This window comes from Rhamphochromis longiceps, linkage group LG11 (assembly GCF_057381845.1).
Source record: "Rhamphochromis longiceps isolate RC_006_pf linkage group LG11, R_longiceps_female_GT1.1, whole genome shotgun sequence".
NCBI lineage: Eukaryota > Metazoa > Chordata > Actinopteri > Cichliformes > Cichlidae > Rhamphochromis > Rhamphochromis longiceps.
Window position 1 is genome coordinate 33,709,131 of NC_140567.1, and position 72,089 is coordinate 33,781,219.

A 72,089-nucleotide genomic window follows, 5' to 3' on the forward strand; every position below is an offset into this window, starting at 1 on the left:
CTGTTTTTCACTGTCGATGTAATAAAGAGTTGTTTTTCTGACTAACCTGACAAAATGTTCATATTTGCTCATATCTTCAAATTATATTTGTTTCTATCACTTTCAGGATAGCATATGTGCATGCACCTTTCACAGTACTCTGTGCAAGAATATATATATATATATATATATATATATATATATATATATATATATATATATATATATATATATACATATATTCAATGCACATGACATGTGCACATGTGGTGTATCAAATGCTTTGTAACTGAGAAAAACTCGAGTTTTATTCCTGGAAACTTATTTTGTCATTAAAAAGTTAAGCATATTTAGTGTATTTCATGACAGCCTGTTAGAGAGGCTAGTACTATCTCATTAGGGTATTGTGGTTTTAAGCCTCACAGAAAGACATCCCTCAAGACTTTTTTTTTCAGGTAGTATGCAAACATGTAAAATATCTGTGAGTTAGTTCTAAAAATATCAGCACTAGCAGCTTCCTCCAAAACCCTCGAATTGAGCCCTAACACCGTCTCTGCCTCTCTGGCCTGGCACGCCACCCGTCTCTTCACCTTCCACAATGTCGTTTGATCTCCGCGACGCTGTCAACGCCACAGATCAACCTCACGACAGACCTTGTAGCCACAGCCACCCAGCGAGGTGGCCAGCCATCTGTCACAGGGGCCTGGAGACCTTGGGCTGCAAAGGGTCCAACCCCCTCCCATGCACCCCACACCCCCTCCCAGGGCCCATTAGCTCTCCCTAATGCAGCCAGTGTAGGCCCTAACAGGCACAAAATGGACTGCTACTCATCCTCCTTAATTCCCAAATGAGTTCTCTTTAGCATATACATAATTCATTTCTTGAAGTCACTTACGGGCGTCTTTCACCCATTTAGCAAATACTCATGTCGGGTTTATCTTTTTTAGTTTAACAGTTTTCAGGTGCGTAAATCTGATCACAGCTGCTATAAAGAGAGATTAATCTTGGTGGGAAAAATAATCTGAGTGTGAAATACACAAGCAAAAGAGAGGTTGGATTTCAGAGTCATGCAATGAGATTTAAATAGCAAGCAAGGAGCCTGGAAAAGTATACTAATGTAGTCAGATGAAGATAGATAATACGGGGTAAATTTAGACCACCTCACATTCATAATACCTAATGCCCTTTAAATAGGCTTAAGAGGAGGACTAGAAATAGGCTGTGTTAATTAATTATTTTCACTAGATTCCTTCTTCTTCTTCTTGCTTTCCTTTCCACGGGCGTGTTAATTCTTTCTTGGCGAATATGTGGCAGCCATGTCAAATCTACTAAATAATGCACTTGTTACGATACACCTTAATTTCTTGGATAGAGAGGAATTCATGAGGTATTCGCCAGTTAAATTGAATACAGAGAGTAATATTTTTTCTTAATATTATTCTGGATTCCTGCTCAGGGTTAAGTGTGGAGACTAATGCGAGGAAAGCTGAGGAAAACTGTGTGCTTTGAGAAATGTTGGACAGTAAATAGCAAGTGCGGCAAAAAGGGAGGTTTGGGAGTAGATTTTGGGAGTCATCAAGCAGACAAGCAAAGGTGTTAAACATGATTATAAATACACTATGATAACTCTTTTTGCACTTGTCATTAAATATCAGATAAGACTAAAAAAGCACCACGGCCTTGGTGTTAAATGAAAACATAGTAAAATGTATTCCAAGTGAAAATAAGCGAACAATTATAAGCACACAGCAGACTCTAAAAATAACAGGAAAATAAACCCCGCTGTGGTTAACTCATATTTGAGGCTCAGTCTCAAAACACATGTCATAAATAGGAGTGACAAAGATATCTCTGGCTATCATAAAAACTGCAAAACACACATGGGACAAGCGCACCATTGTCCTCATAAGCCACATGAGAAACATAGGCATAGTGTGATAGTACAAATGGCACGCTTCCAGGATCCCCTCCGCAAGCCACACGATGAAGAGCAGAGTAAATACATTACACTCGAGGACCTGTAGGCACAGACACAAAGGCTGCAGGAGCAGGCCGAGGCAGCAAGCTGACCAAACCGCTCATGTGAAAAGAGATTCTGCTCTGGACCCCCGTTGTCCTGTTTTGGCAACAGAGGGCAGGGGAACCAAGTGCTGAGCCAGGACAATATGTTTTTTCAAATGCCCCTCAGCCAATATTTATTTAGCTACAAGCTGGCATGTCTGAGGAGCCCGTGGCAGCCAAGACGGGCGTGCAACCGTGATTTTCAAGATGTTACAAACATCAGGCTTCAGTATGATTCTGACCTTGCTAATGTCCAATAAATTACAAATGAGTCATGTGTGATAACTGCTGCAATGCCACATTTGGTGCTGAATTATGGGATGGCAGTGAAGGCAAAAAAAACAAATAGACAATTTTGTTATTTACCAGGAAAACAGATGGAATAAAATAGTTTTCTGACAGGCTACTCCTTCATTCAGAAACAATTTTAAAAAGCCAATAAAGGGCAGTCGAGATTCAGTCTAGTCGCAGCAGTAATTTTGGTAACTAGCTGTAGATTGCAAATGATGAACAGTGAGGTGCAGGATAATAACATAGCCCTGCATATTGTAGACTTGTGTTAGAAAGAGTAAATGGGGGAGAGAGGAGGAAAAGAGAGGGAGAGAGGGGGGACTTTATTTATTTCTTTCTGGCTTTTAAAACAGATGGTTCCTTATGTGCTGAGCGGAAGTGTCTGTTAACTCAGTTGGCTCACTATTGGTGGCTGCCGGCCAATGACAACAACGGGATCGGGGAGTGTGAGCAACAGTGCAGTTTGCTTTCTTCAGATGCTCTGCGAACAGAAGGATGGCAGCCTGCAGATACTGTTGCACGGCCACCCAAGCCTGGCAGTGCCAGCGGAGGCACCCATCACACCTCTATGCGGCACCCTCTCCATCTCACTGCTGCAAGTGTGGGTTACAGGACAAAACGAGGCCAAAAGCTCAGGGAAAGAGTTCAAGTTGTAAAGGAGGAGAGTTTGTTTGTATGGAATTCATTTAGTATTCGTTTCTGTCCAGCCCATCTCCACTTGTGTTTCAAATAACCCGCAATATTTGCATCTCAAGCAAATCATGTAGGGATCAGGACAATATAGGTGCATTAATAATTTCCTGTGTTGACTGTCAGCTCCAGACAATTCCTTTTTAGCATGTTTAGTGGTAGTGTTTTTTTAAACTGTTTTGCTATACAGGAATATTACGTTTCAATGTCATCAATAGCGTCATCTCAAATGTCTCTCAAAAAAGCTTTTACAGTGTCATGAGAGCATCGTACTACTTCTATCATTGCTTCTTGGAGAAAGAAGTAAGATCAAATCCCCAAAGTATTCACAGAAATTCAATGGTTACTGGATTAATCGACACCACTCTGTACAGTGCAAGAAATGGTGAGACTTATCAAGGAAGAAAGAAAGGGTGGTGGAGGTTGGGGTGGATGATGGGCATGCATTACATCACATTTGGTCCTTTTTATTAAACATAAGCATTTTCTTGATATTTCCCAAACTGTAGGATTAATGTTGCCATTTGACGTTGAAAAGTTGGATGTTTGACTTTCCCTGTCATGCGTATGATTTATACATGAAAAAGGTTTCTTTGTGCTCACCTTGGAAAATATTTGTAGAAAATACTGAAAATATACTCCTAGAATAAAAAGACTAAATGCAATATTAACCATTTTAACTTGCTAATTTAACTTTTGTCTTAACTTTAACTGTTAAAACAATTTAAAAGGTTAAAAACAACAACAGCTGTGCAGTGGCCTTTGGAATTTGCATATTACAGAAAATATCTTTTTAATGGCGGTGCTTTAGGTGAGGACTGAGCTGCAGGCACCAACATTTAAGTGCAGAAAAGTGCAATTCCTCCAATGTCCACTTGAGGCTTTCTTCACAACTGAGTCGATGCTCATAGACTTCCATGTTAAAATACCTGATTTTATGGCAGACATACAGACATTCACAGCCTAGCAATACAGACGGTTTTGGTTTCTTCAGCTCATTTACAGCTTTATGAAAACTGAATGGATATGTTTTTTAAAACTGTATTTTTTCTTTTTAGGAGTGTGGCTTATTTGAGTAATAACTTGGTAATTTTTCATGTTGACTGTTGTAATAAAAGACACTTGATGGAGTTAGTTAAGTTTCTTCACAGCCTGCTTTTAACTACTTAAAAGTTATTGCATTACTTAGTATTAGAGTGAATTACGAAAATGCCAGATGAAAGCTCCTCAGTTCTACCCTGTGATCCAAATGTGGTCATTCCAGATGAAAGTAAAAGGCTCAAAATCTGAATTCAAGGCTTCAAAAATATCTTATTCAGCCACAAACAACATGGCATTTGTATGCATGTTTTTCCAACTGACTTTCACTATTATGCGGGCATATAAGCACACTAACCTCAGAATATGTTGTAATGCTCCTCTGGTCTCTGCTACATGTTGCATTTATCCATTATCTCAAGAACTCTAAAATATTTTGTGTCAACAATACAAAAAACAAAAAACTTATGATGCATCATCTGAGAGTTACAATAATTAAATTACTCTATATGTCTTCACACTAAGAGGTCCAGGAGGTGTAATCAGTCTATAGGAAATGTGTCTAATTAACTAGTTGATTAATCAGTATGCTAATGAAACAATATTGATACAGTTCCATGTATCTGATTTGGGGCCTAGCATGGAATGAGATCAAATCAGAGCAGTGGGACAGTTGTTGTGCTGAAATGATGGCTCCAATATCTGACAATATGCTCCAGAGCAAAATACACACATGGAAACACTTGTGTGTCTACCCATATGGTTGCATTTGTAGTGCATCTGGCTCAGCATGCCATATACAGTTACCAACCTATACTTCCAGTTGTATTCGCACCTCACGATGCCACGCGCAAAGTGAAAATTAAAGGCAGAAGGCTTGTGTGATGGGATTAATTAGACGGAGGCCAAGTGAAGTCACACTCCTCGTGGCATACACGCTGCAACCCTCAATTACTCACAGTGAACAAAGCAATTAAAAGGTCTGTCCTATAGAGTTACCTAGGACTGGATTGTGAGCTGTCTATAGTGAAACCCCCAGGGGCCTAAGGAGCTCCACTAGCCAGGTCCACAGGTAGGTAATTACTATTGATCAACTGGCATTAGAGCATGAGAAACGACATTGTTATTTTTGCCAGTGCTCTATTTTAGGCGTCCTCTTGAACAGCAGGGTTGAGCTTATGTGCTGATACAAAGAAAGGGATTAAAAAAAAAGACAGGTAGGCAGATAGCAGAACTGCTCTGGAAGTGCATATATGCATGAGGTACAACGCATTTAATATACCTGACTGTGATGAAAAGAGGCCATCACCCTTTCTTGATGTGCAGTTTTCCATATTTTGGAATAATACCTGTTGTTAGAGTTATGATAAGTAAGTCAAAGCTAGAATAAGATTTAGTTTGAAATGAGAAAAAATAAACACAAAAATACAGGAAAAAAATAACCATGAGAATAATTACTTTAATAGGCAAATTACATAACAGTTTGGTGCTTTTTTGTAAATAAAGATGTATGAATAGAAGATTTTAACCAGTGAGCCAATTATCAATTTGTAAGTTTAATTAACATTTAGAGACACTTGACTTACCATCAACCTCCAGAGAAGTCACAGTGAGGCTTGATGAGATGCCTCCTTTAAAATACTTAAAACCAGGGTAGGCAACATGTATTTGTCATGGATGAATATTTTACAATAACCATTTGGTATATTGTAATTTCAGTAATCTGAGAGGGAGCCCTGCAGCTCTGCTGAGCTTTACTTCCAGGATTTATAAAATCTAGCCCATTTTAGGAGATTGGGATTAATCATATTGATTCCAGATCAGATCCTACGAGGACCATAAAGAATTATAAAATGGAAAAACCATCAGCTCAATACTGAAAACAGTTTATGTTTGTATTAGCACATTCCTTGACTTTATCTGTATTTGTACTCAGTGAACGACAGGATGCACAGTAAGCCTTTGACCCCATAATTCTGTTATGCTTAAAGAAAGAAATAATCCACATTGGTAGGTTGCAGGTGTGGTGGAAGCATAAACCATCTCCTAAAGGCATATGAGTTATAATTCCACAAAATTCTTTGTAAGGGTTATTAAGGGTTACTTTTAGAATAAAAATAAACAAAGATTTTACACGCCCTTCTTCAGAGCACACAACTTTATACTTGTTATGACAACTTTCTTCTATACTTGACAAATACCCAAATCACTACTGAATGAAAAGATCCTTAGCTGTCAGCTTGGCAGACAAAGCCATCTTATCTCCTCTCCAAGGCCACTGCAAGATTTGAGAAATAACAAAGTACAAATACTCACCGCTCCTTATTGTTCATGTGAAATAAGCTAAATATATAGTTTATTTATCATTAATAGTGCTATACTCAGTGGTTAGAGTGAGCTGAAATGATCTGGAAAAATGGGTTTTTTTTGGTGCAGGTGTCTAGAAGTTGTAGTCACGGTACTTCTGCACCTAGCCAGCATTACAGAAGAGTAGCGAGCATAAAGGAACTTATATTTGTAAATGGCAGGTAATTTCATATGCAGTGTGTCTAACAGCTCAACAAATATCAGCAAACATACAAACTGTTTCAGTTTGTCACCCAGTGTGTCTGTTAGCTAAAGGTACAGCTGACATATTTCCCAGGAAGAGAGAGGACTTAACAAAGATATGGAGAAAAAGGTAAGAGAGAGAGAAGATCAAGTAGCAAGAAATTTAAAGCTGACTGTGCTGACTGTAGTGAAGTTCACGGTGAAAAACTGATAGTGTCATGACAGCTGTTCATATTTTTATTTTAACTTCTGCAAAAGGAAATGTAAGAAAGGAAAAGAGGTAAACTAAACACTGATGTTGGACAACAACCGAGTTGTGCATCATGTAACTCTTACCAACATGGATGCACATAGAGTACACTACGTGGCATCTCCAACAATGAAGCAGTGAACTTAACATGTTGGCTTCCTTTACTCAGTTTCTTCCATCCAGACGCTCCTATTAACTGTATACAGACTGCAGTATCTCAATAGATTCATTGACTGTTTTATCCCCCTCCTACACGCACACACACCTACACACACACAATGATCTTTTATTAACTTTGCAGCATGCTATGCTTCAATTGACTTATTCACACACTTGCACGGGTAAATACAGTATATACATGTGTGACCAGAGCAGTGACCTCGGAGCAGGGTACTGCCATCACCACACTGATACCATCCAGCACTATTCACACACATACACGCACGCACACGCACGCATGCACTCTCTCACACACACACACACACACCACGCCCTTAGACTCTTGACTGATTTAGACTGATTGTCCCAGTGTCGTGTTTAGTCCTGAGCCAGTCCAAGTCACTGCCGGGTTACACTGATAATGTTTACATCGTTTGACTCCTTGACAGAGCCATTGTCTCATTCACACTCCCTCCTGGGTTATTTTTTTTCCCCCCACTGTCACCCACTTCCTTTTTTTCTTCCCCTTCATTTTCCCTCTCTTTCTCTCTACCTTTCGTGTTGCCTCACTTTCTCACTTTGCTGCTTTCCCCTCCTCTCCTGCAGCTATTCTTAGCTGGGAGCTGTATGCAGTGACTGTCTCCACCTCAAAAACAAAAAACCTTGAGGGAAGAGTGATTTGAATACAGGTTTGTACCTCAAAGCAGTGAATTTTATCCCTTTTTTTAGAGACTCTAGAAGTCCATCCAAAAAGTGCCTTCACTCCCGGTCCTTGGAGGCCTTTCAAAGTTTAATGTGCTGTAATTGAGATTCCAACAGAGGATCCAAAGAGTCTTCCAAGAAATGATCTTCAGCATCAAGCTTCCATCGTTTGAGTCTTCACTTAACAAGAGATTTTCTTCAGACACAGGATTTTTAATCAAAACATTTAACATATCGTTTTTGAACTCATCCCAAAAGTAAAACATGTTACTAGAAAAACAATATGTATATGAGAAGTTCTTAGAGTACACTTACTATGTTTTCTTTATTTTCTGTCATACGTTGTTTGTCATATATATATGGATATATGGATTCCCATATTAAACATGGCCAAAGTTTCAAATAATGAAGTCAACATATGTCGGAGTAATCCATGTGAGCCAAAATCTGAGATTTCAGACTGCTTTCAACACTGTTTTTCCCCTCTGTGCCCTTTATAATATCAGACACATAGCTCTGGTTGTGAGCACAGCAATCCCATCCACTTGCTCTTTAAACCTTCTGTTTGTGAGGTGCAACCAATCAGAAGGCTAAAAGGGACAGGGACCCAAAAGGACCAGCTTGTTGCTATCAGTAGATGAACTGAGGGTCTGCACCAAGGGCCTCATATAGGCATTATTATTATGAACTGTGAATCATGCAAAGCTACTCTACTATAGTAAAATAATTAAATTAGAACTGTAACTGTTCCCCTGAAAATCGGATATACACTACCACTCACTTTTTTTACTACTTTCTACATTGTAGATACAGAAGACATCAAATATAGGAAGGAAGATATATGGAATTATGTAGCAAAGAAAAAATGGGTACGTAAATCTCAATATGTTTTATATTTTAGATCCCTCAAAATAGCCGCCCTTGGCTTTGTGGACAGGGTTGCAAACCCCTGGCCTTCTCTCAGTGAGCTTCATGATGTAGTCACCTGAAATGTTTTCAGGTCACAGGTGTGCCTTTTCAGGGTTCATTTGTGGAATTTCTTGCCTTCTTAATGGGGTTAGGGGCAATTCGTTGTGTTGTGCAGAAGTCAGGTTGGTACACAGCTGACAGCCCTATTTGAGAACTATTAGAATCCATTTTACGGCAAGAACCAATCAGCTAAGTAAAGAGAAACAACAGTCTATCATTACTTTAAGAGCTGGAGGTCAGTTAGTCCGGAAAATTGCTAAAAATTTGAATTTGTCTGCAAGTGCAGTCACAAAAATCATCAAGCACTACGGCGAAACTGGTTCACGTGTGGACCACCCCAGGAAAGGAAGACGAAGACTCACCTCTGCTGCTGAGGATAAATTCATCCGAGTCACCAGCCTCAGAAATCGCAAGTTAACAGCACCTCAGCTTAGAGCCCATATAAATGCAAGACAGAGTTCCAGAACCAGACACATCTCTTCATCAACTGTTCAAAGGAGACTGAGTGAATCAGGCCTTTTTGGTCAAATAGCTGCTAAGAAACTGCTACTAAGGAAAAGCAACAAGGAGAAGAGATTTGTTTGGGCCAAGAAACCCATGTTATGGACATTAGACCAGTGAACTTGGTGCTTTGGTCTGACGAGTCCAAATTTGAGATCTTTGGTTCTACTCGCCTTGTCTTTGTGTGACGCAGAAAACTTGAACGGATGGTCTCTACATTCATGGTTCCCACCATGAAACTTGGACATGGTGATGTGATGGTGTGGGGGTGCTTTGCTGGTGACACTGGTGGGGATTTATTCAAAATTGAAGGCATACTGAACCAGCATGGGTACCACAGCATCCTGCAGCAATATGCCATCCCATCCAGTTTTCATTTACTTGGACCTTCATTTATTTTTCAACAGGGCAATGACCCCAAAAATCCCTGCAGGCCAACAAGTGCTCGTGATGTCTGGGAACTCCTTCAAGACTGTTGGAAAACTATTTCAAGTGACTGCCTCATGAGAATACCAAGAGTGCGCAAAGCAAAGTAATCAAAGCAAACAGTGGCTATCTTAAAGAATCCAAAATATAAACCCTCTGCATGTCCTCCTTCACTAAATCTATGAATCATCTATGTAGTTTTCCTCTTTTTGGCATTCCAGCACATTCAGTCAAATCCTAATAGACTAGATAAATACAAAATCTTATCATCAATATAATATTGTCAAAAAACTATTGATTGATTGATTTTTTTTTTGTGAAGGCAGCTGGTGCCCCAGTTCCCACCTACACACTCTAGACCAGTGATCCCCAACCCCCGGGTACTGGTCCATGAGTCGTTTGGTACCAGGGCCTCGGGTGTGAAATCGATGGTTTTCTGTGTTTTTATAGCTTTTTATCGTTATTTTTCCCTGGGTCTTTTCCTGTGTGTTATAAATAATCTTTTTTTGGTACTGGTATTAGTTTTTTTTTTAATTGTATTTATCTGTGACACCGTAAAGCCCGGTCCGTGAAAGTATTGTTCGACATAAACCGGTCAGTGGCGCAAAAAAGGTTGGGGACCGCTGCTCTAGACGTTCTTTGTTTTTTGCCTTCCAGAAGCTACCTACTTCTGCTGATGAAGTGCAACCATAGATGGTGTAACTTGGTGTTTGTTTTTTTAAAAATGGCAGGTAATTTCAAAGGCAGGTCAACAAATCATTTCCATGCAAGTTTTTTTTGCCAGCAAAGCAGTTGCTATATTTTAAGGCAAGGGCTGTCCAGCAAGTGACATTTGATAAAGAGAACATTTAAAAGTTACATTTAATAATAATTTGTGTTGTATTTTTTAAATCAGACAGTGGACCTGTACATGATGTGTTTCTGAGGTTATCCGTATATTTCATATAGAGAAACAACAAATTAAACTGAAAACTAATTTCATGTTATTCAAAGGTCATACTGACATTAATTGGAGACTAAGCTGAGTTAACATGATATAAGTATACAGTTATGTTACATTAGTGGTAGGGTAGACTGTAATATCCATGCTTACTGCTACTTTAGGTCCTGTCTAGCAGCAGAAGTATAATATGAGAGAAAAACGTGAGAGCAATGACAGCAGCACAGGAGTCATTTTTGCTTTTGTGTACATAGAAAAACTTTTATCCTATATATTGTCCTATCTACAATACCCTGTAGATGTGGCTTCAGAATAACAGTCCAAACAAGTGCCAGATGTGGTTTTAGAGTATCTTGACTTGCTTACAGGAGGACTTTGGAGTCATATATTTTAATGTATGTAAGACTTGCCAAGTTCCACCTTAAAAACTAGCTTTGTAGTGGTAGAAAATCAGCTATAACAACATGAATCTCAGATAATTCACTTGGCCAGGACCACGAAGAACAACAAATCATACAGTAGCAGCACAGGTCAGCTGATAATAGCCGGTTCCAAAGAAAGAAAACTGATTTGTGTAACTTATTTGTATGCAAGTGAAGCCTCCTCCTGTCAATTCCCAGATTAACCTCCAGTCGTTATATGATCAAAAGCAGCAGCTAAGTGTGCCTTTAGGTGAGTCAGATGCTGTTGTTGAGAATAAAAATTGCCTATGAAAAATATATGGAAATAATCTCATAATTTAACAAGAATATTTACTCCGAGGATGCCAATGCTAGAAAACATTCGCCCTGCTTCTTTCCTGTTAAGCATCAAGACATCAATCAGGGATTAGAAATTAATTTCTTGAATATCAGATTGGCTCAGACACAGCTCTGCATCTGTTCTACTGCTTCTGGTGTGTATGTGTGTGAGGACACAGCTAACACAATCAGGCCTTCTCAGGAAAGAAAAACAGGTTTAACTTCAGCAATCCTTGGCTTAATTCTCATTGAAGCCCCAAATTGACATGTCTCCCTTATGATCTTGACATATTATTAAGATTTAATGGTGGAATTATGATCATTAAAACAACATGACTGATACAGGGGGCAGATGATGAGCTATTAATTTAACCTACTCTTCCTGTAATAATATTGAAACAGACAGTCTGCCAGTTATTAGATCATAATTAGCTGGTGCAATCTGTACGGAATCCAAGGAAATGACGCCAAGTTAGCCGCACGGAGCGGCGCAACTCACTCGTCGATTAGCCTGAGAGACAATCAGACGTCGACAACCTCTTTTCAGTCAGTTTCACGAAACAAACAAATTGTACGGCGCAGGAGTCCGTGTTTGAATAAGGACTATATAATAGACCAGATGGTAGAAAAAGAAAATAAGTGGCACTGCTTTCATTGGTTTGCTGCCACCCAAACACCAGGCTTTGTTTGACTGACGTGTGTTTGTCTGCCGTTGTTGTTTTCTGCTCTACCATGAAACTAAAATGTTTTTTCCTCCTTTTCTCTCTTCCATTTGTCTTTTCTATCCCTGCATGCAGTAAACATGAATTTCTGTGCTTTTAATGCTTTGCCAACTACCACACCCTGGCTCTCTGATTTCCATACAGAGTGTGTGAGCCCACTTATGTTTATGTGTGTGTGTGTATGTGTGCACCTACATTAGCTGTGCCAGTTTAGCAATGAAAAATCTGCACCCTCAGCTGTTTTACCCTTAGCACAGAAGAGAGAGAAAGCACACCACACTGTAGGCGTCCCTCTCTCCTAACTCTCTCCTCCGGCATTTCTCCAGGTAGCGTTCGCCAAAGTCGTCCTATTAATAAGCAACATATTTGATTTTCAATGCGCAACGTATTATCTCAGGCCCCCAAAACACCACGAGATATGAGACGTATGGTCGGGGCAGAATTATTCAGAAGAGTTGAAGAGTGTGGGAGAGGTGTTACGCCGCCCTGGGGCGCCCAACATGCTTTGGGTGGGTGAGAACGTAGAGCTGAGAACATGGAGCTCAACAGCTCAGACGCCCCAGGTGAGCGGGGAGCTGAGAATGCCAAATCTTGCAATTAGATTTCATTTTCCTTGTCACAAAGAAAAGAATTGTTTACCACATGCAGCACACGGAAGCTCAAACTGTCCCGAAACAACTAATCGTGAGCATTGCGTCACAGATTTGGTAAAAATTAAATAATGTGGCAGAAACTAGGTGTCAACAGAAGATTAAAATAGACATCATGTGTCATAGCTAGTGTTCGAAAACACGTACCCGTAAAACGTACTGCCATGTAGATGTCTTGTAATGTGATAGTTTGGACTCAGTACAAACAATGTGATACAATGAGTTCTGAACTTGGAATGCACTTGATGTGCCAATTTTAACAAGTGCTCAAAATTATTAAATTGTGGTTTCTTCCCACTTTCGTAAATAAGCTTTTTTTTTTAAATAATTTATTTTTATTTAGTTTTAGGAACAGGACGTAAATAAGCATTTTAAGAGTTCCTGAAGCATGGAAATGCTTCCACTTCAAAGGGCCAAATCAGAAGAAATCTAGCAGAAATCTAGACACAGATGCTACAAGAAAGATCAACATTAAAATGTCAGACACTGGTTTTTGTTTTTGAAGCCTCAAAATTAACATTTTAATTGCTACTATGCTTTTTTGGAGCCAGAAATGACCAAATATAGACCTGAGGTTGGAGTGCTTGCTAAGTTCATCACTAATAATACAAAAGCTGTTTAGCCAGCTGCACCCATAAACTGTACAGAAACAACACCAGAAACAGCAGCACAGTAAGTAAAAGAGTAATACAAAAGGCATATACAAATAGAATATAACTCTTCTAGAGAGGAGACAAAGGAGACAACCAGTTTAGTTACATAAATTTTAACCATTAAGTTAAGTTTTTACCAAGATTTCATGACAAATCAAGTGAGCATTAGAGTTTATACTTTAATTCTATACTGTTGTAATTGTTTTTGCTATCAGAGGAGTCGCCCCCTGCTGCCCATGCAAAAAAAATACAGGTTCAAGACAAGTCTGTGTTTGCTTAATTTTCAAGCCCTCGTTTCCATCTTTTGTATACAGTCTGTGTGCATCACCCTGATTTGGTTTGTTTATCAAAGCTGCAGAAAAGATTGATACAAAAAGTATAAACATATATATATTTTTTTACCTTAAGATTAAAAGTATCCTTGTCTGTTTTGCATGTTTGTTGAAATTTTTTCGGCTTATCGGTGAAAAAAAAAAAACAGCCTCAAAAACATTAATGATGATACAGAGCCAGGGCCAGAATACATCATATAAAATAATAAATAATAATAAATAATAAACGATGATTCATTTTCAGAAACATCTGTTTGTGATGCCCCTTAACAGTGGAAGGTGGAGTTTTCCTCTAAGCTCTGTTCACTCTGGTACCTCCATTTGAATAAACTCCACTCAGGAGGTTCCTTTATAGATTTTACTAAACTAGTGGTTCAGTGTTTTTGTTGCAGGAGAAGAATTTACATTTAAAGAAAACAAAACCAAGAGCAAGAGACAAATTAAAGCTAACATTATAACAAGTGTGATTCACAATAGAACAAGCAGTCATTTGAACTTTTTCATTTATTATTATCTGTGACTGTATTTAAAGTGGCTGATTTTCACTTCACTTCTCCCATGCAGTGTTACTTTATTAGCTTAATTAGGATTAACCGTGACCTGCATCCACACCAGTTCCTTATTGCCCATTTTTACTTTAAAGCAATGTAAGTCTGTCATTTCTCCGTTTGGAACTCTGACCTACTCTCTGCACTTTTTTGTTCCCATACTTCTACGATTTTGTTTTCTTTGCTCTTCTTTTTGCATCATTCAAAAGCTTTAGTCTCACACCAACAATGCAGTTTTACACCCCCCACTCAGAAAAAAAAACAACAGCGTATAAGATGATATGGATATGCGGAGACTCTGACTAGATCATGTCTCAAAATCACAAAGTTCCGAGACTATTTGCAGACAAAACAATAACATGAGATGGGAGCCTGCTGCTTGGCCCATTGCTGCCCTTGGTTAGGGAGTGGTGAGCAGCGGTGACTGTGTCCTGTGCTGATTACAGTACTGATGGGCCTCCGTTTGTCACTGCTCTTGCGAGCTCCAGCACAGAGCAGCAGGGATCCCTGATTACTTAATTGCTTGTAAGAGCTCATTAAAGCTTCCTATCCATCATAAGTCATATGGCGAGTATCAATTTCAGAGTGAGAGATGGAGAGAGAAAGAGACAGAGAGATGCTTAGAACTCTGATGAGCAATTAGTGACGTGAAACGCCTTTGAATTGTTAAAGTCTCATTTCTTTGTGAAATATCTGGAATTTATCACATGGATGGATGCTGCTGCGTTACCATCCTCTCAAAGTTTTAGAGTGACGATACAACAAAGTGAGTTTCCTTTGGAGATAACAAAGGAAGAAGTTACACGGATCCAAGGAAAGAGAATAAATGTTCAGATAGTTTTTATTAAGAAGTTGGAAAGAGTGTTTCTTTTGCCCCTGTGTGGTATGTTTGTGCAGATTTATTTTTGTATTTATATCACATTGTTGAATCAGAGTAAAAGACCCCACACGTCATTGCATTTCTCACCCCTCAGCTAAATTCTCTTTTCATCATCTGAAGAACAACACCTTTCAAGCTAAACGGTCATTTTCATGGTTTCCACTGATGTTGGTCTCAATAGGTTATGGACTTTTGCCATCTTTTTTTCTTTTCCCCCTTCTGCAATCCCCGAAGGGAGGGGGGGAAAGCATCCAGTAATTTGGATCCATAGCTTAGAAGAGCTTTACAAGATACTCACAATCTTACCAGGTGCAAAATTAGAATTGGATGCTGTTCGTATTAATTGGTGATCATTTGCAAAGCGGGTGGAAAAAACGTCTTTTGCCAAGAGCAAGTCTTACAAGCCCCCAGCTGGGGTTGTCAGGGGCAGGCTTGTTGGCATTGTGGCAGCATATGTTTGGTGCCAAGAACACCATTGATTTGCATTTCTTTTATATGAATTTTACAAAGCAGAAATGCTCTTTTGTGTAGAAGTGATCCCAAAAGTGAGTGTTGCAATTAATCACAAGTGAAATTTATCGGCTGATGAAAAGCCATAATTCTACTTGCAATCTTTCTTTTTTTTTTTTTTTTTTTTTTTTTTAGGAAAAAGTGGCAGCATCTGCAGTGCACTCGCTTTTTGATGAATGTGCCTTTAAAGCTGTGCAGTTTGGCTCCATTTAAAACTGGCTTGAAGGAAGAAAAACAGCAGTGCGATCTTTGAGATACTGCAAATGCCATAAGTCATGAAAATAGTTCTTCTGTCTGGAAAACAAGCACTGCATAATGTCGCTCAGTGACGCAAACTTGAAAAAGTGCTTGCATGATTGAAACGAAACTGTGACATGAGCAAATGGATATTAAGTAAGATTTAAAACTTGTGTAGGATCATATGATCGAGATCCAAATAACTCTTAGCACATAACAACCTGGATACAAAAACCACTTCAATAATATTTAACTCACCTACCGCACATCAACCTATTGGGATACATAATTGATCCAATTAAGCAATTAATTCTTTGGTAGGATTAAAGACGATCCGCCTCGTATGTGTACAGACGAGACTGCCCCTGCCAAGAGATGGACAAGCTCCAGCTTTTTGCTTCATCTCCAAGGTGGCTCCAGATGGGTTGGGGGCTTGAGACTCATCTGTGGCCAACTGGTCTAAACCTCACACTGAGACTAGCCTACAGTATCATAAACCCAAAGTCCCTGAACAAGACTCAGAAACGTGTTCCTGCATCTTCTTGTCAATATTGGAAAAGCATTATTAAATGATGCATTTCCCTGCTAATCTCTCTCCTCTCTACGCTGTAAAGATACCCTTTGGAGCTTTCTTGTAAACAGCCTCACCTTTACTTCTTCTCACCAATGCATGTCTAGCAGACAAATCAGTTTCCAGCTCAAACAGCTTTAATCGTTATTTTTTATAATAAATATGTCAATGTGGCAATTTTAGAAATCTAAGGCTGTCTAACTTTTAAAAAAATCACCTAAGTCTGCCTCTGTTTTGGCTCACTCTCACCGCAGCTGTTTTTGTTTTGTTTTTTTTACAGAAAAACTTATATTTATAGTTAATTGATATTTAAAAAAGAAACAGAAAGATACACCAATTGCACTGTTTGCTAACATCTTAGGCTTAAAGGTCAACCTTAACGCTGTAAGACCCAACCCATCAAAAAATAGCCAGAAAATTCAGATTTTTGGGGGGGAACTGAGATGTTTATTAACCCTTATAACAAAAACCATTTTTTTCTTGCTTTATCATGTTGTGATGATATATTTTTATTATATATTTATTATATATTTTTTGTATCGCGTTTGATACATTGGCAACTTTGCTTCACAGCTTACTGTTGGCGACCAGTTTGGCCAAACAATACATGAGTTGTTGCAGATTTACAAATTAACCAGAAAATATGAAGACTTGAGATGCCAAAACTCTTAAAACATGAGTTTTATCAATGATGTTTTTAGTTTTCAATACTGCGCTCTTTTTACAGTGGTTATACTGTGTGGTTGTTGCTGATCAGTTTGTTCAGTGTCTCATTTTAAATTCCACTTTGATCATGTGTAATATTTCCATTTACATCTTTAGTGCAACATAGAGGCTTCCGCAATAAAATAAAATGCACAAGGATATAGTGAATTTTCCTTTAGTTTATATAATTTATTAAAAATCTATTAATTAAGTTAAAATAAAATTGAAAAAATAGATAAAACAAGGCATTCACTGAATAATAAAACCTCACTGCAATTAAAGTGACCTTACTGGACCTGAACATATGAACGTGATAAAAACAACAACAAAAAAAACTTTAAATAAACTGAAAAAACGTCAGACGGATGCTCAGTTTTCACTTGTGCAATGTAACATTTCATTTTCTAATTATTACTGGCAACTGATACGCTGATATGCTGAGCATGAAATACAAACAGAACTTCAATGTGCTTAAAAATGAAAAAACATCTCCACAGCAACACAAAAGAGCCCAAAGTGGCATGTTAGAATTTTGCACCAGTGTCTTGTAGCCTTCAGGTAAACCTTCAAGGCAATATTGTAGTTTAAACGTCTCATGTATCTCAGTGGTTTCACTAAACATAAATGTTAAAACAAACTATTTTCAACAGTGGATTAGGATCCAGATCCTGAGTGCGTGTCAGATTCACTCAGACTGAGCTACAGTGTGTCCTCATTGTAATGAAGGAACATATTCCTTATGCAACAATGATTAAACTGCGTGGTTTTAAAAGCTTTTGTGCAACAATGGAACTCCACAGCACAAAGGAATTGCACACTTTAGACTTCTGTATTTGTTTGAAACTATTTGTTGCTGGTTTTGGTCTTTTAATGTTTTTATTGGTTTTACAACTGAGGAATCTTTTGAGATCAAGATTTCCTTCCTTCCTTAAACTGTGATGATGCTGATTTAGAAAAGGCAATGGCACAACACAAAGCGGATGTCACATGCACTGGAAGATAGATGATAGATCACTCAGTGTGGCCCACGAGACTGAAAAAAGTATTTGAGCTCGTGACACTTGTGAGAAAGAGTAAACTGTTGGTTCGACAAACTTTCCCAGCCTCTAAGCCGACTTTCTGTTCTCCAAGAGTTCCCCAGTGATCAATATTAAAGAGGGGAAGGACAGAGTTCCACCAAGGGCTCCGTGGATAAAACTGCACCCGTCCTCCCCACTGGAGCGGCTCTCTGAAAGCCTTGAGTTATATTCCTGTAATTAGCTAAGTATCCACACCAGCTCCCGCTCTGGTCCCCGTCGACTTCGGTATGCTCATCCCCGTAGATGCGACGCAATCATAAAAACACCAACATGGGGCGAGGCGGGGGGAAATCAACGCATCACAAAACAAACTTTAAACAATGACCCTACTTCTCATCTGGAACTTTTTTCCCCTTACACCTAGCATTTTTTCTTCTGTCACGAGTATAAGGGGCAAGAGCGATGCATCCCTTTTTGCCTCTTCCAAGGATAATGATTTACAAAATGCCTCTCATCAAAGAATTCATTAACAACGAACGTTAATTAAAAAATAAATGAGTAAACATCAATATCAAATCTCAGCACTGTGGAAGGGAATACATTATGCAGAGTAATGATGTTTGAAAGGGGCTTTAGCACCTCTGTGGGACTCTTTTAAACCCCTTACCTCTTAGGCAGTTGCTTATTTTGCAACCCTTTGTTGTTTAACAACAAAGAGAATGGGCTCTCATAATGTTATATTAATCAGCGGATTAATATTTCAATTTGATTTGCTTTATAGTTGAGGTGCTGTTGGCATTTCCATTTTCCCTCCATATGTGCAGCGATGTTAAGTGGTATCATTACCATTTTCTACCTGGGGGTTCAGGGAGATAACAGGCACCAGTGATAGCTCTATTCGGTGGGGGGAGAGGGAGGATTTTGGGGGGCACTCATGCATTTTTAAAGGTCCGTGTTTGGTGTGCCTTCACATCCATTATTCTCAAATGCTGCACGCAAACAGCTGAGTCACAGGCTTTCTGCCCAGCCACAGGACAACAAGAAACAATAACACCCTGAAAGTCAAGATTGGAGTGCCCAGTGTAACGGTGTCCGCAGATATACAGGCAAATAGGATTTCTTCAATCTAAATTGTATTGGACAAATCTTTGTTCCCACTGGACTCTATGGATCGAGTCAAATGATGTGTTAAAATTATAGAGGAAACACAAGATGAGCGCGCTTAATTTATTTTTTCTGAACTCTTTTTGCAGGTGAGAACAAAGATTTCCCACTTGAAGAAAACCAAACAGAAATAAATACAGGTTCAGTCCACGTTCAGGTGCACTGTGAGATCGTAATTAGTCACCAATAAGAAAGAACACATGAACAAACCAAACTTTGAGTATGAGAAGCCTGACTTTGATATTAGTTGAAAAAAAAACCCTACATAAAAGCTTTTACTATTCTAATAAAATGAATTTATGCCAGCAACTGACATTTACAAAATGTCAATGGCAGAATATCTTCACCTGTTTTGTGCAAAGGTTTTTCCTAATTATAACCCACTCCTGGGTAAGTACATGTCGCTCTAGGTTTGTAAGTGTTAAAGGGTAATAACAGAAGATAGTTTACTGAACTATACTTTTTGTTGTGCATAAATACTCCATTATACACTCTTTGGCCATTTTCTTAGGTACACCTTACTGTTGCTGGGTTGGACCTCCAATTTTTCTGTCTTATATTGTCTATTTTTGATGACCCTGTGTGAATTGTAGCCTCAGTTTGTTGCTCTTAGCTGACAGGAGCAGCATCCAGTGTAGTCTTCTACTGCTGTAGCCCGTCAGCTTCAAGGATCAGTGTGTTTTGCATTCAGAGATGCTCTTCTGCATACCTTGTCTGTAATTAGTGTGAGCTTATTTGAGTTACTTTGACTTTCATCCACCTCAGCTCAGTCTGGCAATACTCCTCTGACTTCTGACATTAACAAGGCATTTTCACCAAGAGAACTCCTGCTCACTGAATATTTTCTGTAACCCTTAGAGATGGTTGTATAAGAAAATCCCAATAGATCAGCAGCTTCTGAAATCCTCAGGACAGCCCATCTAGCACCAACAACCATGCCAAAGACACCTTTCTTTCTCTCTCTGATTCTCAGTTTGAACTTCAGCAGGTCGTCTTGAGAGTGTCTACAGGCCTAAATGTACTGAGTTGCTTCAACAAAGAGTGCATCTAAAAAACTATGTAGTGAGTGACTCTCACGTGTGGATTAATGTGTAGATAAAAATTGCATCTTAATTAAAGATAAATGTCATTTTTCATTGTATTTGTCCTCTAAAGAAAGTCAGATGACTCAGGATGGGTTTAGATGAAATGAAGGTGGTCTGATGCATCAGTTTGAAGAGTTCAGTCTTTATAGAGTAAATCAGCTGAGAGATACTTGTTTGCATGGATCAAGAAGCTATCCTTTGACTTTTTGTTGGAGCATAGAGGAACCCCAACTCTTGTGAGGTTTTGGTTGCCACCAGTTGCTACAGTCCTGCTCATCATTCCCTTAAGCAGTCTCCCCATTGTTTCTATCACTAGTAGATTAACCACCTTTGCCGAACTGACAGCTCAAGAGGCTATGAGTGCAGTGCTCACTTTTTTTGCTGCTTGCTTTTAGACATGTCGACACATGCCTGCATTGTTTGAATGTACTTTAAAAGACTTAAAGTGTGTGAGTATTTTTGGTTTCTAAGATTTAGAGATACTTTTTCCATATGTAACTTTCTTTATTTCCAGTCCAAATTTACAACCAAGAATCATTTTGTACATTTATTTAGCTTTTTTAAAAGAGTATTTTAAATATTCATTTCCTGTAACTAAAGTGTGATATTTTAGTTTAAAAGTGCTGCATTTCAGTTGTTTATATTTCATTCAAGGTGCTTTTGTGTTGTTAACACTGGTCAGATTTCAAACAGTGAACTCAGTCACACATAAAACAATATTTCCTGGTAGGATTAAGTGGTGGAACTATTCTCCTAAGTGGAGGCATGGGCATTCATTTCAGTATCATTACTTTCTTACTCTTACTATTTCATTAGTAATCCAGGTTTGATGTGCCACTACATTACAGAACTAAGGGCCCTGCCTAAAACACGCCCTTTGTTCTTGTTTGAATACTAGGCAGCTGGTTTGGGTGCTCCACTTGGTTCTTGGAAATCAAGCTCACCTGGAATCTTTCCTGGAATTGTTTGACATTCTTGTGGGAACTTCTTATGTTTGTGGCTGCAGCTGATTCAGTCTACTACTGCTTTTCTACACCTCAAATACATTCCAAAAACTTTCACCAATGGAAATGTAAAAAACACAACCTTATCACTGGGTTCACTAACACCGATTGATATGTTACCAAAATATACTTTTCTGAAGTAACAAGCTGTCTGTGCCTGCTCTGTGATCACTCTGTCATCATTCATTACTATGTCGACTCAGTAAAGTTAAAAAGTCCCAGAAGACACAAGGGAGACAAAAGACATGATTGCATTTGGACTCCGCAAAAAATAGCTCCCTATATATTAGGTAATCATAAAAGGCCACGCTCTGCAGATAAACATAACCTGTATGATCAGTGTCAACTTTGGTTTACTTCTCAGTCCCCAGCTAATCACATCCTATCAGCAGTGCACGACTTAAAGAAAACAGACAAGCAATTAGGACATGAATTATTTGTCATAAACATCATTCACTGCCATGCAAATGCAACATAATTGCCCAGCAGACCTTGAGTGACAAGTCATTAGATGATTGTTCACAACGGTTGATTACGATATGACAGGCGTGTCTCACTTCATACATAGCTCGAGTTAAGTGTTGATCATTTTAAGATGCCTCTGCTCATCACATCCAAACCCTCAATAAACAGCAACATTACTACAGTACAAATATTGGCTGTTTTTTAATTATTTTTCAAGCGTTTCCTTGTAGCAGTCTCATTTAGCGCTCTGAAAACCAAACTGAAAGAAGAAAATCTTGAAATAAACGAGATCTGAAAATAGAGCATGACTACATCAGGTACAATGTGTCTGGTGACGATATCAGGGGGTCAGATAGTCTTTGACTGCCTTGATTTGTATGTTAACTTGTCCGATTTCTTTCTGTGCACTATCACTGTGAACACAAAATGTTTACAGATCCTGCAGTGATCATCGGATGCAAACACATACACCCTTAGCTCCAAACTGAAGATGGCAAATCATTTTCACAGCAGACAATTTGACTTGTTATAGTTTTTTTTAAGTACAGGTGTTATGAATGTTAAAATCTTTGTTCTTCAAGTGTTCCCCCAATGGCATAAGTGTAAGAAAACTGAAAGTGAAACAGCTAAATGAAATTCTGCAGTCATTATTTTTATCATGTTGTTTGTCTAATAAAAAAAAGAATTACCTCTGATTGTAGTTCCTTAATAGTTTTTGCATCTTTATACTATAAATACTGTGTATTCCCCTGTGAGCCTAAATGGTTTTATTCCTAATCATAACCAAGTGGATTTGGTGTGTAAACCCAACCAAACAGTCAGCGAAAACAAAGCTTAAATCAATAACAATAGTCACACGGAGGAGTGGAACCTTAGGCCGCGGGTTCAAAATCTGTGTATTATACATTCCCCACTCTTACTGTCTCTTCATGTGCACATAATCTGTTATAAACTGGGATAAAAGTTGGAGATACCAAAAGATTTACCTCTAAAAGAAACAGAGTGCAGTTTTGCAGGATTTGCTATCCAGGCTAGTCACGTTTCATGTAACATTATTTGCATGTCAAAGTGTTATGCAGACCCTGGTAATCTTTAAAATAGGATTAAAAAAACTGTGGGTTAGAGAAAAGTTATCGTCATAGTTATAAGCAACCTGTGACAGTGTTAACAGGACTAATCTTTGTTCATTCTTACTTTTTATTCTTTTTTTTAATAATTATTTTTATTTACAAAAAAACCTCAAAGGGTCATGCAGGGTCCCATATGAAATGTGTTGTCCTCTCATAAATCTGTGATGCTTCCTAATTACCACAGTGACCCCTTTATCTACAGTATGTCTGTGAATAGGTGTTCGTACGTGGTGTACTTACACACGTTGGTGTACTTACACACCTGTTAATGTGTTTGTGTGTGTATGAGCACGTGCACGCTGCCCTTCATAATCAGGGGTCTGAAAGAGCCCCCACTCTGCCAGTGAATTGCTCACAGCTGTGGCCCCTTGTCGCGCTGGCAACCTCGGCCCTGTCATCGTGCGTCCGCCTATCTGACCTGCTAATTTGGAGCATATGTAAGTGCTCTTAAAGTGGTGGGCCTTTTGACATGCCACAAACAGCAGCTGTGGCAGCTGCCCCGAAGGAAAGCTTTATTTAATTCAATTACATCTTTTGGAGATATGTAAACGAGGAGATGAGGGGCAGGGAGGGGTGGGAGAGAGGAGGAGGAAGGGGAGGGGGTGAAGGGGAGGAGAGAGGAGGACAGGAGGTGGTCTCTTCTCCATTCACCACTACACCTATACTCATCACACCCCTCTAGCTTTCCCTTCTCTTGCACCCAGAAGACCCTCCACCCCGTTTGATCACCGTCGCCTCCTTTCCAACTCCAAACCCGAAAGTGTCAAGGCCCAGGTGGCTCGATAGCAAATGATTGGGTGAGTAACAGTTGCAAAACCCTTACCTCCCCTCCTCTCCTTTGCAGTACCCTCCACCCCCCTCTCACTGTCTCTCCAGCGGGGGAGTCTGAGGGGGGATAATCAGGGTCAGGATCCTCTGCCACACTGATCAGTGCGTCTCAACCCCCGGGCAGCCCTGCAATTAATGCGCCGTTGAAAGGGAGCAAAAATATTCACCATCTGGCAATTAGGGCTCATAGGCTCCCTCTTTCTGCCTCTCCTCCTCTTCTTTGCCTCTCTGGGCTTTAAATGCAATTGTGATCTTATTCTTGTTCCAGCTTCAGTGCCTAACACTGGCCCAAGGCCCATTTGCCACTCAGAGGGCCTATATAGGAATGAACGAACGCAGGATCGCAATCCAGGGCAATTCAGAAACCCCTCTTAGTCCTAAAATGGAGACGTAATAACGACTCTTCTTGTTATTTTTCTCCCCCCCCCCCCCCCCCCTCACTCTGCTGAGGATTCATCCCATCTCTTGCTCTTCCAGCCCCAGCTGCTGCTGGCCTGAAAAGGGGCTTGAAAGAGACTGGTGTCATCACGATCAAATTAACTCTTTCTCTGTGGATGGGAGCAAAGGTTGTCAATGGTACTGTCGTCTGTAGTCGTTTTTTTAACACATCAATGATGTTATGATTAGTCATTTTACTGCCAACAATGGCCGCCAAATGCTTGTGAATGCCCTTTCCTTCAAAGAGGATCGGAGGGCTGTTGAAAGACATTGATTTTGAGAGAAGTCAGACATCTTTCCAGTTTTTTTCCTCCCTTCTGCTCTTCTCCACATGCTCATTGTGAAATTCAAATCTCAGAATGACAAATAGAGTGATTACGTTTACCATTGATCTGGCTAGTTTTGAGTTGCAAATGTGCAACCTCGACATTTGGCTAGTGTGTGAATCAAGGTCTTGGGGACAATGGAGAAGCAAATTTGAGGAAGTAGTTGGTCGCAGATACCACATGCACAGACAGGCATGCTGCAAAGGAAAGCTGTGGATCTCATAAAGGAGGCCAAGAGGGTTTTCCCATTGATCGAGACATTTACATTTTTGTAAAATCGAGACGAGAGCATGTTCCAAATGTTCTCTCAAATGAAGACAGAGCGAAAGGAAAACCACACCGACGCTTTCTTTCGGGTTCTTTCCTTCACGTCACGTAACAGGGCCTGTAAGGTCAGCGATCGTCGACTCAACAAGAACCCCTCCGACGCCTCCCCCAGTTCCGCTGACCTCGATCTATCTCGTCTTTAATTGCTACCACCATCCCTACAGCAAGCTGCCGCCATTGTGCTTTCCTGTAAAGCGATAATTACACATGTTGAATTATTAACAGTCATTATCAAAGCTTGTGCTTAACTTGTTTTGTTGTAGTGTAAGGTTCCTGTGATCTCGGGCAGTCATTACTTATTAACAGACTGGATGCTTTTCCCCCAGTCGCCGCGTGTCGATGCGTTAATGACGCACCCATCCTGTTTTCCCCCATTTTAGCTTCAGTTAAATGGCAAAAATAATATTGGGGTTACATTAAGGGGGGGATAGCAAAGATGACTATTTATTGGCCCTAGATGAAATCATTATCATAAAGGGAAATTAATTAAACCAGTATTTTCAATTGACTGTTTGCATAGTCAAGGAGTGTTTTCTGTCAATGTTTTTCTTCGGGGAGGTGCACACTCATAACTGAACCCAGACTGATGACCAACCAGGGCATCTGCAGGCATTATACTGCTCTCAAATGTTTCTTCACAGTGTGAACTTTGGAACAGATTTAAGAACTGTTTCTCATGATTATTTATGTATATATTTTTGCTGTTGTGTAAAGTAGCGAGTCTCTACATAAGGTACACCACAGTGTATCTCTGCTTTTTCAAAGAGGTCATGGGAAGATCTAGCAGCGGTACAATCAGGAGAAATGAAGAAAATGGCCTTTTTTAATTCCACATGTAATAAGAACATTACATTTCAACAGTTGAACCCAACAGTTAGGGTTCAACTGTTGGTATGTATAAAAACTGTTTAGGTCCAGTCAAAGTGAGGTCTAAAGCTTGACTGACAGTCCTGCAGTACAGGTTAAATACAGTACTATGTGTTAAGCTTTAGTCTGCAGTACCCTGACCTTGTGTTTTAGAGAAAAAAGAAAGTTTTTCATGGCAAAAATAATAATAGCTATTTTCCCCTATTGCTATAACTTTCAATAACAATTTCCAAACCCCCAAAACCACTTACTGTGTTAGCATATAAGTTTAGGGATTAGAGTCTGGGTACTTCTTAACTCTTGGAAAGTCTTGGAAAGTGCTGAAAGATGTTTCTACTTTGAGCACTAAGTGACTTTTATTGTATTCTCTGCTAGAAATAATTTATTAGAACAACAAGTCAACATTTAGGAAAATGACCACAGACTTTGATTATTATTTTCTCTATATTTAACCGTCATGAGGTTGACAACACACTTGTAAAAGTTGCAGGGTAAAAATACAGCTTCATTTACAGTACCTTTAATTTGATTATATATATATATATATATATATATATATATATATATATATATATATATATATATATATATATATCCCTTCCAAACCCTGTAATTAAACAATTTGTGTTAAATTTATGACACAGGATTGTGGCCCAAAGCAGGTGACTTTCAAAACAACTTTGACTGAATTTAGTCTGTCAGGTGAACGTTTGCGGCCAGATACTCCAGGAATACCCGCGTGACCTTCAAAAACAACCACATGGCCTCAAAATTCAACTATCCAAATGGAATCAGAGTACGAAAATAGAAAAACAAACATTGAGGGCAGAAACCGTGACAGACAACGGTGACCTGCTTGTCCTTTTCGAACCCCTCCCCACACAGAGATATCTCCTGGAGGAAAAACAAGAGCCTGGAAAAAGCAGGTATTCCATATCAAAACAACAAACCGGGTCTGAGAGACGGGCTGTGGCTGTGGATGAGGAGCTATCATAAGCACTTAAATCACAAACAGGTTGACCACACACGCTGAAAGGGGGTGGGAGGGGTGGTGCAGCACTTCAACACAGGGGTTTTTTGCACATGCAAATGTAGCATTTGTGTGACTGGCACACCAAACTGCAGCCAGGCAGGGATAGAGCCAGGCTGAACCTTCACCTGCAAGACCTCCACACAAGCAAAACCCCAACACAGATGCACTTAGTTCTCCTTTTATTCTCCCTTCCGTTCTTTTGTTGCTCCATAGTTTGTAATTCTATTATAGGTCATCTACCAGCAGTGCTGAACATAGAGCGTGTAAAAAATATTCTGCTTAAAGTCCAAGCTGTTTGTCGAAATTTTCCCTTGAATAAATGCACGTTAAAAAATGATTCAGTATGTTTACTTTTTATTTTCTGCACTTTAATCACCAATTTGTCTCTGTTTATGCTGTATGATTTCTTTAATAGATCCTGTTTAACTACTTATATGTCACTTGTAAGTTAATCCATAACAATTCAATTTCAATTCAAATGGAAAATGATAAGAATATGGAAAAAAGATGTGCAAAATATTAAATCTACAACATAATTAGAAGCTGTCAAATAAATGTGTTGGAATAAAATAGCACACGAGTAAGAGAAAAATCCTCTCTTATAATTTCAAATCTCCTCTCCCCACCTCCTTTCCTTTCTTTCTTTCTCCTCACATCATCTGGTCCTTCCATTCTTCATCAGTTACCTTATCTGAAGCTCTCACTCCGCTCTCCCCTCACTCACCCTCTCTCCCTCTTTCTCAGCGTTGAACAAATGGGTAATAAGCGCCACTTTGTACCTCTCTCGTCTTTCAGATCCAGAGTGAAGAGTCTGATTAAATAATCATTGGAGCGGTGTGTGTGCGGCTTTCCCCCTACTCCTCACCTTGGGGACATATTGTCCCCTGTCACTGAAACCTCGGGGACAGAAGGCTCCGCCGTGGGGAGGCTCAGTGGGGGAGCAAGGAGCTGATGAAACGAAGATCGGGTAATGAAGGCATGGCCCATGGCTTCCGTGGCTCTGCCATATGTTTCACCAAATGCAAATTGCCCCCCAATTCAAACAACTTTTTCATCTTGATATATGCAAATGTGTTTATAAATACGGGCTTATAAATATAGCATTACAGTTTATACGGAGGGAGCTTTGAATCATTTTCTCCCTCGCTCTGCTGTTGTTATATGTGGCTGCGGCGCAGCGTGACAAGCTTTAACAAACAGACACGTACCTAGCAGCGGCTAATGGTGTCCTGGGGGACAGGAAGTAAGGTGGTCAAACTGGGAGAGCAGCGCTGACTGGCCTGAGAACCAATGAGAGTTGTCCTGATGAATCTCTTATCCAATTAAAATTAACCCAGTTATCACAGAGGCCAATGGCAAATCAAAGAGGGCACGTTGACAAGTGAGTGCAGGAGATGAGGTGAAGTGGCCACATTTGAACTTTTGACATTTTGAAATCTGGAATCATTTTGCTTTGCCTTGAATTATCTTGAAGGTTCAAAATCCCACTTCAATAGTGCACAATCAGTAATCCTTAATCCAAAAAATATGTGGATTAAGAAGCAAAAAGTCCTGAGTGTACATGAGTTCTGTAAGGCACGTCATCTAAATACTAAAAAGAGAGTGTGAGTGTGTTTGTGTGTTACGCTCAGAGCAATGAACCCAAAACATCAACATCAAAGAGGCAAAATGTTAAATAATGATAAAGCCTTGATTGCAGTCTAATTAACTTGATTGAGCTACCCAAGAGCTGAATGGCTTATATATTTCTAGTCTGACCTGGAAAAACTTTGTGACATATCTTCATCCAAAAGTTTAAAAAATATATATGTGTTTCATCTTATTTGAAAAACTGATTATTTATCAGGTCACGGGCCATTCATAAGCCTCCTGAATCTCTGTCACTCAGGCTTCTCGAGGACAACTGAGGGTGTTAGCCAATCCAGGTTGGGGGTGCAGTCAGGTGTCAGTCGCTGCAGAGATGATCAGATTGTCACAGTCCCACTGCTTCCCTTGGAGACGGCACCTGAGTCGATGCCTGTGCCAACATCTTCATCATCACCCGCAGCAACAGCAGCTGGCCGCTCTGGACTGGACCGCATGGGTGAAGCGGGCCAAGTGGGTCAGACCTCACTGAGAGCGCAGAGCCAGTCAGCCGTGAGGCCCATTGTTGTTCTTTGTGGGAGTGTAGTGCATTCTGTGTAGTGTATTCCTATGTACTGGTCTGTTGACAGTGATGTTTATATATCCAGTTTCTTGGAACACTCCTTTTTATTCATATTTCAACAGCGTGACAGATCATAGACGGGGTAAATATTAATCGCGGTAATTATCAGATTTGAATAAGCTCTGATTACCATTACAGTACTTCTGCAATTCAAGTGCAGTTTTACCATCTTTATTCTTACGTGTCAATTATGGATGTCAGCCCATTTGTAATTTCTTTGTTGCAGACTCCTCTCAGTGCCACAGTCTGCTCACTAAGTGTGTCACAATAACCCTGTAAAGACGGTAACAGGCACACTTTTGTCAATAATGCACATCTGATATCTAAAAAATGGTGTCTAACTGTTCATTTTTAATGCTTTTGCAATCTTGCCACCTTCAGGCACAATGATTTGAGAATGAAATTAAGCTGAATTAAACCAAAAATAAAAAAAGATATAAATAGATATGGATATTGTTAAATTTATCCATGATGACCACGGGTTCAAATTCTGTATCATATGAGAGTCATGCTATTCCCTGTTACCAAAAGCCTGGAAGCCCCTTCTATTTCATAAGCTCTGTTTGTTTTGGTAGCACTGGATGTCCTAAGTGTTTGGTGTCTTCTGTTTTGCCTCTAGAAAAGAGCTCAAGGACACTTTTGCCTCTTGTTGATAGTGTAGACACTCACTGTGCTCTCTTATCTGGAGGCAGGTATGAAGAAAACTTTGATACGTTTCATGTGTTTTTCCTATTTCACATTATTTCAGCATGATGCATTGTGTTATGTTTCCCATAACACAATGCATCAATAACACGTCGCTGAGCAATGTGTTGAAATGACGCAAGAGTCACTGTTTCAGGAATCAGCATGTAAAGTGAAAAGATCTTACCATGAGGCCCATTTAGCAGCTACTCTGCTGTTTGTTCCTTTCTTTTCTTTCTTTTTTATTTGGATCACAAAATCTTCCTTGACATCTGGAGTTTCTATAAATTTCTAGTTTTTCACTTTTTTGATCATTTCAAAACTTCTCATTCGTGTTCAAGTAGCAGCTGAGGTTCATTCTTGACCTCAGAAACAAACAGTTTTTATCTCCAGAAGACATGGGAATAAAGTCCTTAGTAAAGTGCTCAAGAAATAACATTTGAACATACACAGCTCACTTACACATGGCAATACCGTGTACTTCTCAAGATCTGTATAGAGCAGCTATTAAATACATATAGTGAGATTGCAGAGACTGTCAGCTAGTCAGCTAAAAGGAAAAAGAAAAGCAATATATATTATCTCCTTAACCTTTTGGGAGTAGATATGCATCCAATAAAAAAAAATATGTTAAAAATTCCATAATTGATGCTTTGGTTTTTATACATCTTTGTTAGGTCTAAGAGCTCAAATAAATACTTTAAGGTCAGAAAAGCGTCGTAGTCATAGTGGTTACAACAGTAAATCTGCAACGGCACAGAAAGGTTATTACAAAAAGGAACACAGACATTTTTTTTCCATTATGTTGAAATAAAAGCATCCTCATAAGTTGAGGGCATTGTGAAGTAAATAATCCACCCTGACCTCTTCCCTCTGTGGAATTTGTGACTCTACAATAACATCAACTTAATTTGTTTGTTGAAAATTGCCATCCGATTGGGCATTTACTGGAGTACCAAAGCAAAACAGACATTAACAGGACCAAAGCCTTAGATTAAAGTTCATTCGAGAATTGGATTACACAGCCCTGCTGTTGTCTTCCCCTTTTTATGTTATGTGGAAGCAGAGACATGATAAGAGAGAGGCATAGCAAGAAAAATCCTGAAAGGAAATCTACAGGAGATTTCCACAACATTGCAAATGGTGGTAGAGATATAACAGCCATGGGGAAAAGCTTTTTAAATCCAGGTGTTGCTTAAAAGCCAGCAAACTTTTGCATTTGACTCAGCCTGCCATCATTCATTATTCTATAGAAAATAAAATGCAAACGAGGACACACATGTAAGTAGTTCACTCAGTAGCTGCTGATGTCACTTTCATGCTCTCTCCTACACTGATAACCATCCAGCTGATCTGAGGCCTGCATGAGTCCACTGGTCTTCAGGTCTTGACAGATGAGTTGCGCTGGTTACAGTAACCTCCAGGTTCACAGTGAGCTCATTAGCCCGAGTGCTCCACTGCTAATCAGGGGGGTTATAACTGGATGCTCATTAATCACAGACAGAGACCTGGCATGCAACTGCAGTTAAAGCAGTAGTGAACGCTGCTGCCACGTAAAGTATACTACAGGTGTAGTGTGTTGGGTTAACGCAGCAAGACAAGGGTTACAGTATTTACTGCTGCTGTGGAAAAAAAGTAAACAAAGAAGGCAGTGAAATAACTGTGATCACAGAGAGTTTAGAGACAAGCCGGTTAAAAAGGGTGTGATTAAAGCCCTTAATTGGTCTTATGAGAAAGAAAGGTTGTGAATTAGATCTACTGATGAAGATAAATGCAGATTTTGACTGGTTGTTCAGAAGATGTTTGACTGTTTATCTAAAGATATATAAAGTATGACCAATCACATTTTCATTGAATCGAGACCTTAGCTACAATCACTGTAAAGCCTTGATTAACCACCAGCTAAGCTAAATGCCCCGAGCGCCACATGTTTCATTATTCTTGATGAAATCATTCATTTACACTTAATTTTATGCTAAACAAGGACATTAGAGATGGTTTTTTTTTTTTCAAATATAGTAGTATAAGGGATAAATATAAAAATAAGGCAGAACAAAACGTTTATTGCCACTGAAACCAGTGCTTACTTGTTTGTTTGTGTTGGTACTCTTCATTTACGCAGGAAACTATGACATATTCTCACCTGATCTCATGAGTGTTTAAAACAATAACATGTTTCAGTTCCAACATAATGGTGCTACCATTTATTTACATTTGTGGTCTTTTTTAAGCAGAAACGTGTGGACCTCGTTCCCAATTGGACACTGGCACCATGTAGGTGGGAAACAGACATATGTTCAAAGCTGGTTCTAACTTTGACTGTGTGCCATCTGGTCCTGAGCAGGTAATGAATTTAAGACTGAAAGTCACCAAAAGACTCTCTAGAGCTCCGTAGATGAGCTTTCACCTGTAAGTGATTCACCACCAAAGCTTTCATCTTTCCGAGTGGCTCTCTTTAAAGAACTTTAACTAACTTTTGAAAGTGGTTTTGCTCATATGGGTGAAGTCTTGTCCTTCATGCTGAGAATCTCCAGCAGAGCTGTTTCATCAACAAGCACCAAGACACTGTCTAATGTCTGTCACATATGTTTACTGCGGGCATGAGACACATCTATTAAGCATCCTAACTGATGAATTTTGCCAAATGTCACAGTGAGCCTGGCTCATATATCTCCGCAGAAAAAACATGAAGTTGTACTGTAATAAACTTTACATTAACTGGATGCTTGCGGGCTGCCATGAGCTCTCCGTGTGTTTAGAGTTACAATAGCTCCCTCTTGAGGGATTGATGTGAGGAAACAGGAGGGCAGAAATATAAAAGAGACAGGCTACTAAAACAGTGGATTCACTCTGTATTATTTATATGATTTAAACTTCATTTACATACAATATTTATAGTTATTTATATGTGACTTTTGCATCTATTTTTTTCTGTGTTATTAGTTATTATAGTTATTATATAATTATTATTGTAGTTACATGATTTTTTTATTATCATAGAAATGTAGTGGGAGTAATTCACACTGGTCATAATATTAAGATGGAAAACATGTTTGTGATCGAATTTATTAAAGATACATATCAAAGACAAAAGTAAACGAAGTATCTTTGTACTGTGTGTTTGTACAGTGTGTACAATCACCTACATAAACAGTTTCTGTTTGCATGTGTGCCACACTGTCCCCGGTGCCCTCATTAACACCACAGTGTATTGACTGAAATGAAGCATCAGCCTGCTGCATTGTTGATCACATGACTCTCAGATGGATGAGTGTTGGTGAGAAGGTTGGCAAAGGAAGTGCATGGGTGTCCTCTGTTTCATGTGAGTATTAAAACAACATCCGAGGTGATACTAAAATGAGTGGCAGCAAGAAAATTTTATGTTAGACTGATTTAACTGATAGGAATCAACCAGATAACGGAATAAAGAAATTTGCTGCCTCCACATTTAAAGTCCAACATAATGAGTGTGAATCACGAGAGCAGGGCATCACGGCTGTACACCAGAGGGCAGCAAATGACAGCATGCCAGTTTGAGTCAGTACAGATAGTATAGTCCTCTGTAGCTCCACATAAATAAAAAAAAGTGATTAGTAAATGTTTGTTTTATATGGATTCTATGTCTGATACTATAACATATTCTTGTAAACGCCCCCTTTTTTCTATACAACGTAGTTCTTAGGTTTTATTATGACACCAGTCAACAACATGTGGAGGAACAAAAATGCAAACACAGCCTTCAAAATGCCTGTTGGAGACATAAAATCGGTAAATATTGCTTTAACACAGGAATTCTGTAAAATCACTTTATGGTCAAGTGAAATAAGCTCTAAATGCAACATTTGCAACTCACTGATATGGTCCTGCAAATCACCTTGGGGGAGCGGGGGTCATCAGAACACTGGGCAGCATAACATTACCTATTGGTTAGTGAAGTCCTATTGGTTCATCATATTGATGTTTTAACACTGGGAGTGACGAGTGAGGGTTGGCTCTGACTGTGAAACTGTACACTTGTTAGCGTATCCTGGCCGATCCACTTTTCTGTCTCTTAGAAACGCCATTATCTACAAAATGGACTTAATGTTCTACTCAGCATCAAATAAATCTAGCAACTGAGCTCATAAAGACGCCAGGCAACTATTTACTGAGGTTACATTGCACGGCCTTCAGCCATAAACTTCTACACAATGGCAGGCCTTTTCATAACCAAAGCTAATGCCCCCTGCTGATCACTAAAAGAATTCAGGTTTAAAGCCTTTTTCTATACCCATCTACTACAATGCATATGATCACAAGTTGCCATGAATGTCTCAACTCACTGGCCTGGTCAATATTGGCCACCACGAGAAAGCAGTCCTGTTCTGCAGTACAAAATCTGTGAAAAATGAAGGTGTGGCAATACATCACCGGTTTATCAGCGAGATAGCTTCCCATTTGGACCTTTATCTTGCAATTCATTTTACATACCTTCTGCTGAAAAAAGACAATTTGAGAGTCATAGACCCTTTTCACAGATGCCATAACCTGGTTAGTTGCACAGTACTGTCAAAGGACACCCTGACCATAACTGAAACACATCAGTTACTTGTATCATTCCATACCCCGGGAAATGAGAACAGCTTGGATGAAGGTAGTGAGTCTGAACCAAAACATTAAAACTCTGAAAATGATCAAAACAAAGACACTCAGATACACTTTAGAGCTGAAGCAATTATAAAGTTGACATTACATATCTGTGGGGTCACCACTATGCGTATTATCAGGATTTGTTGTAAAAGCTAAGTGCAACTTGTATATAAAATATTTGTTTATGTGTGCTGTAGGATGCATCCAGTGAAACCCCAACACTCCACACAAATAGAGTACATTTACTATTTCATGAACCACAGGAGCCTGCAGTTTAAATGCAGTAATCTCAAAATCAGTGTCTCTGTGCATTTACAGGACAAGAGCACTGAGACACAGCAAAGCATTAGAAGGAGCTTTTTTTGTTTGTTTGTTTTTTCTGTGGCAGTCACCAAAACAAATGTCTTGACTTCCCCCCACTGCTCCATGCAGTCAACCCCCATGGACCAGGAGGCTGAGTTACACACAAGCATGTACACACACCCACAGAGATCCATGTAGTCCTGTTTCCCACACTCCTCTCATTGCTCACATTAAGAGAATTCCCTCCAGACACTCATGCATTAAACAGCCAGGGAGTTGAATGTATGCATGTGCTGTAATTGGCGGATTATAAATTCCAACACTTGTGGCACTGTTGACTTTCCCATCTCTGATTCCCCCGTGTATTCTTTTCAAAGGACTCTGTTTATAGGCTTTTTGGTGAAAAACCACAGTTTAATACGAGTCCTGCAGCCCCAGTCTGGTGAAATACACACACGTTATAATTGGGCCCTTTTACATGGAGATAAATTATGCATGAACTTAATGTTGGGGTTTGTGGCCCCTGCTGTAATGGAAACTGCAAGGGTTTGAAAATCTCTATAGGGAATCAGCAGAAATATATAATGTATACTTTGTTCATTAAAATCATACGTGGTTACTTTAATGCAAGCCCTCAATCATTACAAGGAAAATGAGTGTGACATTTTCCCTTTTTCTCCAATGTGCCAGGATTATAAACGCTGATATCTGCCTTTATTTTTACTGCACTTGAGACATCAGAGCTTCTCTCAGACTCAATAACAATAGACTTAAACTGTAGCTTCTCCCTTGTCTGTCAACAATATAAAGAAAATGCACAATAAAACTTTGGAGCACACCTCCTTCTGAGCATGCGAACACATGCACACCTTCACCGCACACACAAATTTTTAATGTAGCATGAAAACCACAGGCTGAGTGGAGAAATAACCACCAGCTAAATGCTGTTAAAGACTGGCAGGATATCAGCAACTATTTTAAAGTCCCATTCAGTTCTTCAGATCATTCAGTGTTTGGCTATTTAAAAAAAGAGTGCCGATGCAGTTTTGAATCCAGCAGCTGAAATTAATGGAGGAAAAAGCTGTTTTTCTGCCTTGCATGGAGTCAGGCCAACTTTTAAGGGTGTAAATCACATTTCTTTTGAAACAGTGACTAAAATAAACATAAAACTTGCTTCATCACCCAGGCACTTTGCACATTAAAACTTGCTATAGGCAACAGAATCACATAGAAGTATAATAATTCAACCTAATGTCTTGAGATTAACTGATTTTACAATGTGCCATGTGCTTACTTGAAGTATGAACCTAATCGGTGTTGGTAGGTAGACAATAGGTGGGCTGTAGCAGTAACAACCACCCTAACTAAGGGTTAGGGTTGTCAAACATATAGTCTGTGGGGCAGACTGGGCCTACCAGAGGGTCTAGTTTGGCCCAGTTTAAAACTTTGGAAAATACTGGAAATTACAGTGAAGTCATAAAATAATCCAGGCAATCAAAACATTTCAGGTCATCTATGTTGGAGCACAAACCAGTCAAAACATCAAAACACTCCAAGTTGAACACAACCCCGACTGCTGGCACAATAACAACAATAAGAACTGTCTCAGAAATAAAAAAGAAACTAAATCCAAAGTGAAGTAAAGCTTTAATATAATCATTTTTCTCAGGGACTCCTTTCCAGCAATATACAGACCTCCAGTCCCACCTGACTGCAGACTCTACTGTGCCAGCCTCGGTGTGTTACCACCCACACTCCTCCAACTCTTTCTGTCTCAGTGAATGAGGGGAATGTCGTTAAAGAGGAGCTTGGAACCGTTTGGGATTTACAGTTAAACCAATTATTCATGAGGTCATGCAAAGTCTTTGCGTTTGACCGATCACTGATAAACCACGTTATCAGGCTTGTTGGAGCAAAAGAACCTCTGAGTCACACAGAAAGGATGAGAATGTTACTTTGTAGGAAAGCCAGGGGCCGGATTTATCAAAACAAGACAAAAGCCTGAAGATTTAGAAAGGTTGCAGTAAATTGCAAAGGTGAAAAAATGAGCACTGAAAGTCAAATAAGAAAGGAAAAAAATTATACATTACTGAAGAACATAATGGAGGGATATTGGTAGTAGCTATACACAGCTAAACATGAAATGCTACATGCAGCCTTATAGAAAGCAACCTGTACAGAAAAGCATGTTTGCACATAGGAGTACACTCATGTGTTGCTCATTTGAGCCGATATGGAATGAATGCAGGTTTTGCCTTATTTAAAGAAGTCAGGCATTGAACTATGAGTGTGTGAGGTATAAGATTCACATGATTTGGATTTACCACTCACAAGTAATCTGGCTTCACAAGTTCTTTGAAAGGTTAAATTAAAATGTTTTGGTTTGAGAGGACTGGGAGGCTTTTTTCACGCAAATGCAACTACAACTCCATGTATAGAGTCCAAATCATTACATCAGGTTTAGGATAAGTACAGCTTTATGTACAGTGTAAATAATTTAAGCAGCAATCGAAAGATATATTCTGTTATTACAACTTGGTAATTAATTGTGTTTTTGAGGTAATTAATACTGCTTAGTGCTAACCCTAACCCTTACCACACAAGGGTGCCCTTACCCTTGGGTATTGCTGCTGGGAGCTAATTGCTTCTCTTTTCCATTTTGTTTTGTAGTTGGCACTCTGTTAGTCTACCTTTGGTTTTCTTCCTTTTGAGTTGGCAGCACCCTGCGGTTTGTCTCTTATTGTGCTTCCTACATATATTTTTCAACAATAAATATTCTTACCAAAGCAACATCTGCTTGCATGTTTTTTCCTTCTACCCTAGCTGAGATGGGGCAAAGAAAAATACTCCAAGGACAACTGTTAAAGCTCCTAAAATCAGCATTTTTATATTCATAGTGGTTGAAACGCCTACTTCATGCATTCATTATGAAGTGCCAGCAGAGAATTATAAACCCAACATTGCAGACTTGCAGTACATTTATATCTCACAACACGTTAAGTAACCTCAATGATCTCCCACAAGCAGCATTTGGCGATAGTGTGAATGGAAAATCTGCATTAAGCTAAATTTAGATTCAAAATGTACAAATTCTTTTAGAGTCGGCTTTTCAAAAGCTCAAAAATGACCCAGTTTGATTGCTAGTACCCCCACCCCAGCCCCACACGACTGATGTGCTGCTGTCATGTCATGTGAACCCATAAATAGCTGCTGCTGTAGTTGTAAATAGAAGCAGGAAATTCTCACATATTTTTAACCCCCACCCCACTTAAGACTGAGGTGCCTTAAGATTGAGCTTTTTAAAAATGTATTACTTTCTATTTATTTTTCCATACATTTTATATGTATTCCATTTATTATATAGATAAATGTGAAAGTGGACTTCTTAGTAAGGTAAAAGGAAAGGTTGGGGAAAGGAAAAGAACAACTGAGCTACTTTTCAAAGTGACCCAGTGCTTTGCTGTCATTAAGATGTTGCACAATCATGTATTATGACGCACAATGACTGCTTTGGCAAGTGGCACAATAGCAGTTTTACTGAATGTATGAATGAATATATTTAGATTTGATTCTGATTTTCTGATACTTGATTTGCAGTTTTTTTCTTCTTTTTTCTTTTTGGTGAAGTACATGCTGGTCTAATCATCACTCTGATTATCTTGGTTGAGACTGATAAAAAAGGACATTTAATCTAAATATGAGGATACTTATGTTAAAAGGAGAACATGCTTTTTACAGAAGGTTCAGATCATGGACATCAAAGGAGACAAACAGAGAAAGATAATAAAGAAATGTTTGTTCTCTCTCTGAAAATGCTGATCTAGCTCTGTACTAAATGATTAAACCCACCTGATTGTGATAGCAGAGATAAAAGCTCTATATACACATCGGAGAATCACTGACATTTTACACCCTCTCTGGGGACATCTCAGGCCCTCCAAGGTTTGGAGGCCTATCTCCCCCTACCACCACTTCCCCTGCCAGTGGCGGACCCCCTCAGACATCGGTGCATTGGTGGTTCTTTGTGTCCGGGGATGGGCGTCCAGGTACACACCGGCTCACTCCTTGGCGGCCGCTTATCGGGGCCTGGAGCCTGGGGCTCGCTCGGGCCACTTCGGAGGTGGGGTGCCCCCGGCCTCTCGGCCTGGGGCTCGGTCACTCAGGCGCAGCTGGCTGCCGGCGGAGCTCACGGGCGCGTCACTGCAACTCCCCCTGGCTTCTGCTCCGCGGCTGCTGAGTGAGCCCTCATCTGGGACTCTCCTCAGCTCTTTCCGGGACAGTGGCGCAGCTGCCCCTCTGTTGGTCTTCCTTGGTCTCTTGTGTTCTGGGGGCCTCTGGATGTCTGGAGTTTTGATCTCCTCCACACCTGCTTCACGCCCTGGAGGACGGGGCTGTGGCCCCCCCACACCCTCTAGCAGATCATTACATGAAGGAACCTTTTAAAAAAACAAAAAACAAGCGCGTCCATGCTCACAGGTGTACACACGGGTGATCACACCCACAAACTACACCCTTTTTGGCTCCTACCTCAAAGCACACTGTGTTCTGTTGATCTTATGTGCTGCACAATAATGTTTAACATTTAGTATTTACTGTCATATTCCCATATATCATTGTGATGTTGTTTATTCTATTACTCTTGTTCTCTTCTGCTTGCTTTCTTTTTTCTTTCTCAGCAGGTGATCCAGGTGATTGATATATGCATTTTTTTTCTCTGCCCGTTCTGTTGGTTTTTGTCTTTTGCCCTTCTCCCCCGTCCCTCTTCTCAGCTGTTTCTCTTTCCCTCTTTCTTTCTCCCCTTCTTTCCCCCAGTCAAGTCTGTCCCGTATTCAGTAAGTGAAAATAAAATAAACAATAAAAGGTGAATCAAATGGACCATTACGGCAAGGCTGGGATGGTCAGTTTGGTAAAGTAAATCCGTTGGGCATCTTTCTTTGCCTTTAGACAACAATTCTGATGGCAAAAGAGCCAAACGGGACAGGCCAAAAAAAAAAAAAAAGATTGAGCTTTTTAAAAATGTATTACTTTCTATTTATTTTTCCATACATTTTATATGTATTCCATTTATTATATAGATAAATGTGAAAGTGGACTTCTTAGTAAGGTAAAAGGAAAGGTTGGGGAAAGGAAAAGAACAACTGAGCTACTTTTCAAAGTGACCCAGTGCTTTGCTGTCATTAAGATGTTGCACAATCATGTATTATGACGCACAATGACTGCTTTGGCAAGTGGCACAATAGCAGTTTTACTGAATGTATGAATGAATATATTTAGATTTGATTCTGATGTTCTGATACTTGATTTGCAGTTTTTTTCTTCTTTTTTCTTTTTGGTGAAGTACATGCTGGTCTAATCATCACTCTGATTATCTTGGTTGAGACTGAAAAAAAAGGACATTTAATCTAAATATGAGGATACTTATGTTAAAAGGAGAACATGCTTTTTACAGAAGGTTCAGATCATGGACATCAAAGGAGACAAACAGAGAAAGATAATAAAGAAATGTTTGTTCTCTCTCTGAAAATGCTGATCTAGCTCTGTACTAAATGATTAAACCCACCTGATTGTGATAGCAGAGATAAAAGCTCTATATACACATCGGAGAATCACTGACATTTTACACCCTCTCATCCCTGTGACCTAAGATGCCCTTCAGCTCATTTGTGTATGTTTCAAACTCCAAAGCGAATGAACATACATAATGTATGTTCCCTTGTTGACGAGACAAAAAGAGCACTAATGACTGTTGTTGCTTGACTTCACAGGCCATAATTTTAGGTTTTGAGTTACACTTTTGTCCCCACAGAGTGAGCTCTGAGCACCTGCCGAGGAAAGCATCAACAAACTGTGGCGGAGGAAGTGCTTTATTGTTAGCCTGCTGACTTTTGTGTTTGCTCAGTGACATCATGGTAGGATGTCAAGTGAGTAATGGAGGTTTGTTTACTGACAGGGTGTACCAGGCATGCCAGCAGAAAGAAGTAAGGTTGGGCTTTTATGTACTGGAGCTGGAGGCCTAACACTCTGGTATTCTAGTCCAGATTAAAAGTTCTAAATACCGCTGCAGGGACAGCATCAAAATTAAAAGTCAAGCGAAATAAATTTGACTACACTTCTAGCAACACATGAAACAAGAAACCAAAAACTCTTATCCTGAGAACTATGTCATGGTGTAAGGTTTAAGTTACTGAGTTTTGTTTGTTCGTTGCATTTCCTCTTTTATTTGAAAGTATTACTTTCCTTGTGTGTCCTTAATTCTTTTACTTCCTTTGTTTTCTCTCACTTTTGTTTGCTCTGCCCTGATTGTTTTCACATGTATTTATTGTACTGTATTCAGTGCTTTAGTCCTCCAGATTTCAGATCCCTTTCTCTTTCTCCCCACATGATGTCTTATTCATGATATGTTTTTTTAAAGTTTTTAAAGACTGCTTTTAATTATATTCAGAATATTCCACACAGACAAACAGTGAATGGCAGAAGAGCACACAGTTGTTTTAAATGACTAAAACAACTTACAAAGATACTTTATAAAAAAACAAAGACACTTTGTTACAAAGATACTTTGTTTGTAAAGTCTTCCACCCACCATGACAGCGTGTACCACACCCATTTTATACAGTGAGGGTAAAAAGCCACAGAATGAATAGACAGATTGTTGTATCTTCCAGATCTGACAAGTTAACCCAAGTCGAAATTTCAGGAACTTGCATTCTTTTCACTAGCCACATCTGGGCAACATAAATATTTGCAAAATGACTTCCAATCAAAATTTTGGTCATTTTAAGTGTCATATAGGTGGATTGCACAGGGTATGTTCACTGGCTAAGGACTTGTAGATCACAATAAGAGTGTGGTTTCACAGTCAGACCCACACCTCTCTTGTCACAATGAGTTTCAAAACAAACAAATGTCAAGCACCGACAATGTTATGGCCAGTAAGCGAATCCGTGTTGATGTTAATCATAAACCATGGATGAAGTGAAGTCTAGGCACTTCTGAGAGACTTTAACTTGGCCTTCGTGTGAAGTGACAAAGCGCTGCACAGCTCGGCCAGAGAAAAGGAATCAAAAGTGCAAAAAAGGCCTAGAGAGTAAAATGGAGGATCATCTGACAAAAAACAAAGGCAGCACACCACTGGCAGTGTTAACGTGGAGGCTTTGTTGGCACTGGACCTTAATCACTTCTTTGCCTGTTTTGACTCAGACAGGACCAGTTTAGCTATACACACCCCAGACCACAGAGTTGCCTACACTCTCTTTCCAGGCACATCAAGTGAACCATGTGTTTAGGTCTGTGAATCAGAGGAAGGTTCCTAAATCAGACGTCCCCAGCAAAGTTCTTAAAGTTCAGCTCGCAGTGGTCTTCACCAAGCTCTCCAGTGTCTGCCTGTCATCCTCTGCTGTCCCACCCTATCTTTAAGATGCTACCACAACCCCTGTTCCCAAGAATTCAACAATGAGTTATTTCAGACTCATCGCTCTAACAGCTATGCTCAAAAATGCTTTAAAAGGCTTGTGTTTCAACACATCAAAAATTGCCTTTCTTCCACCTTTGACCCCAATCAGCTTATAAAGCAAACAGATCCACCGAAAAAAAAAAAAAACATGTTCACAGCTAACAGAATGCCAACATCAGTACCCACACCTGCTCCACCCTCATGCTCAGCACTGTCTCAGGGCTGTGTGCTCAGCTTCCTCTTTTATGCAGTATCCACACACGACTGTACTCCTACCCACCCTAGAAATGCAATTATAAAATTTGCAGACTGTAATCCAATTGCTTTTTTCAAGTAACGAGTAAAGTAAGGGATTACTGTTGCAAAAGAGGTAATTAGATAACTGTTACACCCCCGTAAGCACGCTGCGTTACCAAAACTGTGATTTTTTTTGCACGAGTCTCTCATGACAATGACGTAAGCGAGTCCGACGTTCGTGGCAACAGCTGTGTGCATATCAACAATGGATAATATAACGAGTGTGGCAGAGAGTATGAGCGTGCAGCGTTTAAAGCGTGGAAGTACTGACCTTACTTTGAGTTTGATTCCGTAAAAAGTGACAAAAACATTAGTGTCCGCTGTTCACTGCGTGGGAAGAAAACTTCTTTTTACAGTGAAAAAAACCCCTAAACTTCTGAGCAAGCACCGACAGTACCCTGCCACGGGAATGTGAAACTCCCAGATCCTTCCACTGACCGCTGCGACACATGTGCACCAGGGCAAACCTCCGCCTGCCCCACTCCTGCTATACAGGTGAAAATAGAGCAACAGGACCGCTGAGTCTTTGATTTCATTTATTTTCTGCTGTGTTTCACTTGCATTTATTTGAAAGAGTGACTGTAAACACAAAAAATATTTTATTTTATATGCTGGAATATGCAGAAAATAGGTTTAAATTAAATTTAAATTAAACAAATTTCTTCCAGTCAGAGAATGTTGCATATAATTTAATGTTTGCTTCAAGCTTAAAGTTAAAATAAAACTAGTTTCAAAAAGAGACTTTTTCATTTGATTACATTTTATATGATGGATTATGCAGAAAAAATAGAATTGGGCTGAAAGATCTATCGCTTCATTACCTTTTCAGGTTGTACATCATTTTTTAAGTAACTAATTACTTTTGAAAATAAGTAATCAGTAAAGTAAGGGGATTACTTTTGGGGGAAGTAATCAGTAATTAGTTACTGATTACTTTTTCAAAGTAACTTGACCAACACTGGATACCACACATGAATCATATGCGGTAATTGACAGACTGGTGTGTCAGGAACAACCTTAATCTGAACACCAACAAAACAAAGTAAGTGGTCATGGACTTCAGGAGGCACAAAGCTGAGCCCACCTCTCCACACAGTCTCAGTTGATGTGGAGTGGATCTCTGTTAAATTCCTGGGTACTTACACCTCTGAGGATCTTTCCTGGTGAACGCAGCATCTGTGCTAAAGAAGGTTCAGTAGCACCTCCACTTCTTGATGGTTTTCAAGAGGAATAAAGGATGCTGCTTGATGACGGTTGACAGTTGAGAGTGTACTGCCATATGCTATCACTGGCCAGCTGTAATGTGGCTGAAAAGAAAGGACTGCAAAGGGTGATAGGTAAAGGGTCTTTTCAGAGCAAAAGTATCATTACAGACCACTTTGATACTGCGCAAAATTTGTTCAGTATACTGCCCTCTGGAAGGAGGTACAGAAGCATCAAAAGTAGAAAAGGTAAATTACGAAATAGCTTAGAAAATAGCTTCTCTTTTCAGGGACACTAAATGCACCCTCCAAACTCCTAATCTTCAGAACATGATTTTAGAAATAAGTGGGTACAGTAACTACATCCATCTTTAACACTGTCTTTGGTATATAAAAAACACACTTCCACAAAGGATACACTTGTGCATCCTCCATCACAGCTCCTCTGCCAAGTCTCTTCTGTCCTTAATCCTCTTCCCTTATAATGCCTCTAAGGAGTTGAGACATGTTTGAGATTGACTTCTGGGTCACAGACATGTGGACAGAGAGGTAAATTAAAGAGATGAGAAAAGCCCTGTTTTTGTTTGTTTGTTTGTCAGATTGTATGTATGCTATGCTCATGTTTCATCTGAGCTCCTACACCATCCTCATGAGTTTGTTTGTTTTATTGGTATCCCCTTACCATTACCCTTAGTCTTAAGTTTTCTTCCTGGGGCACTCCATGATGGATATACATACAACTGACATTCACAAAAACATCACCATGAAACAAACAAGATCTTTAAATACCAATAGTATTTGAATTTACAGAAGAGAAGACATTAAAAAATAATCAAAATAGATATGAGTAAAACTGTTTTCATAGAATAAATAATCATTGTAATAAACGTTAGTAATAAGCATTCGTTTGTTTCTTTTCCAGTTTTGTATATGAATTAGTTTTCATCATTTGGACATTTTATTTTGGAGTTATCACCGTTTAATAATGTTTGCTATTTGTTGGATTTGCTGATTTTTAATTCAGCATTTTGTTCCTCTTTCACTACACATACAAAAATACGGTCATGTATTACAATCAACTGGACTAATCTACACAACTAACTAATCAACACTGATACTGCATTAATGCATTTACTTGCTAGCAAATGCATTAATGTTTTTCTGTTAATGTGTAATAATGGCATACAATAAAGGGAACACTGAAAATAAAAGTTTTTAAAAAGTAAAGAAAATGATGAAAGTCTATAAATTTGAATAATGAAACATTTATGATGTAAAATACAGAGCATGTAAATCTGAATCAGAAAAACGTCTGACGGAGTTATCATAGCAACAAATATGCAACAAACAGCAAGCATGCATATAAAATAAGAGTAGAAACTGAGTTATGATAGATAATTATTAAAATAAATAGATAAATATAGAGATATAGGAATAAAATACAAATATACATATAAATATAAATATAAAAGGACATGTATATGTGCAAATATAAGTCGTGGTGTACAAAAGTGACAGGGTGCACTGAGGTGTGATTAATTCTGTTCCACATGTGTGGATCTGACCCATGTGGATGACTTAAAGAGACTGATAGCTGCAGGAAGGAACGACCTCCTGTAACTTTCGCTCAGACAGCAACGTTGAAGGAACCTGTTCAGTCTGTTTGCCTCCTTTGCTTTGATGGCTGCATGCTAGCATGCCACGGCAAAGAAGATGGTGCTCGCAGCAACAGACGATAAAACATTTAGAGCAGCTTGCTGCATACATTGAAGGATCTGAGCCTTTGTAGAAAGTAAAGCCGACTCAGACCCTTTTGGTAGGCAGACCACTTCAACTTGTGATCCAGTTGAACTTCCAGATAGTTGTAGGATGTGACTATTTCTCATCAGTCCCACCAATGTAGACAGGGGAGAGTCGGGATCTGTTTCTGCCAGATGAGTAAAATGGCTGTAATGTATATGCACAACTGATTAAACAAGAAGCATGAAATTTACAAATAATACAACTCATCAGATACCTAAAGGTAGAACACTTCTACAGTTTTACTCAAATAAAACTAGCTAAATCAGCTCGAAATACTTTGCCAGTATAAGTCTTTTTCCCCCCTTTACTAGTATTTAGCTTAAAGTGTAACTGAGTCTTGCTTGTGACTCTGAGTCTATAGACTTTTACCATTACTTGTATTTTTATATAACAGAAGAAATTGCGGGAAGTGCAATGCAGTGCTTTTTTCTAAAGATATGGTAGCTGTCTATTTCTAGTGCGATACTTCTCAAAAAAGCTTAATTGCTCTTTAGTGATATATTCAGCAATTCCTAAATACCCATCAAACTATGTGATTGAACAGGAAATGGATATAGTCTGACCTGCTTGAATAATTCAGGCTTTCATTTAGGAGGACCACATGCAATCAATCAGCAGCACAGGGGGAGGGAAGTCATTTTTCATTACTTGTGCACATTGTGCACAGGTATGTCTACAAAAACAGATTAAAATTTCTTTCCATTGTTATCACAAACAGGCTGCTGTTATGCAACTGGAGGTTATTGGGTGAGGTATTTTGCTTCCTGGTCAGCAAGCATAGGAACTATGTGGAAAAGTGCATTTCCCTCCCCTCTGGCTTCATTGGGATGCAAGTGGGGTAAGGTCTTCATTGGATGTGAAGGCCTTTGTTTGTGTCTGGTTTTAAGTAGGGCCCATTTGTCCCACTGTCTCAACAGACACACGGGAGTTTATTAGCTGGAGGTTGACCTAGTTGACTCGTCTAGCCTGCGCTTGTCTATGAGACCATTTGAGAGTGTAAAGAGAAAAGTGGGGGTTGAGAACAGAAAAAAAATGGGAGGAACTGGGGTACGCCTGCACCTCCTCCCCTGCTGAGTGATGGGACAGCTGAGGGCAACTGCGTAGCAGCTAAACAAACCCACATTTTCTCACTGCTCTCACTGCAGAAATAGAACAGCAGCATCCATCCAGGCATTTGCAACAACTGATGCTGGAGGGCAAAATGCTGTTGTAATACTGCTCATATTACATGCAACAGATTATTAATTTGTATGAAAATATGAATAGGATTATTAATATAAAAAACTGCATTTGATTACTTTAAAAATCCTTGGACTTAATACTGTAACTCAATGCTGTTAAATTTGTATCTTTTTTTTCCTTCTATCTTTAACAGGAAGTGAGACTTTTCTCATTTCTTGCAAGACAAATTTATAGTAAATAGTAAACATTAACCCCGTGTTTTAAAAACCCTTTCTGCTCTTTCTCTGTGTTACTAAAGTATAGTAGCTTGGTTAAAACCTACAATACTACACTACCAGATGGGCCGATGGCACGATATGGCAGCCTCGCTTCTGTCAGTCTGCCCCAGGGCAGCTGTGGCTACAACCGTAGCTTGCCTCCACCAGTGTGTGAATGCGAGAGTGAATGAATAGTGGCATTGTAAAGCGCTTTGGGTGCCTTGAAAAAGCGCTATATAAATCCAATCCATTATTATTATTATTATTATTATTATTATTATTATTATTATTATTATTATTATTATTACTATTATTATTATTACAGTTACCTATTGCTCACATGTTTGCTGACATGTTACCTAGACTGATTTTACAAAGCCTACACTGATAGTCGCATCGTCCATATTTTCTTGTAGCCAGCAGGAAGTTAACACTTTCACCTGACGCATGAAAAACTGTACTGAGACTTATGTAGTAACCGGAAGAATTCCATGTCAAGTTTTTGTGGTATGAGTTAACCATACGTGTAGTTTCTCAGGAGGTGCACGTCAGGTTACGTAGAAGGTTGTGGCATAGGGTTAAAATGGGGTTCCATTTATGGCGCAAGTTATGATGCAGATGCAGAAGTATAATTCGCAGTAAGATCCTTAGTTTGATGGTGCATTCCTAAGATGAATTTGTGGGTTCACGGGCAGAATTCGAATGTGGAACTATCCCTCAGTTTCCCATTTGGAAAGTCAGAGCAGCCCCAAGAACCCTGAGCTAACAATACAAGATGGTATTGGATGTCAACATCAGTAAAACTGTAAAACCTTTGAACTGTACTGCCACTGTTGTTTATTTGTGGACTACATAAGTCATACACAAACCACCGACAAGGCTCTGTTCATGAATGTGCTGCAGCTGTGTTTTTAAGCCAAAAATATAAGTATTATACTGCATTGCTAATACACCTGAATGGCTCTACCGTGCTAAGAATCAAAAGAAATCCTGTTTTTCTTTTCATTAGATTTCCAAGGTATGTGGAACGCAGCATAAGACTGGGATAAGACAGAAAGCTAGCCTCAAAGGAAAACAAGCTTGTGTACCCATTGTGGTAGGATACTAGGAAGCTAATTGGAGAGTTGTGTCAGGAAGCCCATCCAAGTAACATTCATGCTAAATCAATTATGTGGATCCATCCTCTGTGGGAAACAAAGGGGCAGTTTTTATTTTTATTATGTTTTTATGCTTTTCTGCCCCCTAGTGGCCCAATTTTGTAAAATGCAGCTTTAAGTAGAAATATTAATATTACAATTTTAAAACATAGACCTGGTTTAAAAAAAGCGAAAACATTTAAAGCAAAACTTTAGTAGTTGTATTAGTGCTTAAGATTAAAAATTGAAAAGCTATTCACATACCAGTTGTTATCGGACTTCAATAAAAACATCCTAAATTTTAAATTATAGTCATCTGAAAACTGAATTGACTTTAGAATACACAAAACATCAAAATAAACATGTGTATAAAAGTACTAAAATCAAGGCCTTTGTTATAGAAGTACAACACTGATTAAGGTGGAGACGTAACTAATCATTTACTTGTATGTCTGCCTAAAACATAACCCCCCCCCCTCAAACATAGCTATAACTCTACCAAAGGCTATTTATCACACAGATTATGGAGATGTTTATGCGAGAATGGTGACTTCACTTGCTTCGAATGTGACATGTAAACACTTTTCAGACATCAAATAACTGCATGATATTTCACTTGTGATGAATAATAAGTGTAGGGCTTCTCGAAATAGAAATAGAACCTTTACTGTTGAGTAAATTAGCCTACTTGCGTCACTTTCCAAGACTGGAAGGACTTGCAAATATCTAAAGCTAAAAACATACAAGGGATCTAATCTGCAGTGCCTGTTAATTTCCATTGCAGTGCCCTCATTTCCTTGTAGCCATCAGGAAGTGATTTGTTTACATCCTAGAAACGCTTACAGCTCTTATCACCTTTTAACTGTGTTATACTACCTTTTTCTCGCTTCTGCTCTTTTAGTAATGACTGAATTTAGTCCTAAGGTTCCATAAAGTTCATCATATCTCAGGATGTTTTAGAAAAAGATATGCTGTCAGCTCTTACATGTGAATGTCTTAATATGCTTCATGCCAAATTTAAAGTAGCCTTATCAGCAGCAGCACCCATCAAAACGAGACAGAAGGAATCAAACAGGAATAGATATTTTGTCACCATTCCCAGACTGGGATTTAAAGCAGCAGATCAGAATGGGAATACAGACCCAACCCTTAAAATGTCACATGCCACAATATGTCACGTGTAATTCTCCAGGCAGTATTGCTAAGGTTAGGGGAAAAAACAGCTATGCAAGTGGTAATAATAGGTGTTGATGGAACGTGCACTTTTAGGTTTTGCTTCCCAGAACTGCTTCTGCTCGTGTGCTTGAGTGTGAGAGAGTGTGCAGGGCCAGTAGTTAAACACTTCCTGAAGAACTAGGATGCACCTGCTCTGCCTGAACAGTTCTTTTCCAACACGTCACAACTGTTCCCTGTAGTCCGAGTCCATTGTATAAAATGCTGCTGAACTTGCAGAACACTACACAGAGGTCACATGCTCTTATGATTTGTTGCAATGTTTACTTTCTGATCTTGCGCAAATCTAAGTTCTTCAGTATAGAGTCCAACTAATGTGGCTGAATTTATATTTATATATGAGTCAGGGTTTATCTAATAAATCATACATTGTATAAACGATGGCTGTGTCCCAATTCAAGGGCTGCATCCTTCGGAGGACCCAGCCTTCGTGGTCTACGTGGGCCGGGTCCACTAAAGACCAAGAAGGCTGGAAGTGTGAATATGTGATATCTTGATAAAACCGAGCAGATATTTGAAATTGACACACCTACATTCTCGCCTCAAAATATGTTGAAAGTTTATTTTGTGACCCAGAAAGAGTAATATTTCAAACTCTTTAGCTGCACTAATTTGCTATTGCTGTGTTTAAAAGTATTTTTATATTATTATACAAATATTATGAATAATAATTTAATTAATAAAGTATTGAAAAGAGTAGTAAGAGTCAAAGTAGAACTAAGTAGCTGCTGCCATTGTTGGAAACTGGAATTGGCTGGGCCACGCTATGAATTCTGGGATAGGTTGGGCCATGAAGAATACACCGAACCTACAAATTCGGGGAAAAGAAGGACGCATTTGTCAGCCACATTTGGAGCAGCCTTTGAATTGAGACAGCCTTCGTCATCTGGCTGTGATGTAATCGGCCTTTAAATGTGGCCTTCGAAGGATGCAGCAACTGAATTGGGACATAGTGAATTTGGAGCCTTTAACCTGCATTTTTGCCAAAGGCCATTAGAGGGCAACTCATGTGGTTGTAAGTGATCTTGATATATGGTCTCAACAAACATGATTATAGTCAGGGTTACAAGTTCCTAATTTTCTCAGTCAGATTCCACTCACGCTCATCATGTTTGGATTCAAAACAGCAAGATGGCTTAGGCCAAAAATGCTCTGTTCAAGGCTTCATAATAGCAGTTTTCTAACCAATGAGTGACATCATGGCGGTGACATCTATACATTATATGCAGCATATGGACTGATTCAATGCATTTTGCTCACTGTTGGAACACCAAGTACCTAAAGATAATTCCATTCATTCATCCATCCACCCACCAAGTCCTGCTGCTGGTTCTCCCAGACTATGGTGTTCGCAGGTCATCTGTGACATGTAATCTGTCCAGTGTGTCTTGGCTTTAGAGTGTCCTACAGTTGTACATGCCTAAAATACCTTGCATATTCATGTGCTTGCTATTTTTTGTGAAAGTGAGGCAAAATGACAAGTCATTGCTCCCACTGCAACAGATAGAAGATGTCGCCTTTCTTGCAACCTGCTTTCCTCTGAATATTTTTCCAACAGGTGGAAAAAATGTTGGCTATTACAGCAGACCAAGTGAAACAAAGAAAAGCTGTGTTAACTCCAGGTTTTCCCAAACACGTATAATTGTGATAGACATGCACAGTTTCTACATGGTTTCATACGGCAAATGTCCATATATCGATGGTGCAAAACATAAATACTGCAGCGATAATAGTGCTGTAAAACATATATGTAATCAATGATTTTTTTTTCGTTGAGCATGTTGCTCTCTTTCCTCCTGATTTAACTTCCTCTTTTTTGCGTCATCCACTTTTCCTTCCATTCAAATTTTCCCAAAGTCAACATGCATAACAGACACTGAAACCAACAGCTGGTAGAAAGACAAACTTCCCCTGAAACCCCCACGCTGAAGTCCCCTACTTATTTGACAAACAAATAAAAAGCTTTTAAAATCTAGATGGCCTCCAATCGTCACACATAAAAATATTATTATCTCAATAAACAACTTTGTAGATGTAGATGCTTGAGTTAATCAGGATAGCAGTTTAGGGGAATCACTAAAATGCTCTGATTGGTCCTTATGCTGAACAAGGAGTCATCTGTCTTTTCTAAAGGTGAACACTGGCTACTTTTGAAGTCTCTGCTTTCAGTCCTTGCTGTCTCTCTGAGCTCAGGGGCCCCGCTTCAGCATATCAACCCCTGCCCAAAAACAAAGCCACTTTGTGTGTGCGTGTGTGTGGTTTTCCTCAATGCCGCAAAGATAGATTGCTAATGAGGCTCTAGTCTTTAGACTCAGATCTGGCTTTGGGACTCTTGTATCAGATTTCAGCTCCCATTTATAAAAAGGGGGGTACCATTAGTTTACTTTTGTTTCTGAAGATCAAGCAGAGCACAAAGGAATTTTTAAACTTTTGTGTGTGTGTCTTTTTGTGCTTCTTTGGAATAGATTGAAGAAGACAGAATGCATTAGTGTTGACTTAGGTATTGTTTAAATCAGTTGCTTGTTGCACATCACATCAGAAACTTCAGTGAAACAGAAGGGATGTGCAACTACTGTGATAAAGAAACTAAAATAAAACCCTTGCTGGAGTGACCTGTTCTTTAGGTTTGTGACAAAGAACAAAGCACGAGAATTTAATCTGGGATTAAATGTGTCTATGAATGTAGTCAGGTTTGTATGAATGTGATCTGTCTTGTTGGCTTTTTTGACAGAAAAGTAAAACAGTAAATAATAAAGAAGCTAAACTCAATACGGTGAATACATGAAATCAAAACAATACCACTTGTTTTACCCCTAGCAACTATTTTGATTGTGTAGTATATTGATTTAAAGATTTTTACCCACCTGTCACTGGGGTCAGACAGGTGTTTTGCAACGTTTTTTTCAACATCTGTAACTCTCTTAATCCTGAACAATTTGCTCATTTCCAACAGTTCCTGAAAGCAGTGACTCTGTGCTTTTCTGTGATGTTAGGGTCATTATGATACGGTGTCCCAGCAGCCTGCGAATGAGTGAGTGTGATGAAAATTTACAGAAAACAGACATTTGGGCTCTTTTGTTTGGGCTCTCAGCCATACACCATATGGTCGTCTGCTGATCCAGTGAGCTACAGCGGCACCTACATTTGGGCTCTTTTTGCCATGTTTTTTAGTTTTTGCTATGTGCTGTGTTGTTTTCTATGTAATTTACGTATCTCCCCTTCCTGGGATTAGCATAATGACCCTAACATCACTGGAAAAAAAAGCACAAAGTTGACGCTTTTGGAAACCGCTGGAATTTTGCGATTGCGCCAACGGTTTATGAGTTACGGTAATTTGACCTAAAACCAATGCGTCGGTTTTAATGGGCTAATCTAAAGTCTCAGTAAATACTTCCTTACTTACTTTATCACCTAAATCACATCTTAATGTCCAAAATGAACATAATTCAAAGTGTACTTTATACAGCAAGCGTATCTTGCAAATTACAAGTTTATATGAGTGTGCAGTTTTCTTCAGTTTCAGTCAGATCCAGCACTCAATCACAAGCTTTTTGTTAATTGAAACATGACTTGAGATGCCTTGTATAAAAAAGAAAAGAAATGTAAGAAAATTTTTAAATAATTAGTATATGAATATGTGCGGTTTACTCTGCCCATAAAACAAAAACACATCAATGTTTAACAATGGCAGATATTCAGCTCCAGGTCATATTCTTGAACATTGCTTCCAGTATCCTTCTACATTGGACCACTCCCTAGAACCGCATCTGTTTTGTCATTGACCTCAAGCTTGCATGGAAGTAATCACCATTTTTCTGTGTCAAGGGCAATTCTCGTCATGTCATGGAAAAAATCTCTAACTAACTCGCCCAGCAGGTAGGACATGGTGCTATCATGGTGTGATATCTGTGGAAATGTTTAAATCTAGTAACAATTATTCAGTAACATGAGAACAGGTGACTAGGCGGGGATCTTTAACCAACCAATCATCATCACAAAAGGTTTCATTAGATGGATCCACAGAGCCATTGCTTTTGAATGTAAATCAACTCATTACAGCAGCTTGTGTCAAATGGAGGTGATGACGGATTCTTTGTTGTCACTTAACTCGTAGCCCTGTGCATACTGCTAAGGATTAAGCTGCATGTTGACTGTCACATTTCTAAGAAGATTGCGTTCATTTACAAGAAAGATTGTTCAGCTAAGTCACAGACTAACTTCATGTCATCCCACAGCAAAAAGCTCCAATCTGGCAGGTTATTTAAAATCAAACATCTGAACACATGAAAAAAATGCGACAATATTTGTAGTGTATTCTTGCACAGGTATTCCAAAAATGTACCTTTTTTTTCTGGTGGAAACACAAATTAAACAGAGATGTTACTAACAATTATCTGCAAAAAAATCAGACATGAATAAATGGGAGTTAGGAGTGCTCAGACAAAAGACCACTGTGGGAGTGAAAGTAGTAAGAGGCTTAACATTGACAGTACACGCTATGTACAGTGAATTTACTGCCACTGGAGATGGTGCAGAAAAAGAAAAGGGAGGTGAAGATTGTAGGGGTTGCAAACAGTCCTATATTTTATCCTGATAAGAAATAGGTGATGATAAAAAATGTTTGCAGAGGAATCTCTCACTTGTACAGCTACCAAAGGTATTTGTTTTTACAGGACAAGGCTACTTTTTATTTAAGAATGATATGTATATGTAAAATTTTGAAGTTATGGCATTTCTTTCCATACAAGAATAACAAAAACAGTTTATCTGTAACTGTAAAAATATTTCGATTGATAGCTTTGTAAGCATTGTCTAAGGTTAGATTTGTTGAAGATTTTTGCACGAGAGAAATAAGTCCTCCACAATGACAGATTCAAGTGATAGAATTATTAAGTATTTGTTTGTATATGTAAAATGATTATAAATTATGAAGATCCATATGAAACAGTTTGGTTTTTAAACATATTTGAAAAAGTCTACATTTAAGTCCAACTTTGTTTGTGCTGGTGTTCGTATAAATCTGTGGGTACAGTTTCACAGAGTGAAATGTTTGTCTAAATATGTAAAAAAAAAGAAAAAAAAGCAAGAAAAAAAAAAGAGAGAAAATTTAGTTATGCCGACACATACAGATGTGATCTGATGCAGTTTGCTAACGTTAGTTTATATCTTTGCACCAGCACTAGCACTCCATTCCACATTACAAAAAATGCATGTCACTTTCACACAGTGTCTGCTTTTCAGGCTTGGAAACTTTGACTTTATATACAGTTCATTATTGATGGTCTCATATTTTTGTGATCCACATTTCTTGATTGCTTTGTGTTTCCTGACCATCTGCCTTCCCAGGTCACTATCATCTGTGAGTTTCAGTCCCAGTTTCACTTCGCTCCCTGCTTTATTTTGAAGGTTAGTTTCTCATGTGGGTTTGCTTTTACTTCCCTCCTTTCTGTTAGATTTACATATTGAAAGAAGTGGATACAATTTACACCTACTGACTTCTTTCTATTGCATCAGTTGCATGCTTAAACTTTGCATAAATATGTACAGGATTTTATACCCATACTCATCAGAAACATACTTCTTTCTATTGCCGGATTTTTGATCTGAAAACTCGACAGATGTTTTCAACTAATTTGTTTTTTACTCTTTTTAAATTTACATTATGCTGCTAGGTTCAATATGTCATTGGTTTAAAATGATCTAGTAATAGATTTACAAATACAATTAAGCACAGTCTTGGTTTGGAAAAGTCTTGTTACTGTGGCTACCATATGTGCTGTGGGAGTCTGACTTTAATTTATTTTGATTTATGGCTTTGGGGGCAAGAAGGGTAACCCGCTACACTCCTGCACCCTCTCCCTCCTCCCTACACCGTAGGAGTTGGAAATCTGGTTCTCATAGAAAACCGGCAACCTGGCTTTTTCATTCCACATGACGCCTCTGCCACAACAGCAGGGGACATCCAAATGCTGACTTTTTTTCCTTTCTTTTTTTTTTTAGCTATTTTTTTAAGATAAAGACCTAATCTAGGTCTACAGGTGTTGACACCTTTCAGTTGCCAAGACAAAGAGCAGTCTTTCCACCCTCAGAGGTAAGACTGGTGTCCCCAGGCATCCCTGAGACTGGTGTAGATAACAGGGCCTCTCTGTGCATTAACAACCATGAAACTCAGACTCTGCAGAAACCTGAGCAATCCCGTCTTATCTGTTTCTTTGCCACGGCTGTGGGGCAGATGGTTCACATGTGCACCACCCTTCAAAATATCTCTGATCAATGTAACCAGGCATAAAACTTTAGATTCATAAAGCCAGAGGCTCCTGTGGTGAAGGGCCAGCTCTAATTGCCATGGAAATCGGGGCAGATTGAAAAACTCTGGCCAGCGAGTTGGAAGCGTTAATCATTGAGGAACATCAATATAACCGCTCCTCCCTTCCTTGTCCCTACTAAAAAAGGGTCCAGTTCATTATTCAGCTTCTCCTTTCTTTGCAGTTAATGAACTCCTTGCAGAGACTCCTCATGTTGTGGCTGTTTAAATACCTCCATCGGTGCTAATGCCAATATCAGGGGAGTCGTGCTGTTTATACAAACTGGAGGTCGGCAGCAGCCAGCTTCATTACAGGGGAGTGAAGAAAAACAACAAACCAGCTGAGACATCAGTGCCTCTTATTTACTGGTGGAATGAAATGATGTCTGTTAGGTTTCACTGCAGATTTCATTAAAGTCCAATGTGATTCCAATAAGAACAATTAGATTTTGAGAAATTGTGAGTGGCTCATTGAGACCTTCTATATTTAGTCTCAAAAGACATTAAAGAAAAGGTCAAGAAACATATGAATCAATGGCACAGGCTAAAATCCTTCAACTGGTTTGTGAAGTCCTTAATTTTAAACTGACATTTTATGAAGTGACTAAATTAAATCAGAATGTGCTAAATAAGTACAGGTTGGAGAAAGGACCCATGCAGAACATGCAGATTCCACACATACAGGCCCAAGTCAAACCCAGTACCATCTTTCTTGTGTGAGGCAACGTTGCTGATCACTGCACCACTCTCCTGTTGGACAATCAGAAGAAAGTGAATGGATGGATTGTTAAATCTTCTGGGTTTTGGGACTATTGGATTTCTGCCCAAGTCCTAATAAGAAGTTTCCAATTTGCAATCCTCTGTTTTGGTTTGTGATTTCATTGTTGTGTTATTTTGAAGAGTTTCACTGAGTTCATGAAATTGTGGTTACCTGTTTATGTGACAAGCAGTGTTTGGGAATTCATGGTGTTTATCCATCTTCATTTTCTGTATTTAAGTTTGTTATTCGCTTGATTTTAGTTTGTTCTGTGTTTCTTTTCCTAATCACTCATTGCACTGTCTCAAACTAGTTTTCTTTCTTTTTCTTATTGTTTTTACGTCTTTGGCTTCCAGTATTCTTTTGTCTTGGTATTTGTTGATGTCAGTTTATTGTCTCTGTGTTTAGTGTTTCTCTTGTTTATTCTGTATTTTACTTTGAGGTCTTCTTCAACACATTTCCATTTTCCTAATCAGCACTGTGTGAAAATAGCCCTCTATCATTACTCTTTATCCCAGTGTATGTTATCATCTCTGTATCTATTCCCTGTGTGCACCCCTCAGTCTCATGTTTTGGATTTTTATTTGTTCACCTTTTGGGCTTTGATATTTTGGCCTTTCTGTTAATAGCCAGTAATAAAGTCTCACCTTTTGTATTTCAGTTGGCCTCTTTAGACCCAAAGTAAATTCAGACATGGGAGTCTTACACTGAACATATCACAACACATTCCTTTCTTAAGGTAATTTTGTATGTCCTCTCAACATAGTTTCAACATTCTGTACAACACTGTTTTCTCCACATTGTGAAGCTATAATCTTAACCTTACCAACACTGACAAGATGAGGAAAAATTGCAGAGCACTGGCTCAGGCGGTATATCTTGAATATACCAGATCTCATCCAGGCTGGAGAAACTGATCAGGAGGGCTAGCTCTGTGGTCGGCATGAAGCTGGACACTCTGGTGACAGTGGCAGAGAAAAGGACATTAAAGAAACTGATGGACATTATGGACAATGCCAGGCATCCTCTGCACACGGCCATTAACAACCAGAAGAGTCTGTTCAGTGACAGGTTGCTTCTCCCAAAGACAAGAACTAACAGACTTAAAAACTCCTTTGTCCCACACGCCATCAAACTGTTTAACTCCTCTCTGGAGGGGGGAGGGAGGGGAAACAGGAGGACAAAAGAGGGGGGAACAACTAAGCTGTAGTGCCTCTTCACCTCACTGTGCAATACCTTTTGTGCAATACTTTTGTAAATAGTCAACAGTGCAATAGACCTCAATACTTGAAATGTGCAATTCACTTGTATTTTTATTTTTTATTCCTATTTATTCTATTTATCCCCTTCGTATATTTTATTTATATTGTCTCTGTATTTATATATATATGTGTGTGTGTGTGTGTGTGTGTGTGTGTGTGTGTGTGTGTGTGTGTGTGTGTGTGTGTGTGTGTGTGTGTATATATATATATATATATATATATATATATATATATATATATATATAAAATATTCTGTAACTCTGTAACTTCTGTCGGTGCTGTGCTTTTTTGGAAATCGAATTTCCCAGAGGAACCCACCCGAGGGATTAATAAAGTTCTATCTTATCTTATCTTATCTTATCTACATATGGTCAGAAAGTACAACAAAATGTAGCCTTCCAGTTTATTTACAGTTAGTTAGCTAGCAAATCAAGCAGTAAAGTTACGAAAATTTCTGCATTATCTACCTTGTACATGCAGCATTTTGATGGAGACATATAGAAAAAAGCCTTTCACAAGTTTCTAGAATATGGTAAATAGACTGGTTATTATATGGCACTTTTCTACTCTAAGCACTCAAAGCACTTTACAGAACTTCTCTCATTCACCAATTCACACAAGCACTTTTTTATGCTTTTCCTGTTTAAGTGCTTTCTTTCTAACATTCACACGCATTCATACTCCAACGGATGCATCAAAGAGCAACTTGGGGTTAGGGAATTGGAGATTGGAGCACCACCAGCCTTCTGATTAGTAGGTGACCTGCTCTACCTCCTGAGCTACAGCTACCCCAGTATTTACTCCAGTAGACATAAAAAACATTTACAGAAATACCTTTGTGGTACAATAGACATGCTTAGAATTACATTTACACACTAAAGTCTTGACGGATTTATGCATAGCTGATACAACTCAGTACCCAAGTGATGCACTGTATTCCTCTCCCATGCTCAATGTGTGCACTCACCTGATAAAGCAGAGATGCAATTAAAATATCTGCAGAGAGAAGTTATACATATGACCTCTGTGTGAACCAAAAGTCCGCTTGCTTTGGTTTAGGAGTTCCTTTTCATGGCAGACATCATTGGGAAGCGTTAAGATGAATCACTCACAGTAACTGATTTGAATTTCAATTAGGATAAAGAGGGCAGACTGTCTAGACATAACAACAGTTGTCTGTCTATATTCAAAGGTAAAAGGTTTCTAATAAATGAATTAACCTGCAGCAGATGCATTAAAAATATTAGGAGGCAGAAAAAGTAAGTGAGCATTTTAACTAAATCTAAATCTTGCACTTTAGTTTATTAAGCTTTGTTTGTTATTTTAATATAGTGTTGATTTCCCAGATTTGCTTTCAGATTATAACCTTGTTGTAAGATATAGGTTTATGTTACCCCTAACCACCTGGGTTTAATTTAGGTGATACAAATGTTTCCTAAATTGTACTGTTTTATTCTTTTTCCTAAAGTTATCCAATTTGTAGGGACAGCAGTTATGCATTTCGTTATTTTTTGTCATATACAAAGTGTAATATATGATATTCACAAGAATCATGGCAAAAGTTGAAAATTCTTAGATCAGTGTAGGTGCAAGCAGTTAACCTTTGATTTGGAAAGGGCAACAAATCAGAACCACTGTCTTAAAGTAAGGGGAATTAGGTAATCAAGGATTGTTTTGAACTGTGAATCATGCAAAGCTACTAGTAGAGAGCATAACAGGTTCCTGTCAAATGCTGCAAAACTCATAAATAGTAATAGATATTATATTGCAAACTCTGGGGCCTTTCATCTGCGGAACGATGAAATGCTACCAAACAAATCCGAACACAGTGTTCTCCACAGATTTCCCTATCAGTCAGTGTGCAAACATAAAGCACTGGGGACCACAGCCTAAACCCACCCTAATCCCTTATGCCCAAACAAGACCAAAGACAGATTTCACAGGCTTGTGCCTCACAATAGCCAGACTGGAGGGGACACAGCTCTTTGTGGACCAGATTTGTGTGTGGACATGGGTGTTGAGTGAGTGCAACTGGGTATCACAGAGTTCAAGGTCAAAATGAAAGAGAGAATGAAAAAGTAATTTGCCCCTCATCTAACGCACTCACCCACGCACATACAGATTTCCCCTGTTCCCATTCCAGCTGTCGACAGCCATCCTCTTTCAGATGAAGACTGAGAAGTGAAAGAGCAATCATCACCTTGACAAAGAGGCTTTCACACAAACTGAACCGAGGAATGTCATCACATGAAGACTGTCAACAACCCACGGCAGAAAAACACTCCTGAAACACACCAGTAATGCCTACAACAATTAGTTATGCATGTAGTTCTACTATAGTGTGTTTTATTTGCATCACAAATGTCCGGCAACAGATTTTGTTTATACCAGGTTGTGTTTAATTACATATATGTACCCTGAATATAAATCCCAGTAATCCATATTTGTAGGTTTAAGAAAAAGACAAAAAAAAATAAAAGTTTGATTTTATACCTGATGATGGTGCTTGAAAGGTTGCATTTACTGAGTGTAGATTACACTACTCTGTAAGCAGGAATCTGTTTTTTTTCCACAGTACAAATGTCTAACAGGTGTGCGCACTGCATAACACTTAGTTTGATAGAGCAGTACTTAGCTTTTATAAGTTGGGCACTATCAGTAAAAGTCTTCAGAACGGAGGCTAAATTTTCCAGTTTAAAAACCTTAAAGAAAGTGAATGATTCTCTTACACACTCAGCTAAAGCAAGGTTTAAAGATGGGATTCAAGTCCAATGGCCTGTTAACATCCTGTTTGGAAAGATTTGACACAACTGTTTCTGTTCACCAGTTTTAAAGCACACATTATTTTTATATATTCCTAAAAAAAAATAAAATCCTACAATTTGTCCTTTTCTCTGGACTGAATGTGAAATCCATGACGCAAAGACTGTTTTTGGGTTTTTTTGCTGTAATCCCAGCATTTATATAGGTTGTAAAGTAGTGAATTCAGCACAACATTTCTGTCAGTTTGACCTCTGTTCACTTTGGCACAGCTTACCCTCTATGTATCGTAAGAATTAATGAAACCAGTTTTTCGTCTCTGCACCAAAGAAAACAGGAGTACACTTCTGTAGCTCCTCAAACCGTGTCTTCCTCCTCCTCCTCCTCCCCACTTTCCCCTTGCAGGTGGCCCCGTTCGCTACTTTGAGCGAGGCTGCAGGGCTGCAGGAGGAATTCACATGTAAATAGGCCACTAGCTCTCAATAGACTGGGGGGAAGAAAAATGAAACCCGTCATGATAACCTTGCATAATAAGCAGGCTACAAGTACGCATGTACTGCAATCTCCTTTTTAAGTACACAACAGGGTAAATCTCAAAACTCAGCAGAATGAGAGAACCCTCTGGAGGCTGATTTATGGGAAAGTGCAGTGGTGCAGTTTGACACAAACATTACTGTCACAGGCATGCAGCACAAGTATGTGTATTAACTTGTTCCTGCTTTATCTGCAAGCGGTTTCTTTCAGTGCACCAAATGTGTCCACATCCTTATCTCCAAAAAAGCTTTCTTTGTGAAACAGTCTATATTTAAACGCTTGCATTGGAAGGTAAGGAGTATTAACTGTGCAGTCCCAAGTTCAAGGTCAAAAAAGATATTTGCGAAATGTGAGCACATGTGCTCACATTTAAGTTCACTTTCAGTTCATACCTAATTTGACCTTATTTCTCTGTGAATCATTTACGTTTAATATGAAGTTCATACGAGTGCAAGTCCTATCCATACCAGCCTCCAGCTTTTCCTGTCACTGCAATTTCATGTCTCAACATTTTGCAGCAAGGCCAATTTAAAACAGCATATTGTAAGCATAAATAACCACTTGCATACAACATCTGAAAAGCCAAGTACATGTTTATAGTGTTTCTCTGGATAAGACTCGTGGGGATGCAGTAGGTGGTGTGCATGGAAAATCATTCTTGAAACCATTAGGTTTAACTTTAGTCATGCTCTCACCCACCCACCCAGCAAACATTTGCGAAAAAACACACTGAAAATTTATTTTGAAAAGACAGTGACTTTGGAGAACATCTAAATGTTGTACATAGTTTTTGTTGCAAACTGAAATATAGAAAAAAAAATCATCTTTTAAAGCTTTCAAACATTGCCTAAAAAGATCACCCTTTCTGTTAGTTGAACCGTTAAAGAATTGTTTTCCATTCATCTACAGTACTTATCTACCTAGGGTCTGAGTGCTTATGGGAAATATGTGGGAAATCCACACATTTTGGACACGTACATAAATCATAGTCAAATCAGGCATAGCTGCCCCCCCTCTTTCTGTCATTGTTTGGTTAGAGTTAGGCACCAAAACTAGATGGTTAGGTTTGGATTAAATATAGCCTTTTGCATGGTTAACCACACAATGTAGGAGTTACAACTGGTTGTAAATCACGTACAGAGATATTTTGGTCATTCAGCATTTATGAATTGTCCCACCCAGTTAAAACTTGTTGAAAGTATGACTACTAGATACATACACAACTTTGGGATTAGGTTAAAAAGTGAAATGTTTAAAGCTTTTTTTTTCATGTCACTGAAAAGACCCTTTATGTCTAAAATGGTTTGAAAGTAAAGGCCGTCTCTTAATCCTTAACATCTCTTAAAATTCTACAGACTGCCAGCAGATTTAAAGACAGACCCTTTGGACTGTCAAGTAACATTGCTAACCACTTCACCACCCAAACACTCTAGCATATATACTGGTGGTCATTCATTTATGTGACTTTCTGGCCAACTGTAACTCTGAAAGAAGCATTTTAATCAAAACAATCTAGTGAAAGATCAAAATCCTTGACCTATGGTGTGATTTTTTTTACTGTCACCTTTAACAAACAATAATTTACTTCATCTTAGGCATATCTTCTTCTCCATACTATAGCCTCATCCTTCAACAGACCTTATGGCTATTGGTTGTTGCAGTATTTACAATCACCTATGTAAAAATGATGAGGGAGGGAAATATCACAGGAACAAAGCTGACAGTATTAGAAAGGAGGTACAAACCTCTTACAGTTAAAGAGTCTGAGTTTCCACGACAACTTGCATTCCTACGTTGAGGGTGTTTCAAGGGCGTGACTGTGTTTAGCAACACTGAGCATATCATTAAAAGCAAACTTTGACACGAGAATTTACAGTGTGGAGAAATCCTCCTGAAACCAGCACCTCCTCCCACTTTGCTTCTGTCACTGGTTGTAGAAAAATCTGTTCTCACGTGGAAGAACATTTTGTACCATGTTCAGCTTCATGCCGCCCAAGCTGGAAAACAACTGCCAATCTCAATCATGCCTCAGGCAGTTGATATGGTTCCAGTATAAAAGCAAAAATTAGTGAGAGGTGTTGTATGGATGAGGTATTGCAGTTTGTGTGCTTTTTTTAAATACATTGTGAGTGTTTTTGTGTCAAACACACCATATGAGGTTAAATGCTTAATGGATCATACATGAAGAGAACATCTATTCACCGTAATTCACTTTTCATTGAGGACACAGCACTCTTACAAATAGAGGGTCCATTTCTGACCCTATAGGTATATCCTATCCAGTGAGCGGCAGTTCTGTGGGAAAATGCCTTGTTGATGCTAGAGGTCAGAGGAGAATGACCAAACTGCTTTGAATTTACAGGAAGGCAACAGTAACTCAAATAACCATTAATTACAACCAAGATATGCAGAAGAGCATCTCTGAATGCAGAAGACAATGTACCTTGAAGCATGTAAGTGCTGTTTCAATATAAATTAAGGGTACAAAGGGGTCAATTTGAAATTCTATTTATCTTTCAAAGTTGTTTTAACCCTTTCACGTATAGTTGTCACTACAGTGGACAGCCATTCAAAGGCTGTTTTCTTGTATTTGTTAGTGTTGATGGTATACTTGCACATAAACCACTACATTGGACACTGATGTGTCACTCCATACAGTTGTCCACCTAAATGGACATGTAAAAAAACTCTTTGAAAAGTACATGTGTGAAAAAAATGAAGTTCAAATTTTTTTTTTCATGCCTAAAGATGAATACAAATACTTAAGAAAAATAATCCAGATTGAGGTTGTCATAATTCATGCGTGAAAGGGTTAATATCAAACAAGTGTGCAAAACTGATTAAAATAAACATCAGTGTTCAGCCTTGATTCAGTTAAATTTAGGTTGACAGTCCAATGTTGATTTAACATAGTTTCAATGACTGTTTGTTATCTGGGAGATAGGCTACAACAGCAGAAGACCACACAAGAACAGGAAACTGAGGCCACAGTTTGCACAGGCTAAATAACATTGGACAATAGAGGGCTGAAAAATATTTGCCTGGTCAGACGACATTCAAATGACAGGGTCAGAAAATAGTGTAAACAGCATAAAAGCATTGATCCATCCAGTCTTGTATCAACCCTTTTGACTGCTGGGGGTGGTATAATAATTTGGGCCATGTTTTTGTGGCACATTTTGAGCCTCTAAGGCAGGCCGTATTGTTTAAACAATACTCAACAGACACTGAGTGTTGCTGACCATTTCTATCGCTTTATGACCGCAATGTACCAATCTTCTGATGGCTGCTATCAGCAGGATAACAAGTCATATCACAAAGTTCAAATGATCTCAAACTGTTTTCACTTAATAAGTACTGCCTGTGTAGAATGCCATTCACAAGACTTTATACTGATAAAGATACAGTCAGATACTTTTTTGCTGAGTGTACAGGAATAAGAATGGATAAAGAACAGGACAGAGTGAGCCCATTGGAAATACACTAAAAGTATGTATAATTAACTATTGTTTCATCCAAAAAGTATTTAAAAAAATTATGCTTCTATAACCACCATATTTATCCTTACCAGAATCAACATGTGCTTATGGACATTTAAACTGTGTCCCAAAAACTAATACGCAACTTGGTGTAGAACCAGTAATTATTAGAATTCTCTGGTGAGTGCTTCAGTAGAAATGACCTGAGGAACATAACAAGACAAAACAAGATAGGACACATAAAATTGACTTGCGCACACACAGAAAGCTGACGTGGCTTGCTTGCAGAGAGAGGGAAGTGGAATCAGGAAAAGTGTGAAAATGTCTGTGCCCCTTTGAGTTTCCTTCCTTGGCAAACAAGAGGCACCTGGGCTTCTAAATACAAAAACATGCTTCATCATTTGACAAAAATGAGTCATTCTGGCAACCTGACAACAATGTAACCAAAACACTGTGTACCATTGTAGCATTTATTCCTCCTTGCTGTCTTCCCATTAGTTCCTGTTTCCCTCTGCCTTTAAATACTGAAAGCTACTGAAAGTATTCCTTCATTTACTTCCTGCTGTTGCCTTTCAGTCATACAAATGTGTAAAATCCCACACTAAGGACATAAGCTTATCCTTCTATATGTGACAGGCCCCCTGGGAAACAGCACCAAAATCCCACATTGAGGTTATAATTATGACATTTAATTGGAACAGATATTTATGTGGTGAGGAAACTTGGTGATTTAGTCAGAGCGGAGTGCAAACTACCAATCTGCATCACACAGCTATTTTAGAAAGCCAGCTGCTTCTACACTGGCCTGCTGGGCTTACAGTCATTAATTGTTTCAAAGGAATGAGAGAACAAATGGCATTAATGCAGTGGACAAAATATCCTCGCCAACTCAGTCCAAAAATACTCAGTAATGCCCCTGGCTTCACAGTCTCCTTCCCCAGCCTGTTGTACTGGGTCAGGCCTCCAGACTGCCCTGACAACATTTTCAAGCTCTGAGGACAACATGTCTGAGCAGTAACGCATCAGTGCACTCTTTATCCCACTGCACTGAAGTACGCAAAAGCAAAAACACATTCAAACTTCTTTTTTTTCCACTAAAGAGATTTGGCTTGTGTTTTTGATGACAATTTGGGGCCAAGATGTTAATGCTATTTTACTGTCAGTTTTACAGAAGGTTTGACTTCTGTGTGTTCTTAGCTCATTAGAAAACACTGAAACTGACAATCTGTAGGGAAATACAGGCTATGATAAGACATGTCTGAGTTTCCCGGGACACAATCTTATAAATGGAACTTCAACCTTTGGGTGTGTTCCTGTTCCACACAATTAGTGTGCAGGCTGCGTAAAATGAAACCCAAAAAGAACGTGACAATTAGAGGTCAGGTTGGCTGAGCATGCATTTTGGAAACACTCCTTATCACATGCAAACACTAGACTTGTAACATCAGCTAGTCAGCAGCTCTTGAATGCTTTAATGCCTTGTTGGGAAATTTGTTTAACAAACTGCTAATTATCTTTTTCTGGAGACTCAAACCAGCTCCTTAAAGCTTAGTGTTGCTATTATTTGAATAAATGAGCCTTTATGTGGCTGCTGTTTAAATATTAACTGTTAAATAATAGCCACAATATCGCAGTCAATATTGCTCTACATGTTTTATTCAATAAAACATATTGCATAACCAGTCTAAAGACAATGAGGCCAATGTGGACCAACTACTGTTCAGTAACATTTGCTGTACATGTTTCTGTAAAATCTGACATAACTTTTATCTTTTTAAAAACTCCATAGGAAGTGATGACCTAAAGTGCTTTGAAAAAAAGAGCGATATAAGACAGCAAGCACACGCATAATAATAATACAATAAAAACATAATACTTTTCTTTCACAAAGTCCAGTGTAAAAAAAACCAAAACAAAATCAAAACAACAAAACAAGTCAGAACAACACATGAAATAGTAAAATAAATCATTGTTCAGCCATTCACCAAATAACCCTTCATCTAGGCCAAGTCTTTTCTTAAATTATTTTTGGTTATATTGTTTGGAACAGACATCCTTAAAACAACTTCTATCGCCCTTCCAGACCCCAAACCCTCAATACTTTGCAATCCATATAAATTCTTTATAACATATCCACACATATCTGAAACTTTCTCATCTTCATACTGCATTCCTTTATGTGCATTTCTTGATCAACAGCATAAACATATGACCATAAACATAGACCGGGAATCCTAAAGCTCAGTTTTGACTGATAAAACTCAGCATACTGAATTTAAACCTGAAGCTTAACAGGACAAATTCCTTTTTTTAGGTTTCCTTCATACGAAACAATAGGAACGTCTATCTCATGAAAAGTTTATCTCTTTTTTCTTTGCTGCCGAAGCATTTTTCTCCTTTTCAGTATCATCTCATGGAGTTTGTCCAGGCCATCCCTGAGTCCTTCTCCTATGATGGCACAGGCTGGCTGCAGATGCCAGGGTGTAGCAGGGCCCAGTTCTTTCAAAGCCAGCAGTTTCTCAATTTCAGCCAATCCTAGAGAGTGCCTCAAGTCCTGTTTGTTGGCGACCACGAGCAGGGGAACTCCCTGGTTCTCAGAGCTCTTGGCGATTTTATGGAGCTCTGTTTTGGCCTCTTCCATGCGCTCTGCATCCACAGAGTCCACCACGAATATGATGCCATCTGTGCATCTCGTGTATGACTTCCACAGGGGGCGCAGCTTCTCCTGACCACCCACATCCCAGAAGTGGAAAGTCACAGTCTTGTGGCCTCCCAGTGGCACTCTGACTTTCTCTGCATTGAAACCTTTGGTGGGAACAGTGTTTACAAACTCATTGAACTGCAGTCTATACAAGACAGTGGTCTTTCCAGCAGAGTCTAGTCCAAGGATGGCAATGTGGAAAGACTGGAAGAACGGGATGTTTGAGAGACAGCTAGGTTGTTCCGAAAATCCATTCCCCATCTTTTCTCATGGGGAAAGGCAGGTGAATTTGGAAGGATTGAGCCAACTGTCCAACAGATGTCCAAAGAACTGTTTAGATTCCAAAATGATGGCACCAAGTACCTGAAAGAACATGGATGGGACAAAGATTACATCTAATTTCCAAGGATTCTCAGGTTCAAAGACATTACTGCTCAGTCAGTAATATAACAATCTAGTCACTTAGTAATAAACAAGAGTCAAAAAGTCAACAAACTGAATGGTGTAAGTTACATAACAAATTCTATTTATTGGTTAATTTAAGTCACCTATTACTGATCATATCAAACCAAGTCAGCCTGTTTCAGCAGAACTCCTACACGTACTGAACTAGGCGGGGCGGGGGACAAAGATAGGATTTTATTATAGTAAATTCACTTGGGGTCAACATATGGTGAACTTTGGTTCACGAGTTTGGAGGTACAAAAAATAAATACATTTAAAGCTAAAAAATTAAAATCAAGCAATAAAATCCAACACATCTTTAAACTGGAAAGCACCAAAGTCAGAAGAAGAATACTTTTCCCAAGTTAGACCACTAAGTGAAATAGAAAAGAAAAAACAAACAAATAAACAAACAAACAAAAACAAACACAATGGCTCAAATGTCCTTAATGGGATAGTTTTCCTGTTCAGGAGGCAAATACTACATAAAAAACCCCACACAAACTGTCTAACCTTAGCTGAGCTTAACTTAAAGCTTATAATTACTTTTTTAGCCAGCAGGTTAAGCACTGGTATACCCGTTTCCAGTTTCAGAATACTGGACAATGCTGAACATAGTGACTTCTAGCAAACAAAACTGGAAAATATTTTGTCAAGGCTAAAACAAAGATAAAAGCTAACGCACTACACTTGTGTATTTGTCAGTTGGACTGACTCCAGCTGATGTCAATGCTGCTCAATGCTTACTGAATGTGCAAAGGTCAGCTAGTGCTTTCAGTTCAGCTGCCCCCAAGTGGCCAAAAAAAACCCCCAACAAATGACAAATGGAAACAAAAAAAAAACCAAGCAAAATGCAAACTTTGAATATGAGAATATAAAAGACTATATCATTTGCTTTACATAGTGAGAATGCTACCAAACTATTAGTATTCAAGCTATCAATAAAAACATTCACAATCAGCATTAAAAAGACTATACTTCATTATTTCTTTTTATTATGGTGACACTGAAACTGTGACCATGCTTAGTCATGGTCTACCAATTTATTTTAACATTAAATACTTTCTTACATAATAAATATGCAAATCCACTTTTTATTTCACCCTCAATATCCATAAGTGCCTACTCACTGAATGACAATGTGGCTTTTAAGATGTATAGATATATGTTTATAATTATTATTACGTTCACTTGCGGTGTATCAGAGTCAAAGCATTATTATGTAAAGTGAATTAAAGATGATAACTTTCAATTACTACATTGCATACTGGCTGAAGTCCCTCATAATGGAGCTCAAAGGGGTACTTAAGTTCAAATTACTGCAACTCATGTTTCATTACACGGTATTTATGTATTATACTCGATCCCTAATTGCATTTTAATACTTCCATTTATCACGATATGATTCTCCACTAATTTTGCAGTGGTAAGGTCTTTAAATCGAAGGAAAAGAAAATACGTTTTTATTTCTAGTAAAAAAAAATGTGTTACATACCCTTCATATGACGATAAGATAATACAGCTAATCTCTCTGGACAGAAACGCGGTCGTCTTCTGCATCTACAGCGTCTGAAATTCAGCTCACGGTATATTTTCCTCTCTTATTTCCGCAAAGACAGCAGCAAAGCCTTCGCCAGAAACTGACACACCATGTCCGTCTGTCCTCAGTGTCCCGTATGGATCTACCACTGATGACACTGCCGCTGTGTGTGCGCACAGCCTGGAACAACGCCCATACTGACACTGCGGGACCGCGCAATTGGCGTGCCCTCATTCCTCTGTCAGCCGATTGGCTAAAACAGCTGTCAATCACATTTCTGCCCGGGAACGCAGATCACCTGTTGCTCTGACTGCCCGTCGCACCATTTTACTCCGGACGTCAGTATTCTTTGATTCTTGATCCGCAGTAAGACGTACTAATTATGCGTCAAGTCAAATTTTCTATTAAAAAAACCGCCGGGGAGGTTATATTTAAAAATAATATACAGAACATGCATACGGCTGGTTATTACATTTAGAAATCTATTCTGTCAAGCAAATGCAGTTCACAAAGAGCTCAAAATACGTTTCTAAGCTCTGTCAAGTCTACAACCCTAAACATTTATCATAATAATTATTGTTAGCGGTATTTTAGCCTTTATAAACAATTAACATGGTTAATTGTTAGTAACCATTGTAAATAAAATTTGAGTTACCTTTGATTCAGCTAATGCAGGCAGTGTACTTTCCCTTTTTGACCGCGCCAGATCTCTGTGTGTGTGTGCGTGTGTGTGTGCGCGTGTGTGTGTGCGCGCGCAGAAACTGCACCGCCCCCTTCGGCCGCGTGTTTTTGTTTGAAATGATTGGTCAGAGGGCAGGAAAAGCGCCTCTCTCAGTGCAGGCCATCGCAGAAAGGATAACAAACAGTATTTGGCCCTTAGCCACTGCCTTGCATAAGCAGTCTGTGCTGGACTATTTTAGCGCCTTTGATTTGTTTATTTTCACACAAACCCACAAAGACAGAATAATAGAATACACAGCCTAACACCGGACACAGAATCCGGTAGCACCATATGGTATGTATCCATATAAATAGCTACAATATGCAGCACACCTTCCCAAAAATGGCACAAAATTCAAGCACAACTGCTGGAAGAGGGAAGTATTGATGGAGGATTTTCTTTCAATGAATTGTATTTATAAAAGGCAGCAAATGTGCTGTCATAGTATATTATATAGTATATTATTATATTATTATATAGTACTTTAGTCCTGTTACTGAACACTCAAAGCACTTTCACACCACAAGCCACATTTGCTCATTCATGCAGAGAATCATGCAGTCATTTATTATATTCCTTTCACCAACATTGGGTGCAAGAATCTTGCCAAAGGACACTTTTGCATGTGGACTGCAGGATTTAGGGATCAAACTACTGACCTTGGATTTACTAGGCAATTTACCCAGCCAGTTTAGAGCCATTTTTCTGAGTTGATCTTAATCACGTGCATGCTGAATAGCAAAAATTAATTCAGGGACTAACCTTTTTTCTTCAATTCAAAATTAGATAGTTTGGACATGTGTAAGGGAGGGATAGTGGATGTATCAGACAAAGAAATGGGAAACACAGAGCTTCCAGGCAGGATAAAAAGAAGAGGATCTCAGATGATGTTTAGGGATGCTGTGTAGGAAGACATGCAGGGCCTTAGTGTGACAGAAGAAGATGCTAGGGACTGAGTGAGATGGAGGCAGATTATTTACCTCTATGAAGTTTTTTTTTTCCAAAATGAAATGAGCAATATTTACAATTTTAAGTGTCAAAATAATCTCTTTCATAAGCAGGCATAAATAGTTAGGAATAGTATTATTATTTAGTGTTCACAAAAATATGTCAAGAAAGGAGCTGAATTTTTAATGTTTTTAGATTTTATTGCAAGCATTTTTTTTCATTTTTTATTGTAACTTCTCAATGCAAGGTGGTGAAAGCTTACAGTGCAAAGAAACCTTACTAGAAACAAAAAAGCTACATGCAAGAAATACAACATAAAAGTTAAACTAGGTTAAAGCAACTAGCAAGAAAGAAGGAAAAAGAGGGTGCTTTCTAAAATTATGTTAAAGTAATTTTGAATAATTCCCCTAAACATTCTATAATGTAGGCCCTAAAAACATTACCAAAAATATTGAAATGCTTATTGATGGATTTTATACATGGTAAATTTTTGTTCCACTTTTATTATTCCATTGTTTGCTTTTTAACCACAGTGCTCAGAAACATAATGCCAAATTTAATGCAACAGAAGAACAATGTTCAGGATGCACGCTGTACACGGCAAGTTTAGAGTAAACTTCACTTGTTGTGAAATTTTATGTTATTGGTAACTTTAACTGGCTATATTTGAATTTAAGTATATTTGCTAGCCAGCTTACACTACCTGGCTAACATGAGTTGATTTTTCAGAAAAGTAAACACAAGAGAGAATTTCTTTCTATTTTCATTCTATAATCTACACCAGAAACCAATCATCATACATCTTACTTTATCAGCTTAAATCTACCAAATTGTTAATGTAGAGCACAATTTGCAGTGATTTTATTTAACTGGAGAAAATATTTAACATGGAAAGCATCAATAGATAAAATGTCTTCATGGCTGCACATCTATGAACCATAAAACAATACATGTAAGACCATCTATCTGGTCAACCAACTGTAACTATATCTATCTTTAGTTAATAAACTATAGAGAGCTTTCTGAACTTTTCAAGTGGTTATTCTAATTAAATGTTAACATCCACTATTTGTAATACAGAGTTTGCAAATTTAAAGTTACAGAATGTTCTTTCTTTGCCTCTTACAAAAATAATTTTACTTTTATTGGGGTTTACACACAGTCTCCAGTCAACACTATCTTTCTACTAAATAAGCCTTCTGAAATTCTTTTTGTTATTTTTTTCATTCTGACAATTCTACAGTATCATCTGTGTACAGAAGCACAAAGTCTTACACCTCAACATTGTCATCACTCATTTCTCAGCCAGAAATGATAGCCCGTTATCTCTACTACTAGTATAAGCAAAATCATTTAGAAATTTTTACAGAGCAGAGTTGATAAATTTTCACCCTGTCAAACCCCGATCTTGCAGTCACAACAACACTGATTTCAGGCCATCACACACAACTTGGTATTTTGGTT

General features: G+C 38.8%; 1 protein-coding gene and 1 long non-coding RNA gene across 3 annotated transcripts; one reads left to right on the forward strand and one right to left on the reverse strand.

The window, feature by feature from the left end:
* Positions 1 to 23,660: 23,660 nt before the first annotated feature.
* Positions 23,661 to 32,638, forward strand: LOC146659637 (uncharacterized). Its single transcript, XR_014913668.1, has 3 exons — positions 23,661 to 23,768; positions 27,586 to 27,757; positions 28,679 to 32,638. It is a non-coding gene; the product is annotated as an uncharacterized LOC146659637 (long non-coding RNA).
* Positions 32,639 to 65,882: 33,244 nt separating this feature from the next.
* arl4aa (ADP-ribosylation factor-like 4aa) lies at positions 65,883 to 69,701 on the reverse strand. 2 transcript variants are annotated; one of them, XM_085423764.1, is made up of 2 exons: positions 69,612 to 69,701; positions 65,883 to 67,335 (listed from the first exon to the last, which is right to left on the reverse strand). In XM_085423764.1, the coding sequence occupies exon 2, from the start codon at positions 67,231 to 67,233 to the stop codon at positions 66,631 to 66,633; it is 603 nt and encodes a 200-aa protein (XP_085279890.1). In that variant the 5' UTR covers positions 67,234 to 67,335; positions 69,612 to 69,701; the 3' UTR covers positions 65,883 to 66,630. The 2 variants fall into 2 exon arrangements, with proteins under 2 accessions (XP_085279890.1, XP_085279889.1); XM_085423763.1 differs by lacking the exon at positions 69,612 to 69,701 and adding an exon at positions 68,912 to 69,320 and having other exon boundaries at positions 65,884 to 67,335.
* Positions 69,702 to 72,089: the final 2,388 nt, after the last annotated feature.

Excerpts from the sequence above, each read along its gene's own strand:
- arl4aa (XM_085423764.1), bottom strand. The coding sequence starts at position 67,233 with ATGGGGAATGGATTTTCGGAACAACCTAGCTGTCTCTCAAACATCCCG.